The sequence below is a fragment of the Lactuca serriola genome, chromosome 4 (genome assembly GCF_051521515.1).
Source record: "Lactuca serriola cultivar US96UC23 chromosome 4, Lser_US96UC23_V15, whole genome shotgun sequence".
Lineage (NCBI taxonomy): Eukaryota > Viridiplantae > Streptophyta > Magnoliopsida > Asterales > Asteraceae > Lactuca > Lactuca serriola.
The window spans coordinates 118,174,860-118,246,948 of NC_136411.1; the positions used below are offsets into that span (position 1 = coordinate 118,174,860).

Consider the following 72,089-nt stretch of genomic DNA (forward strand, 5'->3'; position numbering starts at 1 on the left):
GTCACTTGTGGTAATACTATTTCCGCTCTTCCAGAGCCTTCAATCTTGGTGATTTAGACGAAAATAACACATCACTAATTTGTAATTAGTGTCCATTGTTGTAATATTATATTCGCTCTTCCGGAGCCTTCAATCATTTTTCCATTACCTGTTATTATATTAACATTTGCTTCTCTAATTGATAAGTAAGCAAAATACTTTTCATTCTTAAAAATGTATGTGTTATTGCATTGTCTGCGAGAAATATATCTGCATTATTTCTTTTGCGAATATCCATATTTCTTTTCAATAAATAAATAAAACATAAGAAATATTCGACATAGAGAAATAAAGTCATATTTTATTAATTTGGGAAGATTGTGACGAAATCATTTCTCATGAAACGAATATGACATAAAAACATAATAAATGTCATCAAACAAAACTACGCAATATTCTTCAATCACCATCCATATCACCACTTGTCCCTTCTGGGTAGACAAGAAAATCAGCAACATCCAAATATGTCATTTCAAGTTGATCTTCATGAATATCACTTTGAATAAAATTTGTTTTTATATTTTATTTTTCTTTAGATTTTAGATAAGTTTGATAAAGATCAACAAAATGCTTTGGTAAGCGGCATTTACAAGACGAATGAACGGTCATTCCACATCGGTGACAAACACTTTCAACTTTCTTTTTTCCTTAACCAATTTTATCATTAGGATGTGGATTTTTGCTATTTTCCAACTTCTGGTGGTTGCTTGTAATCTTGTTATTTTTTATGATAATAACCTCTACGACCTCGATTATACCCATGACTATTATGATTATATGATTTTGCATTCACTTTAGGGAATGCACTAGAACCGGTCGGGATGGATTGGTGATTTTTCATCAACAACTCGTTGTTTTGTTTAGCCCTAAGAAGACATGAGATTAATTCATATTTATTTTAAACCTTTCTCATGATATTGCTACTACAGGAGCATGTTAGTAGCATGAAAAGTAGAGAATGTTTTCTCTAGCATGGTCTTCCATAATGAAAATAATAATCAAATAAATACTTGTATGTTAAGGAATTGTTAGTTCAGAAATTCCATAAAATAAGTTGTAAGCAATGTACATGTAAACTTATAAAAAATACATACCTGAAAATAATAAGAGCGATAAGGAGTTAGAGCTCTATGGTAGAATCGTGTTGATAACATGTTATAAAATATGATCAAATAACAAGATAAATTATAAAGTAAAGAAAGACATGAGAGTAGAAAGAACTTTTATTCCAATACTTGTGATGAAATCATCAATTTTTACAATACATAATATTCACTATTTATACTAGACAAAGAAGATGAAAGGTGATGTATGATATGAATGCTCATTATAGTGGTGCATAACTGCACTCATAAAACTCATAATAATGTTTGCTATAATGTTCACTAATTATGGAGAGTAATGGGGTAATATGGAGAATCACATAGTCATTCACTAAATAATAATTCATAACAATTGGTTTTATTTTTAGTTGGTAAAATGGTTTTGGAAAAGCTCTGTATAAAAAAAAGTTTTTAGTGTTTTTTTGTTTTCTTTTAAAAAACAAGAAAAACACAAATCTCTCTCTCTCTCTCTCTCTTATTGCTAGTCTAGCAGCTGTTCGTTCGTGTTTTTTGTGGATCTAGTGTAGAAGTTATCTAATTTGGCTACTAGTCTCCAACATCAAAGAACTACATCATCATTAAAGTAGTATTCTAAACATCTTATGGTTTTTAATTGGATCCATGGTTATTTGGGGATTAAAAGTTAAAAATATTGTTTTTTCTTCCATTGTGTTTTGATTAGAAAACTGATTTAATCAACAATCCCCAACATAGAGGCCAGGGAGGTACAATGGATAGTAGTAATGGTGGTTCAAAGGCAAAGCAAGTCAAGAAGGGTATAAAAGTCAACAAGGGAATGGAAAAAAGGATGAGGGTTCAATGTTACAATATTTCTATTTATTTTGGTCTCCTTGGGCTTGATACAAAGAAATCGTGGTATGCTTAGTAGTTTATAATACTGCTAGTTGGTAAATAGTACATCATGTTATGGTAAATGCAATTGGAAGTTTGTTGATTTATAAGTAGATGTACATGTTTAGACTTGTTTATGTTATGCTTAAACTTGTTTATGGTATACCAAATCAAGTTATAACCATATCAATATCAATTTGGTTATGATAAACTTGTAACACATGTTATGACCAAATAAATGTCAATATGTTTTGGTTATGGTATATTTGTTTATGTTAATGGTGGAAACCATGTGATTATTTATGTTAAACTATGCCACTTAGATAAACTAATTTTATAAATCGTGTCATTTTTATAATCGTATCAATTGGCAATTTTTCCATTTATAGAAACTTCAAGCAATGGTAAATTACTACGTCACAATGACATACATGATCAATTGCATATAAACCATTTCATGACATCAATCAACTGGTATTAATACCATAACTCATTCTTGAAACCACCAAAACATAGTCATTTTAACAACCAAAAGATATTACAATTCCTAATTTGAAGCATCTTCTTTAACAACTCGGTACCATAGGTCATTTATAGGAAAAATGATAAATAAAAATAAAACCCAACTACATATCAACATAATCATCAAATCCTAGCTTGAACCTTGATTTTCTTCACTTAAGCTTCAAGAGTGTTCATGGACTTAAGTTTACTGGTAATCACAATCTTTGATAATGAAGTTGCAATCATGCCCTATTATGGAAAACCTCATAATCTTCTACATGGATTTCTTAAAGTCCATGATGTCTGAATCACAACAATCCTTTCACAATATCATATCATCATTGTCGGATCCATATTGGATCCGGGGATGCCCCTCAAAGTCATCCGAGATATGCACACTTTTACCGTTTTATTCTTCAAGCCCCGTCGTTCCTTCTCTCACAATCAATCAATTTATCATTTGTCTCCTTTCTATTCTGTTTCGAATTTCACCAGCTGTCTCTCTCGTTCTCCCTTCAATCGCACAAAAGAACACAAGGTTCAACCCCTTTCCCTTTAATCGACTTGCAGGTTTGATGAGCGAGATGGAGAAGGGTGCGTGGGTTTGATGGGATTCACAAAGAAAACGAGGATTTATCTTCTTCTTTTTTCCGATTTGTAGGTGTGATTATAGTGCAGCGAATTAGTGGTGGTTTTAGTGGGTTATGGCGGCTGTTCTCACCAGACAAAGGGGAGGTTGGTTGATAGCAATGAAGGTTGTGAATGGGAGTGTTGAAGGGTTAGCTGTAATGGTTGACGAAGGAGGTTGAGATGTGACTTCAATCGTCACGTCATCCAAGTTTTATTAGATGCTAAATGCTCGACTTTAGTCACTAATCCTAATATATAACCACTCGCAAGTAAGATCCCAAACTGAGGATGCTAATGTTCACAAATGAGAGAGAGAAAACTCATAAATAATAAAGCACACATCAGTCATGTCATATAATCTATATGTAATTTTGGTAAATAGTGCTCTTAATTTCTTTTCCCCTTTCATACAAAATTACATAACTAAATACCAGTAAACAATTGATATGCACACAAGGTGTTTGCATAAATGCTCTAGCGACATTCTGTCTTGTGATTTCTGTTTCTTGTAACTTTGCTTTCTGTGATTTGGTATTGTACATTTGAATGCTATGTACAAAATATGGTTATAAACTTGACATTGATAGATGATTTTGTCTCCCTACTCTTGACTTGATGTTGTCTTGCGATACAATATGTTGTTGTGTTGTAGCTTGTAGGTTAACTATCAACTTGGTTATCTCAAAAGTGCCACAATCCATTTCAATTTAATTAGATACACAATACTTAAACTAAGAGTTTAAGATACAAGCGTGCCATAAAATTATTTTTCACCAAAAAAATATGGGTTACCCTTATGAATATTCTTGGTTCCGCCATATCATCATTTTTTCCTTTATGTTGCATTTTTATGAGAAGAATGGACCAATGGGGAAGAAGAAGACTTTCAAGAAGTTGTATTTTTCATCGTTTGCACAAAACCTTCCATATCTTGAAGTTTAAAGATTTTTGTATTTTTACATATAGCGATGGTTATAAGTTTTAATAATATAGGATAACATAAACATAGATTAATCATACAACACTTCACTTTTTCTTGTAATCAATTTATACAACGTAGTGGCTCCTTATACCATATGAGCAACCATTTGCCGTTTATTTTAGTCATTGAATTAAACATGATTGCATAATTCATATAGAAGAATCACTTTTTTTTCTTAAACTGGGAAAGCGATGGGATGTGATATCATAGTTATGGTTTTCCAAATGATTGCAAACTAATGACCTATAATACTTAATATTATCGATTGTAGCACATTATAACACAAAAATGTTACTTAAAATGCTTGTAAAATATAACACTCAAAGTATGGTATGCATGCATGCAAGTAATTGATACAATATATATTATTATTAACCAATGTGGCTAATCTGTCTTAAATTGTACCTTGAGATCGATTATTTAGAATCAACCTCAAATATACCAACCTTTTGCTACTAATTATTATTATTTTATTTTATTATTTATTTTGAGTTTTGTGTTTTGCACAATTAACTCCCTTATTCAATATTGTTCTGTTATACTCTTTTAATTATTTTTAACATTAAAAGCTTTATTATTTTTAACCAACTAATTTGTTTCATTTTAATCTCTAACAGTAAATATTAAATATTAAATTAGTAATGGTCATATGAATTTAATCTTCAAAGAGGACAATTAAATATTGTGCAACATGAAATATAAACTCTAAATTTATGAGTACTCACTTTAATTTTGTATATCATAATATATTGATTTTTAATGCTATTGTTAGGTATTAGTATGCATATAAATGTTATATGTGTTTGAAAAACAAATTAAAAGATGGAGCTTTATAAAACATTTCACAACAATGGGTGTAAATTAGTTAACTTTAAAAAAGAAAAAACGTTTAAAAGCGCTCAATGATTAGGAAATATTTAAGTTAATATGTTTTTGTTTCATTAAGTTAATAGAAATAAGTTACATAACAAAAAAAAAATCTATAAATGAGGTCGTAGATACATTTAATACGCATCATTCATATGCTATGTGCACTGTTCAACATGTCACGTTAAGTCTCAGATTTTTTCTAAATAATTTTTTTACATCATTTCTCACTTAAGAATAAAAACTATAAAGCTTTGGTAACCCATCAAGTTAAATAAGTCGAGCTCATATAAACAAGCCGATAAAATCCACTCAACGTAATTTTACACATCTCATCCTTCAAGTATTCTTCTATAAAATCAATAAACATTTTTTTTCCAAGAGAAAGCCTTTTTTTAAATGACTTTGGAATAAGGTACAACTTTTAATGCACAATGTACAAGATACTATCGTAAGGTGATTCAGTTAGAAACATCGTGTGAAAGAATGCTATAAATAAATATGGTTTTCATTGATTGCCACGTCTAAGAACCGATAGGAATCCTTTGTCCTTGCGCCGATCATCTACTTCTTCTCCCACCTAAATACACCAAAATAATACTATCTTTTAATTTTGTTTTTCTTTTATTAAGGCATTCTACTCTGAAAAATACCTAATTATATATATATGATTTTTTTATATTATCAAAAGTCATAATTTAGTCATAGAAATGATTTACAACATGGATACACACATATAATATCCTCCGAATTAAATTTATTGTTAAATTTTATGAATGCGGGTTTCATGTATAGTTTGGATTGTATTTTAGTTATATTGAGAAGAAATTTAAATTTAAGTTGTCAATCAATTATATTGTAAAGTTTATAGATTAATATCATATTTTTTTTGATAGTATTTCATGTTCCACATGAAAATTGAATCAATCATAATATGGAAAATATTTTACAACTAAAACATATATGAATCATGTGTTTGATTAGAGAGTGTAGTCTACCTCCTTAGCTATCTGATTTAGAATATCGATGATTTCCGTAAAATCAGGTCTCAACGTTGGGTCTTGCTGCCAGCATCTCTCAAGCAGCTCAGCAAGTTTCGGCAGTGTGTTTTTTGGAATAGTCGGCCGTAATCCCTGAAAAGTGAAAATTCCCAAAACTCAATTTTTTCATTTAACCCTAAAATATGCAATCCAATCCATTTTTCATTTTCAGTTATCATTCCAACAAAATAACAATTTATCTGATATTAATTACCTTTTGAACAACACCGACAGCTGCTTGTAGTGGGGTTAAGTACTCGTATGGAAGCTGAACAACAAAAAAAAAAAAGATAACATTCAACGTAAAATATTAAAGGTCAGAAAAAGTATAATTGTTTAATCACAACCAACAATAGTTAAGTGGGGCTATGATTTTATGTAACCAAATCGATGACTTTTTTTTTCTGAAGAGATAGATTATATATACCTTTCCTGTTAGTAACTCCCATAATACAACCCCAAAACTGAAAACATCTGCCTTGTGATCATAAGGCTTGTGCTCAATAACCTTCAAAATAAAAAGAAATTTGTCATTAGGGAAAACAAACCAAAAGAATATATATGTATCATACCAAATTAATTCATGTCCTCATTTATCTGTACAAAACTTAATGGAAAAAACGAAAAAGAAAAATAAAAAAAAAAAAATTACCTCAGGAGCCATCCATCGGTATGTCCCAGTTTCTGCTGTCATGACACCTGTCTGAGTCTTCACTCTTGCAACACCAAAGTCAGCTACCTTAACAACCTAAAAACAAAGTCTATACATATGAGTGTTTTGACTTTTTTTTTTACAAGTTTGTTGTGATTTTCTCACATCATACTTTATAAATATCATTTATCCAGAAAGAAAGAAAGAAAGAAAGAAAGAAAAAGTTACTTCATGTTCATCCATGAGAAGATTTGCAGCCTTGAGGTCTCTGTGTATGATGTTATTTTGGTGTAGATAATTCATACCCTTTGATATATCAATTGAAATCTTGATTAATGTTGGAAGCTTAAAAGTACCCTTCTGCTTGTGTAAATAATCATACACACTTCCCCCACTCATGAATTCTGGTTCCACAAAAAGAAAATTAAATCATATTAAACTAAGAAATAGGAACCATATGATTTTTTTTTTTTTTTTTCAGTATTTCTCATAGGGTTAAATGCAAGAAATAGCAATGCAATTTTATGATATTATTACCAGTTACAATGCACAAGCTTGGAGGCTTAGTACATGCTCCTATGAACTGAACAACATTCTTATGTCGGACTTTCCTGTACATAACAAAGGGGAATCAGAATCACTTACAATAGGGGTATTTTGGTCTTTTAAAAAAATGAGGAAAGAAATTGACTTTTACCTTAAGATGTAAACTTCTTGGGCAAATTCTTTCTGCAAATCTGAGTTTACACGTTCAGTTTTAAGTATCTTGATTGCCACCTCTTGACTACGATATGTACCTTTATACCTAAATCAAAAAATTAACTTCAAATTCACATGTCACACAAATCAAAAATCCACCAAAATACTTTTAGTAAGAGTTAAATGCAAAAAAAAAAAAAAAAAAAAAAATAGTAACATGCTTCCATTAGTTTGTTTATTATACCATCTTACTTTCATTTCTTCCTATTACAACATTGTAGAACTAAAATGAAAGTATGATGATATTTATAATAAATAAATAATGAAAGTACGTTGCTATTTCCTTCATTTACTTACAAATCTCCATATGATCCAGATGCAACTTTGTGATCAAGTATTAAGAATCGAGAATCAATTTCCCAAACATCAGTTCCATCATTAGGAATTGTTAAATTAAGTTGACTTGGCATTACTGTCTGATCCAGCTCACTTGAAGCAGATAATGATTGTTGATTTGGCCAACACCGTTTCTACATTAAATATAATTGAATTTGTATCAAAAAAAATATTTTTTATGATTTGTCATTAAAAATTACATAGTTTATATTAGTCTCATATATTGAAAGAGCATACCTCAAGCTTAAAAAGTTCTCTTTCTAATGCAGTTCGGAGTTGATCGGTTTCCTAGAAATATGTACAACAAAAGTTAATGGGTGTTTCTTTTTTTACTTAATGCAAAAAGAACGAATTAATAAAGTTAATGTGAAACTTTTGACTTTAGACAAAAAAGTGAAGGGGTAGAAGTGAAAATACCTCATAAGGCCAACCATCAACAACAAAGACATCTAATGAGTAACGATCTACTGTGGAAAAAGCATGTGCTTCTTGGATGTTTAATCCTACTTCCGCAAGTAAAGCTGTCAACTGTAAATTTTAAAACTTTATAATTAAAAAATAGGACCCTTATAATTTATTTATTTATTTATTTCAATATCTATATATCTTTACTACTAAGAGAATAAATAAGCACCTGACTTAGAAGCTTTGGTTTGTCCTCCATTGAAAAGGTAATTTCATGCATAGGCCTGTATAAGAAATTAAGAATTAACATAAAATAGTGTCACGAGATAAAATCTAGTCCATTTAATACAATGTTGTAATGTAACAGAATGAAATGAAAGTAGGATGTTGTAATATACAAATAAATTAAAAGTACATGATTCTTGTAGACAAACATGCTTCTGCTATTGCATCTATTAGACTATTACCATGGTTTAATTTTAATATCTAAAGTCAAAAAAAAAAAAAAAAAGTAAATGTTTTTATACCTGGGAAGAATTTGATAGCTATTTACAGCACTATCCCCATTTCGAATCTGAGACTCACTTGCTTCAAGTGCAAGGGCTTCAAGATTAGGTGATGACCCAAAGGCAGGTGGTGGATGAATACTGTTATAAAATTAATTATCATTTACCAACACAAAAGGGTGCAGAAAAAAAAATTAAAAAATAAAAAAAAGATAACTAATTAGTAATGACTTAATGGGCCTATCTAATGGGCTGAATGAGGCATAAGAAGTCCATTAGAGTTTGCCACTCAAGACAAGACATAATAGGTTGTACTGTGTCTTGTGTCTGACATGTATCTGACACTGATGTTAATGAGACAAAAATTACAATTTTTACCTTTGGTGTTTAGGAGAGCTGGAATAAACTAATTCATCAGAGCTTCCATCAGTGGTTGGAGAAACCTGTAAATAAACAACAACATTTAGACCTTCTAACCAAAGAGCTTATGTTTTCTTCTGTTAATAAATTCATTTGAAGTTCATGGAAAAAAAAGGTCACCATGACTACAAAGTCAACCCATGATGATGATGATAGTTTTAATTTTTAAATGTTCCAATCAATGAACAATGGAAAAGATGAGGTTTAACCAGTAGGAAATGGACATGATATATAAAGATATCAATAAATGCTCATATAAAAATTGTTGAAAATGTAGGTGAAATTGTGCATTTAGCTAACCTGAACTAGTCGAACCTCAAAAGCAGGTCTATTAGCAGGATCATGTGCTAGTTGTAATAGGCGCTTGTGCATGAGTACATCTTCAGCCCTTTCCACGTTTACATCAAGTGCATACCTTCAATTTCAATACAATGCAGCATATAAAATTCATCCGCTATCATTGCATTATCCAGTTCGTGTGTGTGTGTGTATTTGAGAAAGATTGTAGAGAGAATTTAGGTAGAAACTGATTAGACATTTCAACCCTAACTTTGAACGAAGAAAGAGAAAGGTAAAATTGGTATTATACATCATTACGCAAGAGCTAAATTAAAGATTAACTTGTGTAGTTTGTGTTCAAGGATATCTTGATTGAGTCAAGTGCATGTCAATTAAATAAAGCTTGTGTTCTCTGGGGAGGAAGAGAGGACACCACAATCATTGACAATTTGAAGCCAAAAAAATACGAACAAAAATTGCTTTTGATGATCGGTTGATGTATACGAAAACAAAGAAAAATACAATCCATTAGAAACGCCAAAATTAAAAAATTGTTTTATAAGCTGATAAGTTCAAACTCAAATTTGGCCCACATATTTTGCTGTTGCAATTCTATCCTTTTTCTATTCCGTTTTGATATATTTATTATATTGGTCTAATCTAGTTTTTGACTACTCTTCATTCTTCAAGCTAAAAGGACGACTGTATCGAGATAACAGAAAATCATTACATACATATAAAGTCAATAGTTAATTATATTTATGGAATTGGATGGAAAAATTAATGTAGACGTGAATCCATTGGTTTCTCCAAAACCAGTAAATCAAAACGCTTGACGAAGGTAATCCGGCGTAATCACCATGGGAAATTACGAAATCTCGAAGTTAACTCAGCTAATCGGAGTTGAAAAACATCAAATCTACATTTTACATGCCGAGTTACACACACAAACACACAGTCAAACATCGAAGAAGTACCTGATTTGGACTATATGATCTAACTGTGTACCACAAGAGTAAAGGTTTAATATACATACCTGGTGGGTAAACGATTAAAGTGAGCCAAAAGTTCATCATCAAACCCAGGTTCATTAGCTTCGTCGTTGCAAGACTCTTTGAGTCGGTGAAGAACCTCATTGTAAACCTCTAGCTTTTTCATCTGCTGCCGATTACCGTTACCACTGTTCGCCACCGTGCGCGGCGGCGATGATTCCGCACTTCTACTACTACAGCTCTCGTTACTTTCCATAACCATAACAGTTTTACTGATATTTTCACCAGAAATCTAAATCAATAAAAAAAATACTCCAAAACCGCTTTCAGATTCAACAATATCACTCTATGAAGATTTCGAAAGCGCAATTCTAATCCAACTCCCGCTGCTCATCATACTTCTCTTTCTCTTTCTCTTTCTCTCTCTTCTCTCTCTCACATAATTTCTGAGCTTTTTCTCTTTATATATATATAGACATTATTGTGTGTGTGTGTGAGAGAGAGGGGGTTTCTTTTCCTTTTTAAAATGATTAACGGCGGATCTCTTAAACATCCGAGTCGAATCATCTTGACTCGGCTCCTTTCTTAATTGCAATAAACAATAATATGATTTTACTTATTTTTAATATGACCTATGGACAATAAAAATCATTATTATCGTTGTTGTGTTTTTAAAATTGATAACTTAGATAATTGATTAATTGGTAAAGATATCCGCTCTTTACATAAGTCTAGTTTTGGTAACGGGCTATATTTATCACGCTACAATCAAAATTATTATCATCATAGCTCATCTTATATACATCACATAATAACTTGAAAAATAAGAATTTTTTTTATTTTATTCATATCTAGTCACTAGATTATTTTTTGTGTTTAATTTATTCATAAATTATTTAAAATTATTTACATTTTACATTTATAATCGGTTATAATCAGTCATAAAAATAAAATGTGATCAATTTAAAATAAATCATGAGTAAATAAAAAAAATCAGTCACTAAATGTGAATAAAATTGAAAAATTGTTACCAAAAATCTTACGTCACAATTTATTTTAAACAATTAACCATGTTTTGTTAAGGGTGACCAAATTTGTTGCCTGTCTATAGGGATTTATATTTACTACATATAATTTATTTATCATAATTTTTGAACATCCAAAATAATCATTTTGATTGATACACCTTATATATAGAGAAATTAAACATCCTTCTACCTTTTAATCCTATCAATCCTCCCACCCATTTAAATTCATTTAAATGATGACATGTGTCATATTAGTATCCTAAAATATCATTAAATCTCATTAAATAAGAATTAAATGTTACACATGTCATCATTTCATTGGGTAGGAGGATATGTAGGAATAAACAGTAGAATGATATTTAATTTCTCTTATATATATTATCATATTAAGCACTCTAATATCTCATATATCATAGATACACTACTCTTATTCAACATTGTTACTTTGTAACATATATCCTTATATTAGCTATAATAACGTCTTTAAAGAAATAAAAAAGATATAAAGACAAAGTGATGATCATACCAACATTATAATAAAACCACTTTTACTCAAATATTTGCAACATATCGCTCTCATACATACTTGTTAAAAATCAAATGGTACCAAATAGAAGCTTTCACTTCTAGCCTTTGAGGAATGTGAGGCGAATGTGTTGCAACAGATTTGAACACTCACTTAATAAAATATGGTTGAAATGGTTTTAAATAAATGAGGACATAAGATATTTGGTAATTTGATCATAACATATGCAATGGTTGGTGTAAACGATGAAGATAAGTATTTTACCTAAAATATGAATGTCTCAAATTTTATAATAATTTTTCTACAACCAAAAGAAAAGAAATATATTGATCGTGACAATAAAAAGAAAGGATAATGACTTGAAAGGGTAACAAGCTTTCAACTTTAATTTGTTTATATTTAGTCAATGAATTTTTTTCGCGCTTGATTTACCCATAAATTATTTGGAATTGCTCATATTTTTACCCTCGTGACCGGTTATAGTCGGTCATACGGGTAAAATGTGAAAATTTTCAAAAAAAATCATGGTAAATCAAACACAAAAAACAAGTTCAGTGACTAAATATGAACAAAGTTGAAAATATGTTACCCTTTCAAGTCATTATTTCTAATCATTTTGATCGATACGCCTCATATGTATTGTTATGTTAAGTACTTTAATATTTCATACATGATAGATACACTACTCTTATTCAACATTGTTACTTTGTAACATATAATGTTATATTAGCTATATTAGTGTCTGTATAGAAATTAAAAGATATAAACAAGAAGTGATAAAATGATCACACTAACACTATAATAAAGTCAATTTTAGTCAAAGGTTTAGAACATGTCGCTTTCAAACGTACTTATTATAAAAATCAAATGCTACAAAATATAAGCTTTCACTTCTAGTGTCAGAGGAATGTTAGGCCAAGGTTTGCAACAAATTTGAACACCTAATAAATAAAATATGGTTGATTACCTATGAATTATTTGAAATTGTTCACATAGCTTATAACCAAGTTGTCATCACTCATAACGATAAAATGTGAACAATTTCAAATAATTTATGGGTAAATTGTAACACTTGGTTTTTTGTAATGTGACATCCTTATTTTTACAGATATTTTAAAATTTTTATTTATGCTTATTTAAATCAGAGTTCATTTATAAATGCAGAATTGGTCATGTAAAAGTGTTTATGAAGAAATGTTTTTCATGGATTATAAAAATCTTGCGATGTCATAACTGATACAAGAAACATAAGCATAAATGTAGACCTTACATCATCTTTTATTCTATAGCCTATATTTCCATAAATCTCCCATCAGGTCCGGATATTAATATTTTTGTACTACTTCCTGTGATACAAAAAAACTGAGTGGGTCAGGTTGGGAAACTTGATGAGTACATAGGGTTTTCAACCCACAATAATATAGTTAATGTGTTTAATTATCAAATAATTAACCCGATTATTCATCCCCATTTTCTTATTTATTCTTCCCTAAGGGTTTATCCTAAGGGTCGTCGTAGTTATCGTTGCTGATAGTATTGTTACATGGATTTCTCTGCAATACATGTCAATAGGTTTTCTTCTACTCTCATTTATAAGGATCTGTCCTGAGGATCATCTTAATCATCGTTACTGGCAGCAGTGTTATAGAGATTTCTCCGCAGTACATGTCAGTAGGGTAGAGTACATCAAATGGTCACAAAGTTCATCACCTACAAGTTATAAAATTGCATGTGTTCCACGGGACTATCATCAAATAGTCTGGTGGTCGTCACCTATACTCGGCTAAGTGACTACATCATTGGTATGCTAGTATAATTCCTACATCGTTGGCACACTAGCACCATTTCTACATCGTTGGCATGCTAGTACCATTTCTAAAGTCATGACATCCTATCATTGCCTACATATCTCCTCATATTATGACATCTTATCTTTCATCATACTATGGGACCCTTCATTACCCAATGTATTAAATTTATAAAATACATATACAGTACATATCAAATAATATTTCATCTAACACAAAACATCTTTTCATATAAGCGCATATAGCATTTAATTATTTATATACTTATATCTATGTGTAAGATGAAAGTAACTATGCACTCACTTGATGAAAATAGGTGATTGATGATTTCAGCAGCACTTCGCTTAAAACTTTGAAAAGACCTAGATGCCTAAAGTATTAAGCCTTAGTCTAGTTTCGTAATTATGGTGACTATAATAATTATAATCTAGATTCCTCACTAATCCCAATGTCTACATCAATATTTATCAAGTAAGGATCAGTCAGGAAGGACAGTTCGGAGGCAAGATCATTTCAGCATATAGCTTTTCTAACATCCAACAACAAAGACAACATGACTATTTTGGTCACATCTCCCGTTAGTATATCAATCAATATAATGACTTGGAATTACTGATAAATCTTATTTATAGGTTCATAATAACGACTTATGACTATAATTATAAGTTACACTGAAAGCAAAAGAGTAAAGCTTAACTTATAGAGGATTTTAGCAAAACCCCAGAAAAACACGCATACAGGACTCTGAAATCGAAAGCTTCTATTTTTCGGACACCTCAACCCCTAAAAACTTTACTAAATACCCCAAACTTCAAGAAAATGGAACTCAAGAAAGAATGGAGGTTAGAAAAACACCACGTGTCGCATTTTCATTGTGTGCTGGCTCCTTTGCCGCCCTGCCACGTATCACCTTGTTGCTCGTTTGCGTCATTGCTTCTATAACATCCCCACATGTCGCATTTTCATGGTGCCACGTCGCCTTAACCCTTGGAGGAGTGGAGGGATGACTTTCCACATGGCACCCTCTCATGATGTCATGCCATCGCCACACGTCATGTACTTCACGCGCACGATTTTTCAGATTTTCAAAATGGCGTAGCTTCTTCATATGATCTCTATTTTTTTATGTTCTTTATATCCCTGGAAAGCTCTCGATGAAATCTGTAACTTTCATTTAGGTCCCAACAACTAGTTATAACTTTATAAAAATTTATATTTTTTTATAGGCTTAGACTGTTAAAGATCGCTGCACAAAGCATAACTCCTATATACAGACTCCGTTCTCCATGTATTTTACATCGACAGACTCCTATTGATGAAATCTTCAACTCTCGTTTAAGGTTATTTGGCTAACAATCAACCGATTAGAATTTCAATTTTTGTGTCCGCATTGCTGCGCTGAAACTTTAAAAAATCATAACTTCATCTTACGAAGTCAGATTTGCACGTTATCTATATGCATGCTCTCAGTTTAATGACTACTGTGACTTTTGTTTAGATCTATTAGGCTAAAAGGTAATTTATCAAAAATTCAATTTTTGCGATACGTAAAGCCATGTTGATTTAATCGCGAAACTTCGAAGAATCATAACTTCTTCATACGAAGTCGGATTTCAACGTTCTTTATATGTACAAAATCTTTGTCACATATAATTTAACTCAGTTATGATTATTTATCCTAAATAACATTCTATAAAAATGTCATTTTTATAGCTCATTTTGTTTTAATTGATTAGCATGAATCTACATGTTATATCCCCCTTAGGATGATTACGTCCCAAAATCATCAAAAAAACAAGGCTTCTATAATGACTCTGCACGTTTCCATCCTAGGTGGTAACCGTAACTCTTATGTCCTTTTCTACCGAGTTTCTAACTTTTAGACTTCTTGACCGCTGACGGTGCTGCATCTACTATTCCTTCTAAATTTGATCTCCATTAGAGGCTCCTGCTCTTTCTAAAACATACTTAATCTAGATCAAGGTCGTTACTTCGATTATTGTATCAAATCGATGGGTCATGTTCTAATGACCTTTCATCGTATGATGCAATGGCTAGACTCAAGTCTCTTTATGTCAGACTTTAGCACGAAAGATACCTTCCTTCATGTTCTAATGTGATATAATCATATTTTAGCATGTAGCACTTCTAGCTATAGGCTGCTTAATCTTAATAGTGATTGTGATGCATCTACTGATCACTTCAATTATCTTTTCCTATAATCTAAGGTCGAACGCTACGTCGAACATACTTCGTAGATTAGTCATAATTGATTCGATATGACTGCTAAGGTCGAAATAATATTTATTGTTGTAGTCATTTCCGAAACAAATGTAATGATGGAAATGAACAAAATAGCTTAACTATCTAGAGACTTAGTATCCTTATGACTTTCCGTGATCCAAGTGTGAGTCCTATGCTTCATGTGGTATAGGCCTCTACTAATAGGTTTTATATGTCAAAGAAATAATGTGGTGGAAAAACTTAACCCTAAGTTCACATGAAACCTATTGGAACTAAGTTTTCTCTATTGATTGTAATGAACAATTGAACATCAAGAAACCTAGGAATACCCTATTATTATCAAAATTCACAAAGGGATTAGGGTTTACATCCCTTTTGATTATGTAAATAATCAATAAAATCCTTCTTGAACAAGATCTAGAAAGAAAGCACTAGAAATCTTGTGTCTATGATGTCTCACATCCAAAATCCTAGAAACCATATAATGAAGAGGAGAGAGAAGAAGAAGAAGGAAATTTCGTTCCTAATACTCTTAGGAATGTCATAAACGAAAATTGATGGTCTTGGGGTCCTATTTATAGTTTAGGTAACTTGTAGCAAAACAAAATTTGAATTGATTAAATAATATTTAATCCTAATTCAAATCCTTTTCTTTTTATGGAATCAGGAGGCTTCCGAAAACCCTAGCAAGACTCCTAATTTCGTCCACCCCATGTATGACTCTAGAATTGATTTTTTTGTTCAACTATTAAACGATTACAATTCACCCCTTGTACCTTTGATTAATTCTAATTAATCACAAATTAATTCCAGATTAATAATTAACTAGTTCTAGTTGATTTCTTATTAATTTATTAAGGATATAAATTAACGAATGAATTATTTAACTATTGATCTCATGTTATTTTATTAGTCACATAAAAAAATTAACATATCAATTATCTATTCCCAATTAATATATTAATTACATAATATATTAACAAAACATTTCTTTTTCTCTCTCCTAATATAATTTCTAGTTGTTTATGGTTATGAGGGAAATATAAAAGGACTTTACTTTTAATTCAAGTATATAACAATTTAGTTATTGGCTTAGATACCTAATCCAACAGTCTCTTGCTTGGATAAGTCTATAACTACAATTGCAAGTATAACTTCTAAATCAAACATCAAAGGGTGCTTCCCAAAGCAACTACAAACTCTGATCTGATCAAATATAAGTACTAAGATAAGTGATCAAATATTCCTTCATTCTTCAAGATATCGTATAGACATGAGACATGGATTAAAATCAATCTCATAATCCAAGATTCCGTTTCTCGATTTATGGCGACTGAATTCAGACTACTAATTGAACACATCAATTCAGTACGAGCTCGGCTAAACACTTCAGATTTCGACAAAAAACCATCAAGGGGCCCAGAGATATCGCTTTTCCCGTTAGGGCAAAAGGAACGAATAAACTTCGACTTATATGCTTGCATCTTTTACTCATCAAATCATACACGATACTACATTTTATAACAACATGTTACTGATGCGTTTTCGTAACACCAATGCACAACCGACTTGTAAATTACAACTCATATATCTCCATTTCAAAATATAAGATATTATCGTCTCATAATTACTCATGAGATCATCCATGAAGTAATTCTCTGAGCGTGGGTTTATCCAATACTCAAAATCTCCATTTTCTAAGTATTCATGAATACTATGGGAACCATTGCACTGTCTAATCTCCATAGACAATCTACAATTCAATTCATAACAGTCTTAATTCACTAATTACTTCCGAAAGTATGAACGACTATGGAATTTCCAATAATCAAATTATTAAGGAAGTAAAACATACAAAATGAAACACAATAATAAACTTATTAACCATGGGCTCAAAACTATTGAATATAAATAATCTCTATTATTTAATCACCATAATAATTACGAATTTATTCATTGTATAATGTTTCGAGTAATCATCTAACCACTTGAATTAAAAATTAATCATGCCATGCTATGAACATGCATATTATGTCTCTCTATGGTCCTTCCTTTGTGAACAGATCATCTGGACATTATTCCAATGATCCTCATTTCATAATTTCAAATTCTTATCACTATCCAAGATGTGATGGAATTTCAACGTAACATGCGTTAAACTGTTGTGACATCAAGATTCCAAAGTCTCAAAGACTGATCCTTTGATATTATTGAATATCTAATGGAACTTTGTTACTAGAAACAATTTCATGGCAATGAAGGTTCAATTTCAATGTACACTCCTTGAACACTTCTTTTGCATTAAAGTTTTCAACTCACATGTAAACTTCTCAATTGTCTCCCATTATAAAAATATTTCTTTATTTTCATATGACCATCAATTTTGATAAAGAACCATCTCAATCCAGAATCATGTCACTATGATCCATCCAAATTAATATCATACTTCTAACTATTAGTAAGCAACCGGTCTTTTGGTATAACCTTAGAGTGTTCTTAACAATTATTTAACAACTTTATTAACACAAAATTTTAGTCCTTTTCTCACAATGATCTTTGTATTTGAAAAATTAGTGGGAGCATAATTGTTATGCTAGTATTGCATGTTGACAATACTGTTCGCATGGAACAAAGTTTTCAATTTGCAAATTGCAAAGTGCAACATCCATAAAATTCATGAAAATTTTAAACTTTTAAAACAACTCATAAATCATCATTGTTTACAAAATAGTTTTCAAAACATGTTTAATATTAGAGTTTTCCCAAAATTGTTGAACATAACACAGGGAGCTGCACGATCATGCCTTCACCTTCCCACGATCATTTGAGGTACCTGAAACATAACCCAAAACTGTAAGCCCAATGCTTAGTGAGTTTTCCCCAAAATACCAACACAAAAAATAACACATATTTAATAACAACATGCAATGGGTCCACATCTAACAGACTGGATTACCCATGAGCCCACAACATAAGTCTGGCTTGCCATCGACCCACAACTTATGTCTTGCTTGCTCCTCGACCAGATCAGTCCTCGGACTAAATACCACTAAACCCTCAGTACGAGTCTGGCATGCCCTTCTCGGCCTTCTTTCGTATCTAGAATGCTCATGAGCCCTCAGTATGAGTCTGGCATGCCCTCCCAAACCCTCAACTCATATCTAGATTGCTCCAGGGTTTGTTGGCTACCGCACGAAGCAGTACAACCTCAACACAACCTACACAATATGTCGACATATAGCAGATAAAAAACATATACAGATAATCATACAGAAAGTATCACAGGCAGTCCTACCGATCTACTAGACTAGCATATCAAAACTAGCATGCATATCTATTCCATACTATCATATCAACGAATATCAGGTTATCAAACCAATGGGCCGGCCTTGGTGCCTTTGACTCGTAAGTACAGGGAGGAAAACCCACCTCACAAACTGAACAGAACTGATGAGGACTGAATCCGAATCTCAGCTCTCTACACAATACTTATATCCACCAAGTGACCAATTCCATCAAGATCCCAAAATATCCAAAATACCCTCAAGGTCCAACTTGGTCAAAGTCAATGGTCAAGGTCAACAGTCCATATGTCGACCCAACATGCCGTGTTCCCCTTGTCCACACCGTTTTCCGTGAGCATCCAAACAGTCGGGAAAATCTCAGCCAACACGCTGTGTTGACTTAAATTAGATTTCGGGTTAAGAGCTGATGGCCACCGATCCAATTCTTATTGGGTACTAGAGTTGGTGTGGTACACGTGTATAATTGGCTTCAGCAAGATGTGTTACCAGACATTTTCACCATAAAAACCGATTTTTTTTAAATGGTTAATGAAAAATGTCCAAAAGAAAAAGAAAAAAGCAACCAATAGGAAACTTTTACTGTTCACCAAGGAGTACAAAAATAGTATATTATATAATGATGATAGGAGAAAAAAATAAAATATATTTAATTAATCAAAACTTAATTATAAAGTTTAATAAAGAGCTAGTTGTCCATAACTTTTTTTAATTCTTCTAATTAAAATAAAATCACGTTAAATCATATCTCAAAATACGTGGAAACAAATTCAGCCACCTCTTTCAGCCAATGTTTATCTATCTAGTCTCAAACGGTTATTAGTTTAATATTTAATTATTGTTCTTAAGTATTTTATGTCAACATGAAGTGAAATATTAACTAAACATCACATTTGGAACCACTTAAACGAACTAAGTTAGCCACCTTTTAAACCATCTTCAATTTGGCAGCCATTGAAGTCAACAATACGCAAGGAAGATGCAGCCTCCAACACACCAGTGACCACATTGTCAAATTTTCCAGGTTTAATAAGGCCATGGGATGTGGAAGGTATTTTGACGCGTAAAGGTGATGTGGCGGGGGTTTTCTATGCGTGAACACTGTCCCCCTTGTCCGTAAACGTGGTGCGGATTAATGTCATTCACGCTTTGTTACGACCAATCAATGTCAAATGTTTTAAACGGTCAATTTTGAGCCATTGGATATATATATATATATATATATATATATATATATATATATATATATATATATATATATATATATTAATTTTTTAAACTTATATAAATACCAAACATTTTACACCATTTCACACCACAAAATCCTTCAGAGATCTCTCTAGTTTCTCATTTTTTCTCAAAAGTATGGAGCAAAATCAAAATACCTCTACCACTCCAAACACCCCAACAACCCCAAACACTCCAAATGATCAATATCAAGGTTACATTCAACATTCCCAATCCATCAACAACCTCTATTTACCAACATTCCATTTCAACCAAACTACTTCCAACAACAAATACCACAACAATTCAATCAACCTCAATTCTAAGGTTTTTAACAATTTCAACCCCAATAATTCCAAACACACCCATCTCAACAATTCCAAACACAACAATCTCAAGTCCGTTTTTCTCAATCCCCACTTATAAACTTGGACAAGGATGACGACGACCAGGTCGAAGAAACACAACCATCTAGGAGAAGGAAAACAAAAGGAAAAACTACAAATAAAAGAAGAATGACTTGGATCAAAGAAGAGGATGAAGCTTTAGCTAAAGCTTCGATATCTCTATATCATGTGACTCGAGGAAGGGCAATGCGCAAACGGGAAACAATTTTTGGCTCGGCGTTTTAGATCACTTTCACTCGCTTTTGGGAAGGCAAACAGGCCGAACGTATGACGCACTCAATGGAAAATGGCGTGAACTATTAGCGGCTTGCACTAAGCTTAATGACATATTTGAAAATCTTGAAAATATGCATAAAAGTGGTAGCAACGATTTCAATATTTTATCAACCGCTTGCCAACAATATAAGATTACCAATGGCGGTAAAGCGTTCGGCCACCAAAAAGCATGGGAAATTTGTCGTAAGGGTCCAAAATGGGTCCTTAACTCGGAGACTTCGCATTCAGAATTGACCACCGGCTCCAACAAAAGGCCAAGAACTTCTGAGTCAGATGTGGGTTTTGGTGTCTACCTCAATGACGACTTCGATAGGATCGAAGGGGAGGATCCACCGGAAGTCCAAGTTCGTCGACCATCGGGAAGGGATAAAGGGAAAAAGGCGGCTTCTTCAAGTGGAAAAGCGAGTAATGAAGAAGTACTTGCGGAAAGAATTAACAAAACTCTAAGTTTTTTATAAAAAAAAAATATGAAGCAACGGAGGAAGCTCGGCGCCGGAAACAAGCACTCACCGATCTTAAAATTTTAAACACGAAGCCGCATCTGGATATCAACCCGGAAAATCTAGCCATGTTTATGAAAATCCAACAAGTTCGGGAAAAGTATGGAAATTAGGTTTTAACATTTTTATTATTTATGTTTAATTTCTGTGGTTTTTTAGTTATTTAGGTTTAAATTTTTATGTTTTTATGGTTTTTAGTAATTTAGGTTTGAAATTTTATGTTTTTATGTTTTTTTAGTAATTTAAGGTATATAATGTGTTTTTATGTAATGTGAGTCCGAAGTAGTGAGGTAGTAGATAAGAGAGATGTACAAAAGGGACTAGTTAGTTAGGCTATTTGTCTGCAAATCTAAAGCACAAGACTTTTCGAGTTTATTTTGCCAAAGTATTACGCATGAACTCCCTATAAAAATACTCAACTATAATAAAGACCTTTGGAAATTGGAAAAAGAGAAAATGTTATTATAGCCCATTAATGTTTGATTTTTGGTCCGAGTAGGTTTTTATTGTATTTTCTTTGTACAATAGGTCACTTAACTTCTATCTGACTTGTCAATTAAGCCATTATAGGCTACTTGAAATGATTTGCCAGTTTCCATAGATGACATGGATATATAAATGTATTTAAAAAATTGTCAGGCATTTCATTAAATCCACGTCGTCTTAAAAGACTGATACATCGTGTCATTACTCTCTTCTTCTTTACGATCCACAAAGCACATTAAAAAGCTAGGGTTTTTCGTGAACCATAGAAGCATCAAAGCATACATGTTGATTCCAAATCCTTATGGACTCTATTGCATAGTGGAGCTCAACTATAACAATGTATTTGTTTGCAATCCCTTATCTTATGCTAATGGTTTTATGTATACAAAAGATGATAATCATTTATCTGGTCTCACATACTCCGAGTTTGTGACTTGGCTCCAGCGTTACATGCAAGAGGAGTTCACGAAAGTTTATTATTACGAGCCAACCAAAACATTATTGGAAGGGATTCATCATATTGCCAATGATGTTGACTATGTAGCTTTCATATTTTATGCATACAGAACATATGGACAAATTTATTTATATGTTGACCAAGTTGGTGTTGAAATAGTACAAGGGTTTGGTGATGAACTTAATGAAGACGATGGTCATGATTCTTGCATCATGGGTGGGAATAATGAGGATAAACTAGATAACTTGATGGATGTTGGTGTTGATTCTGCAAGTGAAACTGTTATTATGAACAAAAACATCAAATGATGTCTTTTTGAGTAAACTATACATATGAGGAAGATGATTTGCACACCACATTAAGTGATGAGGGTGAGAGTGACCCTTATGGTAAGGAACATGAATTCAAGAAACTCGAATATGTGTTTCACCACATAGTGACAATCCAATGGTCACGTCGTGGGAATTGGGTTTCTACGATACAATGGTTTTAATAAGGGGTCCAGATTTTGGTGATTGAAAGGTATTTTTCTCTAATAATAAAACCGGATTTGGAGCCCTCTTTATATAGGGTGATGATTTGAAACCATAAAGATAATTACCAAATATAATAATAGTTATCTATAGAATTCAAATCATTCTGGAATTTTTACATTCCTTAATTTTCTAATTAATTAATTACCAAAACAAGTCCCTCATATAAATATCTCTTTAGTTCTGCTTTATTTTGTTCTTGCATGTAACCCAAAAGGACAGTGTTGTATATAATAATATTACCCGACTTGTTATGGCTATGGATACTAATCTCTATCAGTTCCCACTTGCACTTAGACATCAACAATTAATTGGTCTAATATTTACTAGAGACAACAGTACGTGGCAGTCCAATACAACTACTATACTTATAACATCTTGGCTATAAAGAACCCTAAGACTGATAACTTTAAACTCCTTTAATCTTCTAGATATGTTACTATGAACAAGAGACATGGATCTAGGGTCAATCTAATGGTTCAAGATTATGTTTCTTGATACTGACTTGTTGTCACTTCCAGACTTACTATCGAATCTAATCAACTCAATCTCAGCTTTATCAAGTATTTGCTATCAACACCAAATCAACGAGGGCCCCAGAGATATCTAGTTCTCCATATCTGGCAGAAGGATCAAATAAACTTTGACTATGTAGGTCGGTACTATTTCTCATGCAACATCTGGTCAAACCCTATATGGCTGCCTGTTATGGACAACATTGGGGAAAAACCAAGACAAATAGATTGTAGAACACAACCTCATGTATCTGCATTTGACGAATAAGAAATTCAGTTGTCTTAATTTACTTATGACATAATCCATGAAGTAATCTTTAAGTGTGGTTACTCCAATACCTAAAATCTCCATTTTTAAGTACTCATTAATATTGATTGCAAGGCTTTGTAATGTCCATCCCTATGAAAAATCTACAAATACTACATGAAAATCTTAATGCACTACTATCTCCCAATAGTATGATTGATTGTGGAAGTTTGAATAAAATATTATTCTAGAAGTAATTCTAAAAATGCAAAAGTAGGAACACATATAATATGAATAAACATAGCTAACTATAATTAATAATCATAAAATCAAAAATATATGAAGTGTCCCAAATGATCAAACTACAAGTTATGTAATCAAACCAATTCACTAGCAAATCTAATGTTAATAAAACTAGTATGAGCATCATGCTTAATTTGTGACGATAGTTTGGTGACTGGATCAGTTGGATTATCTTCTGATGGTACTCAGCTTATGATGATGTCTCCATCTTCAAAAAGCTTCCTTATATAGTGCAACACTTTTTGTATATGTCTTGTATGCTTGTGATCTCGAGGATCTATAGCCAAGGCAACAACACCCTCGTTATTAAAGAAGATCTCAAGCAATTTGGCTATACTAGGAACAACGCCCAACTCATTGATGAACTTCTTGAGCCATACTTCTTTTATGACTGCTTCATTGGCCGCAATATATTTTGACTTTGTAGTTGAGTTTGCTAGAGTATCTTGCTTGGAACTTCTCCGAGTCACTGCTCCTCCATTCAACATGAACACAAAACCATAATGTAATATGTAATTATCCCTGTCAATTGTGAAACTTTCATCCATGTATCCTTTGGCGTTTAACTCTTCTTTACCACCATATACCAAGAACATATCTTTAGTCCTCCTAATACACTTCAGAATGTTCTTGACTATGGTCCAATGACTTTCACTAGGATTGGCTTGATAATGACTTGTCATACTAATTGTGTATGAGACATCTGGCCTTCTACATATCATGGCATACTTGATTGATCCTATAACCGAAATATATAGGACTTGACTTACTCTTTCTAGTTTACTCAAAACCGTGCCATATTGCATATGTATAAATACCTTTTTAGATTCTTCCATCTTGAATTTCTTCAAGATTTTATCTAAGTATGTATTATGGAAAAGTCCTATTACTCCCTTAGATCTACCTCTATAAATCTTAATACCAAGTATGTAAGCAGCTTCTCCCAAGTCCTTAATAGTGAGACTCTTTCATGGCATGCTTTTACACTATATAGTGTTGGATGTTATCTCATATTTGGAAAATGTCATTGACATATAAGACAAGGAAGACAACTACTCTCCTACTAGATCTAACACACACACACACATACATTGTTCATCTTAATTTCTTAAGAAACCAAACTCCTTGATTATCTCATTGAAATACATGTTCTACCCGCGAGGTGCTTTTATGAGTCCACAAATAGACTTTTTAAGCTTGCATACCATATTAGGAGACTTGGACTATACAAAACCTTCTGGTTGAACCTTGTAAACATCCTCAACCGGTTTCCTATTGAGGAAATCAGTTTTTACATCTATTTGACATATTTCATAGTCATGAAATGCAGTTATGGCAAGTAGTATCCTAGTAGACTTAATCATAGCAACTGGTGAGAACTTTTACTCATAGTCAATTCCTTGAGTCTGAGTATAACCACTTGTAACCAATCGAGCTTTATAAGTCTATACATTCCCATCAATATCAGTCTTATTCTTGAAGACCCATATACACCCAATGGTTTTAAGGTCGGGTTCAAGATTAACCAAGTTTCATACTGGGTTATCGTACATGGGCTGAATCTCGCTATCCATCATCTCTTTCCACTTGCAGCCTCTAGGTTCGCCATGGCTTCTTGATAGCTGGGCGACTCATTATCACATAGCAGGTTGTCATCCTCTTGATTAATATAGAATTCATAGAACTCTGGTGGACGACGTTCTATATCATATTTACGATTTGGAGGTGGATGTATATTAGATTCCTCAATAGGTTGTTCAACCTCTTGTTGACTCTTAAATCTCTTCATGATCAATCGGGCTCCCACTATTTTCTTAAGATATCAACTCTCTCTCACAAAAGATTGCCCTACATGCAAAAATGATCTTATTCTCAGTAGGCTTGTAGACAATTACCCAAAAGAATCTTTGGGATAACTAACAAAAGTAACACCTTTTGGATATGGGTTTACGTGTTTCGAGTGCTTCACGATGAACAAAAGTCTCACAACCTCAAAACTTAATTCATGCAAGAGAAGGATGAGTCTCTTTTCAGATTTAGAATGGTGTATTTTCAACCTTCTTAGTTGGTACAAGGTTTAGAATGTAAGTGAAATTTTTTATACAATAACCCTATAAACTAATTGGAAGTGTACCACAAGTCGTTATAAAGTAAACCTTGTCTAGCAAGGTTCGATTTCTCCTCTTAGACACTCTATTGTGTTGTGGTGTTCTTGGTGGAGCTATTTCTAAGACTATACCATAACTTCGAAGATGATCGTAGAAGTCATCATTAAGATACTCTATGACCTATCAGAATGAAGTATCTTATTCTTTTGCGTACCTGGTTGTCTACTTCTCTCTTGTATTTCTTGAATACTTAAAATGTCTCGGACTTATGTTTAGTTAGATAAATACACCCATATCAACTAAAATCATCAGTAAATGTGACAAAGTATCTTTCACCATGTCTAGTGATTTGTCTGAATTGACCACATACATCTGAATCGATGATGTCCACAAATCTCTCCCTCTCTCAAAGTTTCCCGTGAAAGGAGACTTGTTCATTTTCCTAATTAAACAAGAGTCACAATCTCCATTGAAATCTAGTTTAAATGGTTCCAAGATCTGATCTGATTGGAGCTTGGCGATTCTCTTCTTGTTTATATGGTGAAGACGACAATGTCATAGACACAATTTATCCAAAGTAGATGAACCAACGTTTAAGATTAAGTTATCATTTCTACTTACACCAGTCACAAATTCATATCTGTCATTGCAAGGTTTTGCTTTTAAAAAGTTGAGTATTATCTTTGAAAACCACAATACTAGCATTATCATTATCAAATCCAATAGTAAAACCGCCATCCCACATTTCATAAAATGAAAGGATGCTTCTTTCCATATAAGGCGAATATCAACAATCTTGTAAAAAACTGAAAAAAGTAGAAGGCAATGAAAGCTCGTAATTTCCAATCTTGGTAACAACTACTTTGCTCTTGTTCCCCATGATCAAATCAAGCTCTCCATGCCTTAGCTTCCTCCTTCATCTTAGTCCTTGCACATAAGAAAAAATGCAAGTTCCATATCACATTTCAAGTATCCAATTGTTAGAAGTAGAGGACGAATGTAATTCAAATGTAAACATACCTTAAGTACCAACACCCTTAGCATTGTTATTCTTAAGATCCTCCATATACTTAGGGAAGCTACGTTTCCAATGGTCTTTTTCTTAGCAGTAGTAGAAAATGGCTTCTTTAGGGTCATTCACTGGTGGTATGTCAGAAACATCCTTCTTATGGTTGGAATTGGGAGTACCCACTTGCCCATTATATTTTCCCTCAATATTGGGATGAATGGGGGATCTTTCTATTGACACCACCTTCCCTAATAGTCAACACAAGAGTGGTTGAACTTGTATTCCTAGGTGGAACAATACTTTCCTCAACAGTCTTGAGCATCCTATGTATCTCCATGATACTCTTTTCCAAACCATTCATATAGTAGTTCATAGTGAATTGTTTGTATACATTAGTCAAAGACTTAAGAATAGCATCAATAGCCAACTCTTGAGTGAATGGGAAGCCAAGAAGTTCAAGTATGTCAAAGTACCCATTCAACTTTAGAACATGAGTACTCACAGAACCACCCTCATGTTACTTGTAACCTAGAAGTGATTGCATCACACTGAATTTCTCAGTTCAAGCTTGCTCTCAGAACATGTCTTTGAGTTTCTCGTTCATTTGGTATGCCCTAAGGTTCTTGTAGCTCTTTTGGAGTTCAAAATACATGGTCACAAACATCAGACACGAGACTTCGATAGAGTGATATCGATGCTTTTCATGTTTGGCTGCTTGTTCTTCAGTAGCATCATCAGGAAGCTCCTCTTTAAGATACTCGTCCAAGACATACTCCTTCCTTTTGTACCTCGGAATGATCCTCAGGTTATGAATCCAATAAAGGTAGTTAGGACCAATGAGATTGTATCGCAAGAGGGGTGAGAGTAGTGAGGAGTTTGATGAAGTGGTTGGCGTAGAAAGAGGAGTAGCACCCGAACCAGAAGATGTCTACAAAGAAAAGGAAACACAATTATTTTGATCAAGAAATCCTTTTAATATAATTACCCAATACCAAATTATAAAAAAATGCTAGGATCCATATTTTTCTTAACAATATAAAGTGGATTACCCAAAAATTACAAAAATGAAGTTATTTAGGTGGACAAACTATTGTCGATCTCAATCCTTATTAGACTCCTAGAAAACGAGATTTATTGACTTATGTCAATAGCATGTTAATCTCTTCTAATGTTCATTTAGAAATCATGATTGGATTATCCGAGGACCATGAATCCAAATGGTGATCGACCATCATACCTTACAATGCGATTCGGCCTAAGTAATGCTTGAGAATCATGATCAACATATACCTTTCTTTGACTATACTCTTCTCATGGCGAGCCGGTAAATCACACATGCTTACATCAAAAAGAATATACTACAAGGCGTAATTTTCCATGGAAGCATAAGATTCACATTATTAGAAAATGGGATTTTTCTAGTACTTATTAAGCTAATACTTTTAACATTGTATAGTTGTCCTATCAATCCCTTTTGGTAACTCCACTTCAAATGCAAGAAGGCGGTGAGGGTGGCGAGACATAAATGTCACTTAAAAGCTGACTTCATTATGAATCAAAGAAACCTTCCTTAAACCTCCCTTAAAGCAATAAAGTGGACGGGCCTAGTCATGGTAAGACTAACAATGCACATTTTAAGAAACATGCGAGGACAGAATGTTTGTAATTTGATATGATACATATTAATACAATTTAACAATACACACACATTTTGGTTTATTATGTATATTAGTTGTATTGAATAAAAGTCAAAAATTAAATTATAAGAGTCCAAATCTTTTGTCTTTTAATTAATCTTATAATTAAATCAAATTAATTTCATATTTTAGTATAAAGGATAGTTTGTATGTGCTTAAAATTGATAGGAATGGGCAACCAAAATAAGGAACAAATTTAGAAAATTTAGTAACTTTAGGTTCCATGACAGGGGCAAGGATCAACTTCGTGGCACACAGAAAACATGTGATTTATTAAAATAATATTCTAGGTTCTCGACAGCGAACCACAACATGGCCAAGAAAAGACCACGACATGTTGACGAAAGCAATCACAATCCAAGTTCAGCATCGACCGAGCCTACAACATGGTGGAGGATAAGCCACGACGTGGCGAAGAGGTAGAAAGACCAAAAACGTTGTTGTCACACCCCAAAATCGGAACGGCGGAAACATTCTGGGGTGGAGGACGTCATGTCAAGGATCACAACATATGCAGTATAGTAATCAAAGTACAACAACCATTGCATTAATAGTAATAATTTTACATAGGTTACATTTAACAATAACATCAAAGTAGATATAGGAAATAACATAAGCTACAGCTTGGTACTAGGTTGACTTTGCAAAAGCTCCCGGAGTGTACCTGTCTACCGATGACCTGAGAGTACAAGTTATTTTGAAAGCGAGTATTAGCATTTTTAAATGCTGGTGAGTTCATAAGTATTTAATCACATTGGTATAAATACATGTTTTACTTCAAAAATAATCTCACACAATGATGGTGATTTGAGTTTACAGAGTATTAGAACCCCTTCCAGAAAATCCTATATTTTCTAATAAAAGTAGTCTTCTACCAAGACCCAATTGTTTTATGTTTAAGAAACATTTTCCCCTTAAAGGTACTATCTTTATCAAAATATAGTTTTTATTTTAAAGAATATGTGAGGAAATCACAAGCGAAAGTAATAGGGAAAATAATATTTTTCCTCAGCAGTAAAACTACTGGTTAAAGGTAAATAAAACATAGACTCTAGGAAGTATTAAGTGGGCAATACACCTCGGAGAGTCTAAAAGAAAGAAATACAGACTCCAGGAAGTATTAAGTGAACAATACGCCTCGGAGAGTCTAAGAGAATGAAATACAGACTGCAGGAAGTATTAAGTGAACAATACGCCTCAGATAGTCTAAAAGAATGAAATACAGACTCTAGGAGGTATTAAGTGAACAATACGCCTCGGAGAGTCTAAAATATATCATGATTGTTTCATATATAGAAAATACCGTGATAATACTTCTTACCTTAAAGCCATGAATTATAAGGTAAATGTAAAGATACCCGTAACCATACTGATTGACGATCGAATACTTGACGACCAGCTGGCGTCGGAATGAATGTGACATTTGTCACCCCTTGGCTTGGTCGGCCGGGACTGTAGCTAGTAGTCAGGATGTGGGAGTGTCTGTCCCGTATAGATCTATACACACAATGCCCACCCTCCCTCCAGGAGGCTCTGGTTACCAACTTGACAATGGTGGAATCCGTGTCATGAGGATGTATCTCGTGGTTCGAATTCTATAACCTTTCTCTTTATTAAAAAGTATAAGTGTTTAGAATATAATTATAACTAAGTTCTCTTTCATGAATGTTATGGTTGGTTTCTAAACTATACCTATTATAGTTTACTTGAGAAGTTATCTAGATGCCTTTTCTACCCAAAGGATGATGATATGGCTGATGGAACCTTTATGACTACATATGTATATATGATGTATAACTACTATTTAAACGACCTTCGGACGAATAAACGATACCCTAAAGCCACATCCAAACAAGGAAAAGGAATTAAAGCGAGTTAGCCTTCATAAGTCCTTTAAACATTACTTATATAACTATACATATACAGGCATGCATTTAACAATACAAGAGTATAAAAAGAATTTTTGGTAAAACCTTTGGAAAAAATTATAAATAAGGATTTATGACTTGATGTCAGTTTATAAAACAAGCTTTGAAAACCTTTAGCTGGATAAAGCAATTTAACATACAGAAATCTATTTGCTATACAGTTATTAATCACATGTGATTGATATAATAACTCTATAGTTCAACTTGTATCCCCCCATAAAAGCATTTAAAATCATTTAAAAGGTTAATTCAGGGGTATGAACTCACCTGACGTGGGTGATTCAGATGAACGGACGGTATAAGGTGCTAAGTGTCAAGTGAGGACTTGAACACACACGCGAATCCTATTTAACATATAATGATGCATTTAATTATCTAATTAGTCATTTTAACAACTAATTATGCAAGTAAGGACATCCTAAAGCATGAAAACACTTTGCTACAAGTGCTAGGAGTACCAAGGGTTGCATATAAAGAGAGTATGGCCTCACATTGGAGTTTACTCCTCAAATGGTGGCCCTTAGGGGTGTTTACGGTTTCTGGACCACTTCCCCCATGAGTTTATGGACGTGAACTCATGGAAGTGGTGCCATTGGGTGTTCAAAGGTCCTAAACCACTCAAGGAATTATGCTAGACTCGAATTAAGGGCTTTGGAAGTGACTAGGGCTCAAAATGACCTCCCTTTGGAGTTTGCGGTCCTTGGACCACTCCTTGGGAGTTTACGGTCGTAAACACATGGTTTTACGGCCGTGAACTCATGTTTGCCCATTTCCTTTGTGTTTTGGTGGTTCTATCTTATGCATGGAAGGTTCTAGTTACTTATACATGCCATAGAAGGTGTTAAGGGCACTTAAACACCCTTTTGAAGGTGTTTACAGTTTTGGAAGATCTCCCAAACCATAAACACATATGAACATGGGGATTTTGATGATTTTCAAGTGTAAACAAGTTCATATTAAGCACACAAGAAGCTAGGGCAAGTGTACTTACGATCTAGGAGCTTGAATGATCGATTTTGGCCAAGAACACTAGTGTGTGTTCTTGGTGTTCTTGATGAACACTTGAAGATCTATGAAAAAGACAAGATTTCATGGATGAAATCGTGTAAAAACACTAGATTAAGTGTTATATGAACGAATCTAGGAAGAAAACACTTACATTTTGGCGGATTTGACGGAAAAGTGATATGATACTTGAGAGAGAATCTTGGGTGTTCTTGGGCTAGGAAGTGAAAAATGAGCTAAAAATGACTAAGTGTCATATTTATACTCTTTGGGGTTTACGGCCGTAAACTCTATTTTTATGTCCGTAAACTCCAAACTTTTAGAGTTTCACGACTTACGTGATATACGGCAAACTCTAAAGTATACTTCCTTGTTTTTGATTGCTTGACGAATATAAAATAAAATACTCGAACGGGCTTAAATCCGGCCAAAAATGTTTTGAGATGAATTTGACAAATTTTTGATGTGCTTGATTGCGGAGTTTATACAATTGAAAATTTCGGGTTGTCACAGTTGTTTAAACAGGGCTGGATTTTATAAAGACAATTTTCTAGGCTTTTAAAAACGAATAAAAATAGAAACCCTACACATACAAAACTTAACATACTTGTCAAGAAAAAGTCTAAGTGCAATAGACTTGAGTTAACCAGGCTCTGATACCACTGAATGGCTTTGAGCCTTGTCAATGACCAAAACAAGATCAGTTCAACAAACAATTCTGATCTAATAGACTCAAAACAGATGGATCTAACTCAACTAATATATACAACTCATTAAGAAATAATAGATAAAGTCATACATTTGATTTTTTGGTAGGTTTCTTCTTTTGATGATCCAGTTGAATCGACTAAAGAACCCAACGAAGAGTTCCTCTTCTGAAATCTCACCCAAGAGGCAAACCTGTAACCGATCCAAACAATCCTTGAACTCCAACAACAAACAGATCTAAGAAACTCGAATCTTTGTTTCACCATGTTGTGGGAATCCAATGACCACGTCGTGGGAACTGGGTTTCTGCGATTCAAGGGTTTTGAGAGGGTTCCCGATTTTGGTGATTAAAAGGTGTTTTCACTAATAATAAACCGGGTTTAGAGCCCTCTTTATATAGGGTGATATATTGAAACCCTAAAGATAATTACCAAATATAATAATAACTATCTATGGAATTCAAATCATTATGGAGTATTCCATATTCCTTAATTTTCTAATTAATTATTAAAACGATTAATTAATTAACAAAAAAAAGTCTCTCGTATAAATATCTTTTCAGTTCTGCTTTATTTTATTCTTGTGTGTAACCCAAAAGGACACTTCTATATATAGTAATATTACTGGGCTTGTTATGGCTATGGGCACTAATCTCCTTCTCAAGAAATATTCAATGAGTTCTTACATTGGAAGATGAAAAACCAGTACTTGGTATGAGATTTAATGACCCGGGGCAGGTTAAAACCATGTTATTCAATTATGATGTTGCCAATGGGTACCACCTTTGTTTTTAAAAGAATAATAGGAAAAGCTTTATGGTAAAGTGTTGCAAGGGTGAATGTAACTTTAGGTTATATGCATCTTGTATGACTGATGAAGAGATTCAGAGACCTTCCAGAGAAATTCTTTGAAAAGTGAGCTTGATTGTGACTGAAACTTCAAGTTGGGATCACTTGTTTCATACATATGGATTGTAAGTCACTACATAAAGCAAATATTAGCCAAGAAGAAGATGATGGTAATAAAGCTTAGATCGGCTGTAATAAAGAAGTTTGGTATACATGTTAGCCTTAGGAAATGTAGGATGGATAAAAAAATATGCAATATCATTTGTTGAAGGAATATTGTGGAACAGTATGCCAAAATTTGGTCATATTGTTTAGAAATTAGACGATCAAATCCTGGTTCTTCTATTAGGATAGAAGTTAAACAGATGCCAGATGGGAAAAAAATATTTCAATAGATTCTATGTATGCTTTCAGGGAGTGAAAAACGGGTGGATGGAGGTTTGATGGAAAATAACATGGCTAGTACTTGTTTCTTAAAGGGAATATTCAAAGAGGAATTGCTCAATGTAGTTGGAAGGGATGCCAACTAGATTTATCTTATTGCATAGGCAGTGGTTTGTGTGGAAAACAAGGAGAATTGGAAGTGGTTTTTATTTTTGGATAATATTATTGATAACCTTCAACTGTATTTGGGAAATGGATACACTTTGATGTTAGATCAGCACAAGTTAAGTATTTTTTTTCAATTATTCATTGAACCATCAAATCTCATAAGTATTGCTCTGATCACTTTATAGGTTTTGATTGAACTAGTACAAGAAATGTAACCATTTGCTGAGCACATACAATGTGCTAGGTGATGGGTATTTTTAGTGCACTAGTTTTTTATTTATATTTCCTAGTTTATTGCATCTAAACCACTCCTTACAGGCAGTGAACCTGATCGAGTATAGTATATTTTAGATAAATAAGGGTGTCAAACTCTAGAGGAATAGTAGTGAATTAATATTAATATGTTATACCAAATAAAAGAAATCAATAAAAAAGGGGTTTTTATTATTAAAGTCTCAATTAAATCAACATCTAAAATAACTAGATAAACTGACTAGAAACGAATCACTTCCGGTAATTTGCTTTAGATAAAATTACATCTCAAAATACTTGTTAACTACTAAGTGCAATGAATATTTATTCTTTATTTATTGATTACTAATATGACTAGTTTATGGGTTTAGACAAGTAATCCTTTGATTTTTAAGACTTTTAATTGTAGTGATCAAGTGAACTAATTATCCTAAAAATTAGTGTTCAGTTCATCTAATGTGAGACTTGAATTATTAGCATCAAAGATCATGAAGCTACTACACACGAATGGTCATAATATGTATTCTTAGACATTAAAATCACAAATGTTACTACTTAACCCTAGGTTTTGATCAAACACTAGTCAAACAAATTTTATGAATGTAAAATTAACATGATTCAAGCAAACTTAGATAGATTGATTGTCTAATCTATGAATTTCTTAGCAATAAATAGTAAACCAAGCTAATTTAACGCATAAAGATCTTTTATTAAGCCAACATAATAAATTAAATAAGAATAAATAAACCAAATAGCAATTTAATCCATAATCTCAATGATTCATCTATTCTAACACAAAGCAATAGGCTTTTGAAGCCCTAAATAAGAAAGTAAAACATATGAAAATCATAATGGAATACTAATCATGGTCGGAACAACAAACTGAATGACTTCTAGCATGAACCGACTCTCTAATCCGCCAGATCTTTTCTCAAAATCAACTTAAGGACCCTCCGACCGCCTTCTAGACCCTAAAAACCACATTTCTACGGTTTATTTTCGTAAGGAACGAATTATGGTTGAAGATATGTCATTATGGCAAGTTTTAGGCTCTATTTAAGGGTTTCAGCATTGCCACGACATGGAAAAAGACTTGCAATGCCCTGGGAACTGGATTCAGAATGTTCACAGTTTTTTTAATTTTCCATGTCATGGAAATGGCTTTTCCACAACATGGGAACCGGGAATCCGAACTTTTCACAAAGAAAAAAGTCGTCCGAAATTTTGTCTAGTTTTCAGAATATCTTGAATCTCATTAAATATCATATATCTTAAAATATAACATTTTTACACAAATATATTAATATATTGGCCTAAAACACATAGTTATATAAGGCCATATCACCAAGTATATTTGCCAAAACTTGAAGAAAAGATTTAATGGATTACACTATGATACATTGTTCTGGAAAGCTTGAAAAGCTTCAACTTAATCATCATTCAAAGTTTTCAAGAAGGAAATGGAAGCACTAAATCCCAGCGCTCATAAATATTTAATGGATAAAGACCCTACAACTTGGTCTAGAGCATTCTACCAAACTGTTGTGATGCTGTTGAAAGTAGTAGATGATAGGAAAAAACTAATAATCAATATGCTTGAAGAGATAAGATTATACATGATAGAGAGGTTATAAAATCATAAGATAATGGGGGCAGAGATGGGGAAATCAAGTATGTCCCACCATTAGGAATTTTTTGAATAAACTTAAAGTCCAACAAAGGAATTAGTAGGTTTTACCTTTTCTCATCCCCAAACCGGAACGGAGGAAAAGTTCGGGGGAGGAGGATGTCATGTATAGTATCACAACAATTGTATAATAGTAATCAAAGCAAAAACAACCATTGTACTAATAACACAGTATTTACATTGTGCTCAAGACATTACTTGTTTAACATTAAAACTATAGCAAAAGGTAAGACGTAATGCTACTATGCTCCGTCTTTGTAACGCCTGAGAGGGTACCTGTCTACTAACTTTTCTGAGAATACAAGTGGTTTGAAAAAGTGTCAACATTCAAGTTGGTGAGTTTATAAGTATTTTGTTTGAAAAGGTAAGTTCTTTGTTATTGAAAACGTTACCGTGTTCTTCCAAAAAATCCAATATTTTCTTAGTAAATAAATCATAATCTTAGTACTTCGAAATCCAAAAAGTATAAGTTTCTTATATTTATATATTGTGATTCGAGGTTCTGATTCAGGTAATTGGTATGACTTGTACTGTTACCTCCTATGATTACTTGGTGTATACAAATTATATATGAATAATATCGAACAGACAGTCGATTGGGTGATTCTGCCCTAAGCCCATAACCAAATATGGAACAGGAAGTAAGGCGGAAATCACACATCCCACTGTCTGTCAGATATTATTTATATATAACTATGATGTATACTCTAGAGAATCATAGAATTAACAATTAGGGGTTCCTTATGTTTTACTAGTTTGTAAATAAGTTGTTAATCTTTCATAAAAACATTCTTAGTTCCACTCTTTCTATTGTAAAGCATTGTTTTCGGTAAGTAATTGTATCTGTTTTCAGTAAGTCAAATTTGTAATTTGTTTACTTGTAAAGTAATGATGTTTATTCTACAAAATCATGTATTTTTCCACGAAACCGGTTTGTAGTCTTAAACGTTCCAAGACCGAAACGTATCAGTATAATGGTCATACTTATTTTTAAGATACCTAGTTTTGTTCATAAGTAAAATTAGCTGAAGTAGTGTTTGCTCTGAAATCCGAATGTAAAGTTAATATTCAAATAAAATTATTTGAATATATATATATATATATATATATATATATATATATAAGTCGTTGTTTTCTCCTTATGAGTTTTTATAACCATACTGACCCAGCCGACTTGATTGCGACGTTTTTTAGGCATCAGAACGTTAACGACATTTGTCACCCCAAGCCTGCTGGCCTGACTTTAGCTAACAGTTGGGATGTGGGATTGTCAGTCGCAAATAGATCTATACATAAATATCTCGTTCTCCCTACAAGAGACTATGGTTATAAATAAGGACTTTTACCAGTACTTATATAAGCTCACGAAGACATCTCACAAATTGCTTTAAAGTTTTTACGAGTAATAACTGAAAACCTTTTTTGTTTATATGTTAACATGTACTTTGTAACATAGATTATTTGTTCCATAAACTATACAGATTTATAGTTTATAAGTTTGTTTCCATGTTGGAACCTGAACCTTGTAAAATAGTATCTTTGTTACATAAACTATACCTATTAGATGTTTATTTCCGTGTTGGTTTGAAAACTGTTGGTCTTAACATATTTTGTAAATTCAATAGTAACGATATTTTGCATATTTCATAAATTTCACGTTTTAAATGTATATTACGGTATATTACGGTAATAAATATAATAAGAAACTTATATTTATAAACACAATATATATTGTGTTTTACTTGTATCCCCCCTTAAAACAATTAAAAATTGTGAAAAAGTAGGGGTATCAACTCACCTTATGTGTAGTCGTGGTTTGATAACGAGATAGTTGAACTTCGGGTTAGAATACGGGAAAGTGATCGTATCCTACGAGTATTTTAACACACGATTGTGTGTGAATAAGATGTCTTAACAACACAAGTATTCTATAAACACTAAAAAAATTGAAGAATACTTGCTTAAGCTTGTATCTTGTTTGGAAGAAGAATGATCTTCTAGAGCTTAATTACACTAATATGGAGGAAAAAGGGTTTGATAGTTGACATAGAAATGATGAAGTTTTCGTTTGCTGGAGAAGAAATGGCAAATGATCCTAATATTATATATTAAGTAGGAAGCTAATATGAGGTAGTTGCATCGGTAAATGAATCATATCACTTTGGGAATTTAAATTGGAAAAATATCTAGATAATATGGGAAGTATTCCGATGAAACTATGTATGTAAAGAGGGGTTTTCGGACTTAATATGTTCTAGGAAATGAATTTGGTTTTCGGATGAACAAAATATATAGGAAGGTGTTTATGGTTTCTACACCTTTGGGTTTTCGCCCCAAATGGCCTTGGGTTGTGTTTTCGGACCAAGGCAAAACAAAAACACTAATTTGGAATAAACTCTAAACCGTAAACCCCTTTATTGAATTGATTCCAAACCGTAAACCTTAAATGAATTAATTACAAAACCGTAAAACCCATTTCCTTTAATTACTTTGGGCACAAACTCATTTAGTGGTTATATTTATGGTTTAAACCCTTAGTCTTTCAACCTATGTTTCTTTATACTACCCTAAAGTAGATTAGGTTTCAATCCATACTTCTTTGTTAGTTCTATTCACAAGCCCTAAGGCTATAGATGATACAATGCACCAAGGATTGCAATGTAGTATCACTTGTGTTTGGTTAGGGTTTAAGCTTCAATGGGTCGAAAAATTTGAGTTGTGACATCATCCCCCCGTTAGAGGGAATTTCGTCCCGAAATTCGATTTATGCATGGTTATTCATGAACAAGGGAGAGAGGTAGGTCCTTTTGTTCGATATGATCGTCTTGTCCACAAGTGAATTCAGATCCTCTCTTCGCGTTCCATCAGACCTTTATTAATAGTATGCGACCTTGTTTTGTTTAATCTGACTGTTTGTGTTGGGATGGTAAGCTGTACTTAAGATGAGAGAAAGTGTGGGTTTGGTTTACTTGTCCACGTTTACTTTGAATAATAGCATGCCCACTTGTAATCTTGGGTAACTTTACCCTGAAGTTTATGGTAAGATTCATAATTGGTTTATCTATCATCACTTCGTATATACCGGTCGTATATAATTAAGATTGAAAAGACAATCGGATGGGTGACTCTGCCCCAAGTCCACAACAAGACAAGGAACAGGAGGTAGGGCGGAATCACATATCCTAAATATGTTGAATCTGAATTATATACCACTCTCGCATATACACTTATCAATGATAGGTTAGCCGCATGGGTCCTTAGTCTCTATTCTCAAACTTGACTTATTGTACGAGTGATATTCCTGGGAGATCTACTAAGGATACTATGAGCTGGTTACGAACTTTTGGAACATCCTCGGTATTGTTCCCTTCAAGTTTCTTGTCTACGGAGTGAGTTAGGAAGACGTGGTACCCCTTGCATGAGTACTTATGAGTTTTAAAGTGAGAGACGATACGAAGGTTTGTGTCGGGTGTGTCGTTATAGGTTGAAAAGATTTTGCTAGACAGCCGGTTAAGGTGAAGGATATTTTAGTATCACATGGAATTGATATGGTGAAGACCAATTCAATCCATTTTTTAAGGACGACATTGAAACTTCTTATTGTAATGGATGTTAAGTCGATTAGGAAGAAGTGTTTGTTTAGAGCGATAGTACATTATCTGCTTATGTCTTTAGTGTTCTCTGTTTTATCCTTGTTATTACTACTGTGAATATTTGCACCCCATTTAGCTAGTATAGGTAGTAAAAGTGCTTCTATAATTTGTAATGAATCCTTGTAATATGATTCCTACAAAGTCCATCTATAATCGCTTACTATATACAAATCGTACATAGTTAAGATTGAGAAAACATTCGACTGAGTAACTCTGCCATAAATCCACAATCGAACAAGAAACAGGAAATAAGGCGGAATCACTCACTCTAAGCCTGCAAAATCTTAACTATGTATGACTCTAATGTTATACTAAGCCATCATAGCTCACCTGTAAGGATCCCTAATTTTTATATGAATGATGCGTTAACTTATGATTTTGATTTTAAGTGTCAAAAACTTTTGAGAAAATTCGATGCTTAATTATTGTTACTTGGAAAATGTACCAAAAATCTCAGTAGGTTCCTCATTGCGCCTTTATGTCCTGTCGTTAAACTCCTCCCTCTCCTCCGTTATTCCTCTCTATTGGACAATCTCTCTTGAAATGTACTGTTGCACTGCATGCATGGCACACTGGTCTTTTTCCGACATTGGTGGTTGAAGTGATGTGTTGGGCCGGAGTCCTACAGAAGAAGACAGTATGCGCATTCCTGTTAAATTTTTTACAGTGCGTCACCCGGCAGACTCCCTTGAGATGGAAGTTACACTTGTTGCATTTTGGTAGTGTTCCAACATATCGAATGGCTGGTATTGGAGCGGCAGATGTTGTGGCTGCAGGGGATGCCACAGGTTGCTGTCTCTTGGCAAGTCTTTGAGATAATCTGCACTCCTTTTTCTTCTATAAATTTCATTTCTTGCTCTTAGGTTTGTGGGTTAGGGTATCCTTATAGGTAGACACTTTTCGGTTCCCTTGGTTGTTACTACGGTTAGCATTGTCAACACTGTTTCCATTTTCGTTTGGGTTGTTAGTATTGAATTCAGCCATGATAGCTGTCACAGCAGCTGTTACGGCGACTTGGAATGTAGTGGAGTCTATATTGTAACAACGTAAATTTTCGAAACAATTTTTTCATTTCTCTAAAACATAATTTCATTCAAGACAAACCGTAGAATCCAATGTAACATGGTCATAATACAAAACATATCAATCCCAAGATCAAACATATCCAAATCTGCCTGTGTGTGTGTACAAGTCATGCTGGCGCCTTCCCACGGTCCTCACAAGTACCTGAAACACATTACACATAAACACTATAAGCAAGAAGCTTAGTGAGTTCCCCAATATACCACTTACACAGATACGCCTTTCCAGGCCATACTCCACACGACCTTCCGGTGTATGTGTCTCAGGGGACTTCCGTCCCAACCCGGTAAACCTTCCGGTCCTACCCGTGTCGACCTTCCGGTCCATAACTCCCTGACCTTCCGGTCCACATCAAAATTGTAACAACAGCAAAATTCAGGTCAAAATTTGAACTTTTATAAAACCGTAATCGATTATACTAGGTGGTAAATATTGTAACAAGGTTTTCATACATATAAAGAACACAAAAATCCGAGTTATAACGAGGAAGTTATAACCATTCTAAAATTCCCGACAAAACCGGCAACACCGATTAAACGAAAAACGCGAAGTTTCAATACAATAGTTTTTAGCCTTAAGTATCTAAATAAAAGTTATAGATAACATCAAACCGTAAGCGTACACAAAAAGAACGTCCAAATCTGACTTCGTATGAAGCAGTTCTGATTTTTCCAAGATCCGAATATAGCAGTAGACAGCTAAAAACTCGAATCGAAGATCGAGCGACTTTTGGCCGGAATGACCTAAACGAGAATCGAAGGTCTCGACAATGGTATTTCAGTGGTAAAAAGTCTGGCAAAAACCGACATCAGATAAAGAAGTTATGAACTTTCAAAGAAATTCCTTAAACACGATGAGTTATAAAATAAATAATAAAAATAATTTTGGAATTTGCCAACGGAGTCTAAACGAAAGTTGTAGAGCGTAGTCTCACCTACGCGTGGATATAAAGACCATCGAAAACGGAGTTCGTATGAAGAAGATATGAATTTTTGAAGTTTATTAAATAAATTATATATTTATTTAAATCAAAATTTCGGACCTTATCCGAAGAGGAGTCAGCGTCCTCATCCGGGTACGCGCTGCGTACCCCTGTACGCCCCGCGTACCCGAGAGACTTGGCCTCTGATCGTCCACGTCGCCCTATCCGAGCCATCCGACCCGTCCGAAGTACCCGACCCGTCCGACCCGCTGTCCCGTCCGACCCGCCGTCCCATCCGACCCGCGTACCCAGCAACCCGTCCCATCCGAAGCCGAGGCAGTCGAGGCTTCGGTCATGCATGACGTACGCGTACGCGCTGCGTATGGGCGTACGCCCCGCGTTCGGAGGCGGTTCAGCCTTCCTATAAATAGGATGCGAGGGCTTCCGAGAAAAATGCTCATTTCTCTCCTCTCTCTCACAATCTTGCCTCGTTTTCCGTGCCCGTTCAAACCCGAAGCTCTGGTCTTTTTGCTCAAGTCCCGAGGGTCGATTTTACTCCTGAGATTCCCGAGAATCCCGAGGAAAATTCGTTTCCCGAGACGAAACTCTGTCCGGTTTTCCATCTCGCTATCTTCAAACTATCAGGTGAGTTCATACCCCTGCAAGCACACTTTAAATGCGTTTTTAAATGCTTTTTATACTCTTTTAGGGGGGAATACAAGTAAACACACGACTAAAATCGTGTGAAACATCGATCTTTTTATATACTTTTCATACTGTTGCTTTAACTGTCTTATGAAGTCATTATCATGCAAAACGCCTCACAACACAACTTTACCCTCTTGGGATACAATATGTTTATAAATAGAAATATGTTTTATTTATACGTTTGCATACAAATACATCATATCAAGGGTAACATTCTTTACTAAATCATTTTATGCATTCAAAGAACTTATGATTTATGCTTTGTCAAACATTGTGAAAAAGGATAAACTTTGCATACAAACTACTACTTTAATACAGACTTAGTTGAGAATCCATGAGACGTGTACATCTTCAAACACTGCCTTTTTGATAAAAGGTATCGCTACAAGTCTTGCCTATAACCAGAGTCTCCCGTTCGGAGAACGTGTCAAATGTGTATAGATCTATACGGGAAGTCATGATCCCGCACTCTGACTGTTAGCTACAGTCTGTCTTTTGGGGTGACAGTTGTCATAACGCTACGACGCCTAAAGAACGTCGCTACAGGCATATTATGTTTAGTATGGTTATAAAACTCATCGGATATACAATTATTATGGTATTATGCTTTTATGAACGAGTAGCTATTAAAACTATTCTTCATCTAACAAGTGCGATCTTCGTATAGCTTTACTATGTAAAACTATGAAACAACATACGAGCACGCTGGTTGCTTGCGATTTTCGGTCTTAGAGACTGCCAGTTATGTCAGGAAAATAAGGGTTTTTCCTGTATACAAACCAAACAACTAATAGGAAAATAAGGGATTTTCTCGGTACAATTAGTTGCAACTTATATTACGAATATTCATATGCATTTCATACTTTTATAAGAAAATAAGGGTTTTTCTTGGAAAACACAACAAATCATATCTTAACTATTAGGGAAAATATGGGATTTTCTGGATCTAATACATTCATTTTCAAACACAACAAATCATAACTCTTTACATTTGAAACACTGCGTTTTCTGGAAAACATACACGAACTTTCGAATGGCGTACATTTTCTCAAAACACTACTCATGAACTCACCAACTTAAATGTTGACACTTTTTCTTTGAAATAACTTGTATTCTCAGGGAACCGCTAAGCAGATTTGGAAATCAACTTTTGGAGATTAACGTGCTGACGTTAATTACTTCTTTTGAAAGATGTTTATGTATTTAACTTTTGGAACATGTAACGGATACAATTATGTAAACATTTTGGAAACTTTAATATATATATGGTGGTGTGTACTTTCCTTTCTATGAACTGTTATGATACTGAAAATGACGTCCTCCGCCCCCGAACGTTTCCGCCGTTCTGGTTTGGGGGTGTGACAGATTGGTATCAGAGCACCGTTTATAGTGAATTAAGTATATCAAAACCATTTTTGGTATACAACTATAAACACAACTGGGCAAAAACACTCTGAGAAGAGTCACACTTTTAAAAATTAAATTTATATAGTTTTTGTAAAATAGGCATTCATTCATTTCATAGTAATAACATGGTCAGTATCACAATTAAAAACAATATAGAAGTATTATAAATAAGTTGTGCAGTGCGGGTATGCCTTGGGACATGTAATCGGAACTGGGAAGAATATAGCCTGATCAACTATATTTGTCCAAGAGCCGACTAACGTATGCCAAGGAGTGTCTGCAATAGACAACAAATTTAAAACTTACCAAAAGAATATCGTTAAAGAATACTAAGGGAGTATTCGAGTGCCTTCAACCCTTAAACTTAAAGAGTAAAATTCCATGTGCTTTAGCTTATAGTCACTTCTTAACCCTATTCTCGTATAGACTCAAATGGCTGGATTCCATCACCCCGGTGACCCCTACTACCCCTCCAATTCATGAGTTTATCTACTCTCTTTATGAGTCGAACTCAAAACCCTATCCAGGGGTAAACCAAACTTCTGATATAACAAATCACTAATGCGCGACTTTCGAATCATTAAAACTTATAGTTTTTCATGTTATTTCCTTATCAGAACAATGTCTCCTCGTAGATCAGCACGTAGAAACGCGACCCCACTACCACCTCCTCAATATGACCCCAACATAGTGCAATCCGCTATCGCTGCGGCAGTAACAGCTGCACTGTCTCAAGCAAACTTTAGTGGCGCAGCAAGGACTGGAAATAATCAACTTACCAACGCAACCCCATTCCTACAGTTAGACACCGCCACTTTGCAAGCTACAGTTATAGCCACAGTGGCAGCCATTATAGCATACAATAACTCTGTCAACTCAAGCAGGGAAGGAAACAATATCAAAAATCCTAATCAAAGAAACAATCAAAGCCACCTACCAATAGCTACCTACAAGAATACCGCAAGGTGCGAACACAAGAACATGAAACGAAAACCCTGGAGCAAGAGGGGAGGCAAATCAACGCAGAGAAACGCCAAAAAGCAATCAACAAACCATACCCCTACACCCAAAAGGTCGTACAACGGCAACCAACCTAAGTGCAACCGATGCAACTTTCATCATCACGGACCCTGTCGTGAAATGCATTGCATTGGGTGCAATAGTAAGGGACACACCGTCCGCTACTGTAGGGAAATAGCCCAACCAACCGCTCCAGCCGCAAATGTGGGAGTAGACCGTACTTGTTATGAGTGCGGAGCAACGGGACACTTCCGACGGAACTGCCCGAAGGCGAACAACAAGAACGCTAGTGGAGGAGGCCGGGTATTCGCAATGGGCCAAGAGGAGGCTATTGCAGACCCCATGGTTATTCTGGGTACATTTCTCCTTGATAACTTATTTGCATACATTCCATTTAGATAGTAGGGACACAAAGGAGTTCTGTGAGTCACAAGTTTAAAAATCTACTCGAATAAACACCCCAATCATTAAATAAAACTTTCATAGTAGTAATAATAGAGATAGATTAAAAAGCACGGAGAACACATACGTAGAATGCACTATCCCACTAACGAACGTCTTACAATGAGAAGTACCGACGTCGGCATTCGACGTGGATTGGTGTGGCCCTACCCATACCAGTAGACCCTTTCACTTTAACCATCGACTAACGAAACTCGATTAAAACCCTAGTATTTTGAAATGTTTAAAATACACCCTATACTATTACAAGCTTAATATATATATATATATATATATATATATATATATATGTAAAATTAAAATGCTAGTCTTACCGTTAGTAGGCCTCATTCATGAAGCTGGTCTATAAGGTGGGTATAAGGTTGCTGCCTATAAAATGGCGCTTAATGGGTGTACACTCACATCTACCGCTTGCTTGATTGGTGGAGGGTCGTTAGCCGAATGGGTAGGATAGGGCAATCCTCTCCTCATTAATAAGTATAATGAATCTATATAAAGTAACTAAACATTTTTTACAAATTCCCAATCCTAGTTACTTTAGGAAAAAGTGAAATTGATGCAATCCCATGAAATTACACTTTGCACCCTTGCTAAGAAGTTAGTGGAGTGTGTGTAGTTTACCGGCACACTAATTGGTTCAAAGAAAAGGTGGTAAAGGGTGATTCATTGTTTGTCATAGTTCGATGGAGCGTGTGTGGTTTACTGGCACATCGAATAGGTGATTGTAACAATGAAGGCACCATGTAGATTTGCATGGTTATTAACACCCACTTTGTGATCCTCGGCATCCCAGTCACAAACGAGAGGGACATATCTGGATTTAAACATGTCATTGAAAGGTTCAATGAATCTCAAGAAAAATCTAGGAATTCTAAATACATTTAAAACTTAAGCTTATGTTTTTTCATGGTGAAGAATTAGTGAATCGTCATTCACTTACCTCCAAATTATTTGCGTGTTGGATTACGACATCCCTTTTCTAAAATGTAAATAATGTTGTTGGGTCCTAGCCCTAATTTTTCATTTTGGGTGTTTAATTAGGGATTCAATTCTAATAAAACTTTGTCCTTTCTATTTGTAGATGTCTAACGCAAACAACGCTGCTGCTAGCTCATTCACGCTAATGAGCCTTTGTCAAAAAGTGACTTTCTATGGATCGAACTTTAGCGAATGGATAAGATACATTCGTACTATCGCGCGTTACGAGGACAAAGAGTATGTTCTCGATGAGAAGCTCGAGAAGATCCATCCGGAAACTGCTACTCCCGAAGAAATGGCTGTCTTTGAGACCCATGAGCGTGATGCAACGAAAGTTCTATGCATCATGATAGCCACAATGAACTCCGAATTCCAAAAGTCCTATGAGGACATGTATCCCTATGAGATGCATAAAGACTTGATGGAGAGATATCACCAAAGCGCGAGGCAAGAGCGCTATGAGATCATTACGAATATGATCACTGCTAAAATGGGAAGTGGAGAGTCTCTAACCGTGCACTTGCAAAAGATGCAAAGGTATTTTGATTGTCTTCGCAAGTTGAATGTCAACTATGGGGAAGATTTCGCTATCGACATTGTTCTTCACTCCTTGCCCTCATGCTACAACCAATTTAGGATGACCTACCACGTGAACAAGGAAGAGGTCACCCTAAGAAAACTCCAAGGGCTCCTAAGGACTGATGAGAGCAACCTTAAGGACAAGTCTCTTGCACCAACTCCTAATCCATCCGCTGCTCCTGTTTTGGCTATAGGGCAGGGAAGGGGCAAGAAGAGGAAGGCTCCGTCAAAGAGCCACCACAAGGGAAAGTCCCAAGATGGTTCCTCTTCTAGTGGGACCAAGGTTGATCCCGCTAAGCCCAACCCTAACCCAAAGGAGGCAGAGTGTCATCATTGCCACAAAATAGGGCATTGGAAGAGAAGCTGCCCGGAATATCTGCAAGCCATCAAGGATGGAAATATCAAGCCATATTATGTAGGTATATACACAATTAAATCTAATGATTCATCTCATGCTATTTCTTGGGTTCTTGATACAGGATGTGGTTACCACATTTGTTCTGATTTGCAGGGACTAGGAAGAAATAGGGATGTGGACCTTGGAAGAATAAATCTAATAATGAGGAGTAGAAGAACGTCGGATGTTACCAAGATTGGAGTGTATTCTTTAGTGCTTAGTAATTGATTGAATTTAGATTTAAATAATTGTTGCTACTCGCCAGATATGACAAGAAACATCATTTCTTTTCATGGTTTGTTTAGACAAGGATTTAGATATTCGTTTAATAATGAGAATGGTTCAATTTATGCTTATCTAAATGGTGTTTTATATTTTGAAGAAATGCCTTGTAATGGAATTTATGAAACTGTTATGGTTGTAGATAACCTAGGAAATGATGTGTTGTGTATGGATTCTTCCAATATTATGGATAAAGCATCTTGTGGCATTGTCGTCTTGGACATGTAAACAAGAAGCGCATATCCCAACTCCAAAAGGATGGAGTGTTGGAGTCATTCGACCTTAGGGAAGATGACACGTGCGAGTCTTGTTTACTTGGAAAGATGACCAAGTCACCCTTCACTGACACTTGTGAGAGGGGTGAGGGTTTATTGGATCTCATACACATCGACGTGTGTGGGCCCTTTAGATCCACCACAAAGGATGGGAACTGCTTCTATGTGACTTTCACCGATGATTACAGTAGATATGGGTATATTTACTTAATCAAGCACAATTCAGAAACGTTTGAAAAGTTCAAAGAGTTCAAGCATGAAGTGGAGAATCAATTGGGCAGGAAAATCAAGATGCTTCGATCCGATCGAGGAGGAGAGTACCTAAGTCTTGAATTCCACGACTATCTCAAGGAATGCGGAATAGTTTCGCAATTGACGCTACCTAGGACACCGTAGTTGAATGGTGTGGCAGAAAGGCGTAATCGAACCTTGTTAGACATGGTCCGTTCTATGATGAGTCGTGCTTCACTACCTATCTCATTCTGGGGGTATGCCTTAGAGACTGCCGCCCATATCCTTAACCGAGTCCCTACAAAGAAGGTTTCCAAAACACCTCACGAGATGTGGATAGGTAAGGATCCCTTGTTGGCACATATCAAGGTTTTAGGCTGTGAGGTCTTCGTAAAACGAGAGACTCACGACAAGCTCGAACCTCGTAGTGAGTGATGTATTTTCATCGGCTACCCGCAGAGATCCTTTGGATATCTCTTCTATAGACCGAGTGACAATGTTGTCTTCGTTGCGAGGAGAAGGGTTTTCCGAGAGCGAGAACTCATAAGCCAAGGAGACAGTGGGAGGCACATCGATCTTGAAGAGATTCAAAAATCGAGCGATGAAGGAACCTCTACCGCTGGTGCTCAACCCGAGGAGGAAACTCCGGTTGAACCAATTGACCAGTCCTTACCTCTTAGACGTTCCGAAAGAGTTAGAGTTCAACCCCAGTTGTATGGTATTCATATTACTATTGAAGGGGACACGTATATTAGTGATAGTACACTAGTAAATCTAGATGAACCTAACAGCTATAAGGAACCCATGGCAGGCCCAGAGTCTGTAAGATGGAAGGAGGCGATGGACAACGAGATTCAATCCATGTATGACAACCAAGTTTGGAATTTGGTTGACAATGTGCCCGGACATAAGACGGTTGGGTGCAAATGGATCTTCAAGAAGCAGACCGATGTGGATGTGAATGTGCACACGTATAAGGCACGACTGGTGGTGAAGGGCTTTACTCAAACTCCCGGAGTTGACTATGATGAGACCTTCTCACCAGTTGCTAAAATAAAATCTATTAGGGTGATTCTAGCCATTGCTGCATTTCATGATTATGAGATATGGAAAATGGATGTCAAGACCGCTTTCCTTAATGGGAAGTTGGCTGAGGATGTTTACATGGCACAGCCAGAGGGTTTTGTCGATCCGAAGCATCCCAATAGAGTGTGCAAGCTTGAGAAGTCCATTTATGGACTTAAGTAAGCATCTCGTAGATGGAATCTTTGCTTTGATGAGAAAGTAAAAGAGTTTGGATTTGTACGAAGCAAAGATGAATCATGTGTATATGTCAAGGCCAGTGGGAGTATAGTTAGCTTCCTCGTTTTGTATGTCGATGACATACTGCTCATAGGAAACGACATCCCGACTCTGCAGGAGGTTAAGTCCTGGCTTGGGAAGTGCTTTGCTATGAAGGACCTCGGAGAGGCTTCCTATATTTTGGGAATATGTATGGTGAGAGAACGAAGTAAGAGACTAATAGGACTTAGTCAGAATACTTACTTAGATAAATTACTAAAACGTTTTAGTATGGAAAACTCGAAGAAGGGAGAACTACCGATACAGATTAATGCCAAGTTGAGTAAGACTCAAAGTCCGAGTACCGAAGCCGAGATATCAGAGATGAGCCGAGTACCTTACGCTTCCGCAGTTGGCTCGATCATGTATGCTATGACTTGTACTCGCCCTGATGTGGCCTTTGCCTTGAGCATGGTCAGTAGATATCAAAGGAACCCAGGCAAAGCTCATTGGATTGCGGTCAAGAATATACTTAAGTACCTTCGGAGGACCAAGAAATGGTTCTTAGTCGTCGGAGGGAGTGATGACTTGAAGGTGCGAGGGTATAGTGACGCCAGATTCTAGACCGACAGGGACAACTACCGTTCGCAGTCGGGCTGGGTCTTTACCCTAAATGGAGGAGCATTGACATGGAAAAGTTCCAAGCAGGAAACTGTAGCTGATTCAACGTGCGAATCAGAGTACATTGCAGCGAGCGAAGCGTCAAAGGAGGCGATATGGTTGAAGAACTTCATTGGTGACCTTGGATTTGTGCCTGCCATAAAGGAGCCTATGGAAATTTTCTGTGATAATGAAGGAGCGGTTGCCTTGACCAAGGAACCGAGGGATCATGGTAGATCTCGGCATATCGACAGAAAGTATCACTTTATTAGACATCGAGTAGAAGAAGGACAACTCGTGGTTAAGAGGATATCATCAGAAGATAACCCAGCAGATCCGCTTAGGAAGGGACTCAGTAGGTTTAAGCACTTGCAGCACGCTAGGAGCATTGGGCTGAAGGATGATATTAGTTTAGATTAGATAGTTTTAGTAACATATAATAGATAAATATAATTGACATTTTGATGATTAAATAAAGGAGTATTATTTATAAGTAAACTTACTGTCTTATGTTGATTGTTTAACTATTGTTTCAATTTGCATGTTTTGACTTCCTCAATAATTGAGTTATTAAGAATAATCGAATTACTCGAATGGTCCACAATTGTTCATATGTTGGAAGTAGGTATGAATGAAGATTGTCATGAATTGGTATGTAGAGTGTCTAAAAGGTATTAGACATAGCAAAGGTTTGCTGCAACATTCATGAGTGCTTATGAACAAGTTTTGAGCATTGGAATAAACCCGCGCTTGCTGGAATCATTTTATGGAATGTGACAAAAGTGATCGCAAGACGATAATATCATATGGTCTTAAAACCTAGATATATGGTTTATTATTTACTAATTAGTTGTGCATTGATAATGCGAAACCGCATCAGTAAACTGATGTTATAAAACGCATTGTTATGTATAGTTGATTAGTGGATAAGTAAATGCATATAAGTCGAAGTTTATCTGCTACTTTTATTCTAAAGAGGGTAAAAGCGATATCACGGCCGCTCGATGATTTGATTTGACTTATGTGCCGAGCCCGATCAGGACTGAATTGATGTGTTCAATTAAGTTCTATGTCAAATGAATTTGAGATCGAGAAACCAACTGTTGGACAATTAGTTCCATGAGATTGTCCGCACAATATCTAAACAGAGGACTATACGATCCCTTATCTAGAGGACAGGATACTGATGAGATCAGAGTTCGACATCGTCTTTGAGAGCTACGATTTCTAATCGAGTTGTATGTTACATTTGTGGTTACTAGACTTATCCAAGTTGGAGATTGTTGGATTAGTGTCTAAGCCCGTAACCATATTTGGTAAATACTTGACCCGGTTGTGCATGGTCCTTTTGGGTTGCCTTCACCAAAGCAACTTGACTGGAGAAATAAATAGAGAAAGAGGTTATTATGATTTATTAATATGTTATAAGAATGATATATTAAAGGAGAAATCATATTTGTTTAATTAATTTGGTCAGTAATGAATTAGGAATTAATTTTGTGATCAAGTGTAATTGATTAAACTAGAGGGGCTGAATTGTAATTATGTGATAGTTGCAAAATAGGGCAATGGTTATCCTTGTTAAAGGATGGACGAATTCAAGGATAAGGATATCCTTGAAATCGTCCAAGGTCCAACAGATAAGGGTTTTTCAAGGCTTATCTTGTGGTTGCTTGGTGGGAAAGTAACTGGATAAGGATAAGGACTGAAACCCTAATCCCAACCCTATATAAAGACCCCTAGGCCTTAAGAATTCATCCACTTGCTTCTAAGAGCTCCCAAGGACGATTTCTACCTCCTCCCTTCTCTCTCTATAGCCTCTCCAATTGCTTGTGGTGTTTGTGAGCCATTAGAGGCACTACACTTGTGGGGCTTGCTTTCTAGACTAAGGGTTTGAAGATTTAAATTGTTATTGCAATATAACAACAAGAGGTATGTGATCTAACCTTCTATGTGATTTTCGAAAATAGAATGCTACATTAGGGTTTTATCCATGTGTTCATAATGTTGTGTATCTAATAGTGAAAACATAGATCCAAATTAGGGTTTCATGAATACATAGGATTGTTTGTATAAAACCCATCAAATCCTTTACCACATCCAACCATCTCCTCTGGCGCATATTTAGGTTGGGATGATCCATCAAGTACTTCAGACTCTTGTGGTCCGTGTATATGGTACACCGAGCCCCATATAGATAGTGACGCCAGATCTTGAGGGCGAACACTACAGCCCCCAGCTCCAGGTCGTGGGTGGGATACCTCAACTCATGAGGCTTCAGTTGCCTCGATGCATATGCTATCACATGCCCCCTCTGCATAAGCACTGCTCCCTACCCAGATATCGATGCATCACAGTACACCACAAAATCCTCCATCCCTTCCGGGAATGCGAGCACCGGGGCTTCGCACAACTTTTGGCGAAGTGTCTCAAATGAGGTCTACTGCTCCGGAACCCAGGAAAAAGCGACACCCTTCCGGGTCATCTTGGTAAGTGGCACGACGATCTTGGAGAAATCCTTAATAAATCTCCGATAATAGCCGGCCAATCCCATAAAGCTCCTGATCTCAATGGGCGATCTCGGCACCTCCCACCTCATGACTGCCTCAATCTTGGCCGGGTCGACCAATATCCCATTCTGGTTGACGACATGTCCCAAGAATTGAAACTCTCATAACCAGGAATCACACTTGGAGAATTTGGCATAAAGCCTCTACGACCTCAATACCCCGAGAATCTCTCTCAGATGCTCCTCGTGCTGCTCTCTAGATTTCGAATATACCAAAATATCATCAATGAATACGATCACCGACTGATACAACATCGGCCTGCACACCCTGTTCATGAGATCCATGAACACAGCTGGTGCATTGGTGAGCCCAAAAGGCATCACCACGAACTCGTAATGCTCATAACGAGTTCTGAATGCTGTCTTCTAGATATCTTCATCCCGAACCCTCATCTGATGATAACCCGACCTCAAGTCTATGTTGGAGAACCAAGACGCCCCCTGCAACTGATCGAACAGATCATCGATCATCGGCAATGGATAACGGTTCTTGACCGTCAACTTGTTCAACTCCCGATAATTAATGCACATCCGGTGTGAACCATCCTTTTTCTTGACAAAAAGGATCGGTGCTCCCCAAGGCGAGTTACTCGGTCGAATAAAACCCTTTGCTAGCAGCTCCTGAAGCTGCGAGGATAACTCCTGCATCTCTGGCGGCGCGAGGCGATAAGACATCTTGGCAATAGGTGCTGCTTTTGGAACCAAATCGATACGGAACTCCACTTGCCTCTCGGGAGGCACACCCGGAAATTCCTCGGGAAAAACATCCGGGAACTCGCACACTATCGAAACCTCATCAATCGAAACTGGCCTCCCAGCGGCCATTCGCGTGTCCAATACATAGGCTACGAATCCACTGCAACCCTACTGCAAACTCTGTCTTGCCCTTGCAGCCGAGCAAAATGCTGACCCACATCAGGTTCCCTCGCCATACACCGTAAGCACTCCCCCACTAGGGTCTCATATCGTCACCAACTGACGCTCGCAGTCTATAACAGCTCCAAATCAGCTCAACCAATCCATGTCCATTATAACACACACGTCTCCCATCACAATCGGGACTAGATCTATTGGGAACTCCACACTAAAGATCTCAAGGATACATCCTCGAATTACATCCGTAGCATACACTGCTCGCTCATTAGCTATGGAAACTCGCAGAGGTCGACTCAACGCCTCTCGACGGATACTAATGTGCTGACTAAATGCCAAGGAAACAAATGACCGACTCGCACCCGAGTCAAATAACACCAAAGCAGGTAAAGAACTCACAAGAAAGTACCTATGCCTATCATCATATAAGCACAATATCTCAAAAGAAATGATAAATACAGAATACATACCAGCCACGACATCGGGCGCTGCGTGGACCTCCTCCGCAGTCAACTGGAATGCTCTCCCACGAGCCTTCGGAGCCTCGGCCTTCACCGGTCGAACCTCGGTAACCCTAGCAGCAGGTGCAGATCCCTGTGTTGACCCCTGATGCAATTGTGGACACTCGGCCCTCCAATGGCCCGTCTAGTTGCAATGAAAGCAAACCATAAATCCCTTGGGGCAATCCTTGGCGATATGCCCCTCCTTGCCACACTTGTAGCAAGCACCCGATCGACAGGACCCCTCATGACCCTTGCCGCACTTCCCACAAGTGCGGCCCTTCTGGCCTCCAGTCCTCGAATTAGCGGACTTGGTCCGCTTGGCTGCCGGCTGAGACTGAGCCGACCGCCGATCCGTCCTCTGAGCCTCGGCCTCCTCCCTGGCCTGTGTCTCCAACTCAATCTCGCTCTTCCGGGCATTTTCCTGGAGCTCAGCAAATGTCCGGTACGTCGAGTTCGACACGAACTCCCGAATGTCCCTCCTCATAATGCTCAAATACCGACTCATCCGTGCCTGCTCAGAAGACACCTGCTCAGGGCAGAACATCGCCCTCTCATGAAACTTTCGGGTAACCTCAGTAACTGAATCATTACCTTGCGTGAGGGTCAAAAACTCCTGAACCAACCATTCCCTCTCCACCAGGGGAACATACTCGTCTCTAAACATGGCGGTGAACTTCTCCCAGGTCACCGCTGAAATCTATGCAAGAGTGAAGCTCGCCGTCACGAAGTTCCACCAATCCTTCGCTCCCAAGCGAAGCTGGTTCAAAGCGAACCGTACCCTCAGATGCTCCGGACATGAACACGTATAGAAGCATCCCTCAATATCAGCAATCCATCTCATCGCAGCGATCGGATCCTGCGTCCCATCAAACTCTGGTGGCTTCGTGTTGCTGAACTCCCGAAACAACAACGAGTCACCTCCCTGAGGCCTGGCAGCAACCACAGCTGTTGTAGCTGTAGCGGCTGCAACCTCAGTCACCGCGGCGTACCGCTCATCGAAAGTCTCAATCAGTGTGGTCTTGATAGACCCAAACATCTCTGGAATCTCGGCCCCGATCGCCGCAGCCACCTCATCATGGATCATATGACGAAGCTCCTCGTCACTCACACCGCTCGCCTTAGGTTTGTGGCGTGTCCCAACCATGATGTCTCTGAAATATAACATTATAATATCAAAGACTCATTCGAGCATGCTCACACTCGATAACTCGACCCTACGTGTTCCTTAGTACCCAAAGGATTCTTACTTAGAGTGCGCACTACTCCGGTGTCTTCGGTAGTACGGGCCCTGATACTACCGCCTACACCGCCCAATATTCACCTTAAGTCCTCCGCCTTGGATCCCATATCACAAGTACTCTATATCTTACTGGCATAGGCTACCCTTCGGTAGACCTCTTATCAGCCCCTCACTGCTACCTACTCGCTCTCAAGCATCACATAGCAGCACAATCCTTCCTAGGCTAAGGCATCACAAAATCAGGGCACTCTAGTCCTAATATGAATACCTAGCCAGCTTTAGCATGCATAATATGACATATCATATCACGTAACGTAAGGGTATTTTGGGGGTTCACCGTTTGGGCGCTGGCTGACCGTACACACTGCTCCGCTCTGGTTGTCTCAAAATCTCTTGCTTTTTAGAAAAAAAAAATTAGTTTTTATCGTTTGAAATTTTTCTCAAATCCTCAGTTTGAGTTCAGTTACGCCTGAAGGTGCATCCGAATCCCTCAAACCAAGGCTCTGATACCAACTTGTAACAACGTAAATTTTCAAAACAATTTTTTCATTTCTTTTAAACATAATTTCATTCAAGACAAACCATAGAATCCAATGTAACATGGTCATAATACAAAACATATCAATCCCAAGATCAAACATATCCAAATCCGCTTGTGTGTGTACGAGTCATGTCGACGCCTTCCCACGGTCCTCACTAGTACCTGAAACACATTACACATAAACACTATAAGCAAGAAGCTTAGTGAGTTCCCCAATATACCACTTACACACATACGCCTTTCCAGGCCATACTCCACACGACCTTCCGGTCTATGTGTCTTAGGGGACTTCCGTCCCAACCCGGTAAACCTTCCGGTCCACATCATAATGCCTTCCGGCCCATATCATAATGCCTTCCATCCCATATCAAGCATAGCATACATATCACATACATAACTGATACGAAACAGGCAACTCATAACATACAATACATATATCTCATAGCATACCAGACCTTCCGGTCACACATAGGTACCCTTCCAGGTATAGTATAGTGAGAAGACTCACCTCGGGTATCTCGCATGATCTCGCACACGAATCTATTGGTCTAGCCCCCGCCTAATCACATGCAAAAATATCCTCAATAAATAATGTCTCTCAAAGGCTAGATTAAACCCCCTCCTATGATCCTTCAGAAGGGTAAAAGACCATTTTACCTCTCCTTGACTCAAAGTCCAACTGTTGACCGAAATCCTAAAGGTCAACGAAAGTCAACAATCACAGCTGACCCTACTTGCCGAGTGGACTAAGGTGACTCGGCGAGTACACGCATGTCCTCTTCGCCCCTGGTTCTCCCTTGACTCACTGAGTCAACCCTAAATTCCACGAGTTGACACAGATCGCGAGTCGCGGGGCAACCCGACTCAACTCGTCAAGTCCTCCGATGGACTCGGTGAGTACATGCCATGCACTCACTCAAACGACCTTCTGAGGTCAGATCTGTTCCTTTAATCCATAGATCTAGCCTTTCCAAGGACTATAATCACGTAAAGTCTCAATCTTGATGCACATGCAACAACCATATGACCATATATGATGATTTAGCCCCAAATACCTTAACCCAAGGTCATGACCTCCATTGTTCTTCATAAAGCTTGAAGAATAAGGCTCTCCAGACCTCTATGGATCCAGATCCAAAGTCTCATCACTAGATGGGACTATTTGGACCTCCAATCGACTTAGACAAGGGCACAAGAAACCCTAAAACCATCTATCTTTCCCAAAACAGAAGAAGGGTCGAAGTAATACCTCAAATGAAATGGTCTTAACTTCAAATCCTCAGAATAGCAACCTCCTTCGCTTTCCCTTGGCTAGAACCTCCTTCTTCTTGCTAAACAACACCACAAAGGTCAAGAATGGCTTCTTCTCTCTCTCTCTCTCTCTCTCTCTCTCTCAAAACGCTCCAGCACTCTAGGGTTTCTCTCACTGGACCGGTGGCCACAAATGACGGCCATAAGGGCCTTTAAATAGGGCGCAAACTCGAGAAATTAGGGTTTCATTAAACAGCGTGGACTCGCCGAGTCCCTCATTAATCAGACCACTCCAATCGTGATCCTACTCGGCGAGTCGGGGCTCCTACTCGTCGAGTTTCTCTCCAAAAATTCAATATAAAAGAATAAAATAATATACCTGGGAATCCGGATGTTACATATATGTAGAATTGAGGTTTCGTCGGTTGGTTGGTTATTTCCATGTGAAGACATCATTCTATTGCATGATGTGAAACGAGTTTGTAAGTAACTATGGTTGTTGCTAGTTGTATTTTTACCTATCTATATATACATATAATTTTTCTTGTTTTGTTGTACGATTCTTAATGCTTCAACCTACATCCCTATGATGTATTCATGGTAGTGAGTAAAAATAGATATTATACAAAGGTTAAGTTCACTCATCCTAGTACTACTTTCGTCCAAGCATGCTTAAATGTGGAGTTCTGATATGATCCAATGCATTAGTGCTGGTATAATCGCACCCTATAAATCTACGGAAAGGAATCTTTCTACCATAAGGTTAAAAAGAACGAAACGGTAGTAAGTCTTTAGTAGTGGCTATAACTCGTGTGTAGCTTGAACTATGTTATCTTGGTTCTGTGCGTATCATGTTCTGACTTTTATAGAGTTTTGTAAACTATTCATAACAGAAGTCTATATAGAATAAACTTATGAATTTTTAATAGTTATCGTTCTTAAACGAAATTCTATTACTTGATGTACTAGTGTTTGTTGTTACGAAAGAAGTGATAAACCTAACACATAGTGTGAGTAGTGTAATCACTAACTCACTAAGTTATATCCTTTTATAAATTACTAGTGTGGCATATAGAGTGCTTTCTAGTTTGTTCCTGATAGGGTAAGGTTTGTTAACGATCTTTTTAGTGCCTTTCTCTTCATTCGGTCCTTTTTCGGAATCCTCCTCATGAACCCTCTTTTGGTTCTTCTTCAACTCCTCTGTTGGCTATTGTAATGGAGTGGTTACATTTACCTATGTTGTTCGTGCGAGAATGAGAGTGTCTTAAAGAAATACGAGATTAATAAAACATTTTTATTAAAATAAATTTTCACGAGGATGATCCTTACCAGGTCTTTCTATAATCACGTAGTGTACATATATTATATATAACCAAGATCAAATGGACCTTCGAATAAGTGATCACACTCTAAGGCCACAACCAAACAAGGAACAGGAAGTAGAGTGAAAATCACAAATTCTAAGTCTATAGAATCTCAATTATATATAACCTTAACGTATACACTCAGTAATTATAGACCTATCAGTAAAGGTCTTTTAGTTTTCACATAAGTTAGTTATAGTGCTTAAAATACTCCTATAGTATCTTAATTGTATGTTTGATTCTAGAGCTTCTTGGTATACGATGTTGATAAGTTTTTAGACTTGTTGTTATTGTATATTATCATAAAATATTCCTATAGTATTTTAAACTTTATGTTTGGTTCTAGTATTGCCTTGTATATAGAGTTGGTAAGTTTTAGACTTGTTGCCACACCACTATCACTCCCAAAAACATGTTGGTCGTATCTCAAACAAATATAGTCGACCAGGCTATATTTATCCCCGATATGATTACATAACTATCTAGGTTTGACTATGGTGTCCAACATCTAAATGCTTTTGTTTTTTTCTTCTTGTGATACTTGTTCCAGTATATAAGCATGTATGTACGTATACTTTTATAAAAATATTGTTATATTTTAAAAGTATACGTTTAGTCAGAGCACTTTGACCCCATTGTATTTATAGCTGTATATCTTTTATAGGTTGATATACTTAGTTCACTATAAACAATGCTCTGATACCAATCTGTCACACCCCAAAACGGGAATGACGGAAACGTTTGGGGGTGGAGGACATGTACAGTATCACAACAATTGTATAATAGTAATCAAAGCAACAACAACCATTATATTATAAATATTTAAATTGTGTTCAAAACATTACTTGTTTAACATTAAAACTATAGCAAAAGGTAAGACGTAATGCTACTATGCTCCGTCTTCGTAACGCCTGAGAAGGTACCTATCTACTAACTTTCCTTAGAATAAAAGTGGTTTGAAAAAGTGTCAACATTCAAGTTGGTGAGTTTATAAGTATTTTTTTTTTTGAAAAGGTAAGTTCTTTGTTATTGAAAACGTTACTGTGTTCTTCCAGAAAATCCAATATTTTCTTAGTAAATAAATCGTAATCTTAGTACTTTGAAATCCAAAAAGTATAAGTTTCTTATATTTATAAATTGTGATTCGAGGTTCTGATTCATGTAACTGGTATGACCCGTACTGTTACCTCCTATGATTACTTGGTATATACAAATTATATATGAATAATATCGAATAGACAGTCGATTGGGTGATACTGCCCTATGCCCACAACCAAACATGGAATAGGAAGTAAGGTCGAAATCACACATCCCACTGTCTATTGGATATTATTTATATATAACTCGGATGTATACGCTAAAGAATCATAAAATTAACAATTAGGGTTTCTTTATGTTGAACTAGTTTGTAAATAAGTGTTGAATCTTTCATAAAAACGTTCTTAGTTCCACTCTTTCTATTGTAAAGAATTGTTTTCGGTAAGTAATTGTATCTGTTTTAAGTATGTCAAATTTGTAATCTGTTTACTTGTAAAGTAATGATGTTTATTCTAGAAAGTCCTGTCTTTTTCCACGAAACCGGTTTGTAATCTTAAACTTTCCAAGACCGAAAAATGTAAGTATAATGGTCATACATATTTTAAAGATACCTAGTTTTGTTCATAAGTAATGCTAGATAAAGTAATGTTTGCTCTGAAATCCGAATGTAAAGTTACTATTCAAATAAAATTATTCGAATATATATTATTCATAAATACGTTGTTGTTTTCTCCTTGTGAGTTTTTATAACCATACTGACCCAGTCGGCCTGATTGCGACATTTTTCAGGCGTCGGAACGTTAACGACATTTGTCACCCCATGCCTGTTGGCCTGACTGTAGCTAACTGTTGGTATGTGGGACTGTCAGTCCCAAATAGATCTATACATAAATATCTCGCTCTCCCTACAAGAGACTCTGGGTATAAATCAGGACTTTTACCAGTACTTATATAAGCACACGAAGACATCTCACAAATTGCTTTAAAGTTTTTACGAGTAATAACTGAAAACTTTTTTGTTTAAATGTTAACATGTACTTTTTAAAATAGATTCTTTGTTCCATAAACTATACTGATTTATAGTTTATAAGTTTATTTCCATGTTGTAACCCGAACCTTGTAAAATAGTATATTTGTTCCATAAACTATACCTATTAGATGTTTATTTCTATGTTGGTGTGAAAACTGTTGGTCTTAACATATTTTGTAAATCATTTGTAAATTCAATAGTAACGATATTTTGCATAATTCATAAATTTCATGTTTTAAATGTATATTACGGTAATAAATAAAATAAGAAACTTATATTTATAAACACAAGATTTCTTGTGTTTTGGTTGTATCCCCCCCTAAAAGAATTAAAAATCATGAAAATGTCGGGGTATGAGCTCACCTTATGTGTAGTCGTGGTTTGATAACGAGATAGAAACGGTGAACTTCGGGTTAGAATACGAGAAAGTGATTGTATCCTATGAGTATTTTAACACATGATTGTGTGTGAATAAGATATCTTAACAACACAGGTATTCTATAAACACTAAAAAAATTGAAGAATACTTAGTTAAGCTTGTATCTTGTTTGGAAGAAGAATGATCTTCTGGAGCTTAATTGCACTAATATGGAGGAAAAAGGGTTTGATAGTTGACATAGAAATGATGAAGTTTTCGTTTGCTGGAGAAGAAATGGAAAATGATCCTAATATTCTATCTTAAGTAGCAAGGAAATATGAAGCGGTTGCATTGGTAAATGAATCATATCACTTTGGGAACTTAAATTGGTAAAATATCTAGATATTATGGGAAGTTTTCCGATGAACCCATGTATGTAAAGAGGAGTTTTCGGAATTAATATGTTATAGGAAATGAATTTGCTTTTCAGATGAACTAAATATATAGGAAGGTGTTTACGGTTCTACACCTTTGGGTTTTCGCCCCAAATGGCCTTGGGTTGTGTTTTCGGACCAAGGCAAAATGAAAACACTAATTTGGAACAAACTCCAAACCGTAAACCCATTTATTTAATTGATTCCAAACCTTAAACCTTAAATGAATTAATTATGAAACCGTAAACCCCATTTCCTTTAATTACTTTGGGAGGAAGCTCATTTAGTGGTTATATTTATGGTTTAAACCCTTAGTCTTTCAACCCATGTTCATTTATACTACCCTAAATTAGCTAAAGTTTCAATCTATACTTCTTTGTTAGCTCTATTTACAAGCTCTAAGGCTATAGATGATACAATGCAACAAGGACTGCAATGTAGTATCACTTGTGTTTGGTTAGGGTTTAAGCTTTATTGGGTCTAAAATTTTGAGTTATGACATACCTAGTGGTTTGAATCAATTTAAGGTTAGGGGGACTAATGAAGCTTTTGAAGTTGACATTGACATAAGAACATGTTCATATAGGTTATGACAGTTACATGGATATGGCTGTATGCACTCTATAGCTTGTGTATATTTCATTAATAGGGATGTGGATAATATGTTCAACACAGTTTCCCATATGAAATCATATAACCATATAATTGGTGGGATGGATGGTAGTATAATGTGGCCATAAACATCATACATATCACCATTACCTCCACAATCTAGAAGGATGCATGGAAGACCTACCACTAAAAGAAAAAAGGATGATGTTGAAAATCAAACTAGGCATAGTGTATCAGAAGATGGGATAAAGGGGAAATACATTATATACATAGAAGTAGGTAAAAAAAATTAAGATGTGGGATGGGAAGGCCTAAAGAAGCTCAATCCAAGGTAGAATAAAAGACAAAGATGGGTGAACCAAGACCTTGGGCAGGTAATTGGTATTACATTTATAATTGAAATCCAATTTTAGTAAACTAATTTTAATTGTTTCTTTATAGGGAAGTGCAAGCGGTGATAAGTTGTACGAAGAAGTTTAGGAGCAGCTTGAAGTTGACCATGCATAACTTGATGTTGTTGAGTTGGAAGTTGAAGGTGTACATGTTGATCCTGATCATATAGATCTAACACCTCCTGTTATGGAGGATCTTATCCTTGAGCCAGTGGAAGTACCAGTACAACAAGATAATGTCACATCAATTCGTATCATCTTGAAAAACATTAGAAGGAAAAGTATGAGAGAATATTGAAATTGAAATTGGCCTAGCGGATTAGTAATGCAAGTGATTTTGTGAACTTAGTTGAGAAGGGAATTGTGATAGAGTGATGGTTATGTTTGTTTTTATTAATTTTCTTGTTTAGTAAGACTATGTTTAGTGGTATGAATATGCATGACTTGAACTAACTTGAATTTTGCATCTCTTGATATCTATAATATGAAATGTCAAATTGTGCATGCTCTATTTTGTTTAAATTATGGAGGATCTAAGGATTGAAAGTATGTTGTTTTTTAAGGATTAAAATTTTGTTGTTATTTAAGGATTTAAAGTATGTTGTTATTTAGGGATTCAAAGCATATTATTATTTTTGGTATGGAATGCATTCAATCAGATACCTTACACGTGATATCAAATACCTTGCATGGGATATCTAATATGGACAAGTATGGTGTGCACATGTTTTTCTGCACTATGGTACCCGACTAACCTACTAAACTATTCCCAACATTATTCTCATTATAATAGACAAGTAAGGGACCATTCCATTTGTTTATAAAATAAAGCACAATATTTTAATCCAATTGCATCACTTTACAAAAACCCTATGAAAGGGAATTTACATTGCACATACAAAACAATGTTGGGATACATCTACCAGTATTTGAAAAAAAGGAACCTACATAACTGCTGTGAGATCTCTAATTGCTATTGACTACCATACAAATGCTATACAACTGGTTTTTAAACAATTATCCCTTCCCTTAAAACATGGTTGGAATTTAATATCATTAACAATATACAAAAACCTAAAAAAAACCATATTCATATAGCTTCAAACCACTACCATGATCACAAAACCCACAAACATCACCATCAAGATCTCCATAATCATTCTCTGCCAGACAACTGTCCTCCTCATAGCAACCATCTTCATTACATCCATCTAAATCATAACCTACAACTCTAAATTCTTCTCATGAACACCCTACAAACTCCCTATGTTTCTTAATACACCTTACCGGTTCAATATTATAATCCTTCGTGTTCAGTTCTTCACTGGTGTGGTATAGAGTTCCTTATAATACCCATCCTCTTGGTCATCATCCTTCTATTCAAAGTAACGAAACTCGATACCCTTTTCTGAGATTTAAAAACACATTACCATAGATTAGAATTTATTAGGTACACTTATGCAAATGAGAACCAACAACATTTTTAGTTCATCAAATTCGGGTTTTGAATACCAATTATTTAGGGTTTTTATCAAAGAAAAAACATTTTCGTATCCTGAATACATCTTATTTCAGCTAATGTAGGAAAACCGGAACCTTACCAATGATTTAGGATAGGTCTAAAAGTGACGTACATGGTTCTACTAGCTCCACCACCTTCGTTCAATGGTGATTATGTTACATTAGTATCTCCTAGCTTCTCCTTGATGTGGTACGATCCTTAGTCATTGCATCACTTGAGGCGAAGAAGAAGATGAAGACATGATGAACTGTGGTCAATAAGGGAACAATGAATAAGAAGAAAATCACTATACGATAATAACCTTATAGCTAGAATCGATGTGTTCATAAACACACTTACGATAGCTTGTTCACCACGTTGATTAGTTTTATCCATGTAAGTTAGCCATTATCGGTTAACTTTCTAAATTGGTTCTAAATGGCTTAATTGACAGGTCAAAGAAAACCTAAGTAACCTATTGCACAAAAAATACAATAAGTACCTAATCAGACCAGAAGGAAAACATTAATGAGCTACAGTGACATTTTCTATTGGAAAAAAGAAGATGCATGGTTTTGAACCCAAAATCACGAGTAAAGTGTATCGTTGAAAGGGACGATAACTTAAAGTTTTTTCACATGTTGATAAATAGCAAAATTAATCAAGGAAGTACCAGTAATTAGTACTTGATGCTCGGATCTAAACACGATTAAGGAAGAGGTTTGTTAGTGGGAACATACTAGATGACCTCCTAATATTGATGGAATAGTGTAATATGTCAAGAAAAGAAAGAAAATTACCATGATATTCAAATTAGATATTGACATGGCATTTTATTCACTAAATTGGGAATTTAAGACTCAAATTTGGTCCAAATAGAATTTGGAACAACGTGGAGGAGCTAGATTGATAGATGTCATGCTTCAGTTAGAATATATGTTTTGGTCGATGGATCATCGAAAACAAAATTCCCCTATATAAAAAGTTATTTGTTAATGTGATCCTCTTTCATCCTTCACATTTATCATTGGAATGAAAGTTCTACACATGGCTATAGATACATATTTCTCATTAGGCGTGTTCCATAGAGTTAGAACAACTATTTATGGCATAATCTTCTCACATTTGTTTTTATATTGATGATGTAATATTTCTTAGTGGATGCTCCATATCTAATTTCCAGAACCTTGTGAGAATACTTCGATGCCTTTACATGATTATGGAGTTAGAACACCTAGTAATGACCCAATGATAGGGGTGACAAATTGGAAAACGTGTTGTGTTTTTGTCTGACACGATACGACATGAAAAAGTTTTATGTAACACGAACACGAAATGACACGATGCCGTGTTTTATTAACTAACACGAAATCGAACCAATTAAAAAACGAAAAACATGACACGACATGAAAAAGATAACATTAATAACAATTAGTTTATTTAATTAATACTTAATCATATATAACATGATAAACACGAAAAACAAATGCTAAATGGGGCCAATTCGTATCGAATTTGACCACGAACACGACAAGACATCATATTTTTTACACATGACACTTGACACAAGCACGAATTTCAGTTTTTTCCCAATTTCATTTTGTGTCATGTATTTGGGATGTCGTGTCATTAATTTCCATCCCTACCCAATCGTCTCATATTTATTTTATGTCGATGATGCAATATTTTTTGGTGAATGATCCCTATCTAATTTCTAGAATCTTACGAGAATAACTTCGTTGTTTTCAAATTTTATCGATGCTAAAGGTAAACTTTGCTAAAATCAAACTATACATTATTGGTGTTAAAATGTACCTACTCAACTCAATGGCTATGATTATCTACTATAGCTGAATATCACTAACCTTTACATATATTTGACTACACATTGGGGGCAATATGACACTTATAAAAATTAGGATCTAGTTATTCTAAAAGTTCAAGGATAAACTATCTCCATAGAAAACAAAAGTGATTTCTTTTGGAGGATGATTAACATTAATCAATTCGGGCCTTAAAATCGTCTCAAACTATTGTTTTTCATTATTTAAAGCACCAAAACTCATATTAGAAAAACTTTGGAAAATATTATAAAGAATTTGGGAGGCAACTTTATTACTACAAAAATATGTTTGGTTACATGGAACACGGTTGTTGTTATAAATCATCTGGCAGGCTTGGTGTTGGTAGCTTGTGAGTCCTAAACCTTACACTCCTTACTAAATGGTGGTGGAGACTAAAAACAAGCCACACATTTTTGAGGAAAAAACCATTATTTCCATTCATTCATCAAATGGTGGTGGAGACTAAAAACAAAGTTTTTTAGCAACATAGAAGACGATTGCAGCAATTGATGACGAGTGGAACAAACTTGGATTCTTTTTGAAGTGTTTCATAGTAAAGTAGACTTAGGAGATAAAACTAATGTCTGGCTAAATCCTTGGTTTGGATTGATACAACTAAAGCTTCGTTTCCAACCTTATTCATGTTGAATCTTGTAAGTCCCCAAAAATGCTTGTGTATCAATCAAATCCGTTTGATGGTGCGAAATCCCAATCAAACGGATGATGTCAGATCACAATAAGAAGAAAAAGAGAAGAAGAAGATGATGAATCTTGTATGTATTGATATGAATGAAGATCCGGATACAAGATTCACACACACTAACACACACTCTCTTTTGTCTCTCTAGAACACCTTCAAATGCACACACTTAAGCTCCTCTAGTGTTCATCCCTCTTTTCCTCACACCCCTCACCCCTATATATACATGAGAATATGGGACGGGTAAACATGGGCCATAAACACCTCCCTGGTCGTAAACTTGACCGTAAACACATAAGATATTACATAAAAATACAATTTCCTAGAAAAGCAAAGTATAAACCATAATATTGACCCAACAATCTCCCCCTTGGTTTATAGCTTTCTTTTCTCTTATTAAATGACCCAACAAGCTCCCCCTAAAAAGTAGTTGGCTTTTCTTGTTAATCTTCATTGAGAACTTGGCTTCAGCATTAATCTTCAATGAATGACTTCATATTGAGCGGTTGGGCTTTTCTTAAGAATTTAGCTTTGAACGCACGACGGGTGAGGACGCTTGATGTACTGATTCTTGAAAGATAGCGCTTTCAGCTTGAGAATCTTCAGAGAGAACATCAGAGAGAACTAAACTTCTAGACCACTTCAGCAGGTACAAAGATAGCAGTAGACTGACTGAGGAGACTTCAATGCAATCCGTCACACATTCTTCAATTTCAGCTTCACCTTTCTTCTGGGGTTGAAAGATTGAATGTCGAAAGAATAATCTTCATTTCTTGCTCCTTCGAATGCGAATTCTTCGATGCTCACAGATGAAGCTTTGGCTCAGAAATCTTCAACACAAACTCCATGAGTCTTATCTATACCTGAAATCACTTTTCAAGACAAAACAAAACTAAAAGAAAACTTAGCACACAAATTAAAACAGAAACAAAAATATTTTTGGATATTTGATTTTTTTGAACAAAAAATAAAAAAGAAATAACACTATTTTTTGAATTTTAATTTTTGATTTTTTTTGATTTTTGAATTTTTCTGATTTTTTTTTCATTGTTTTTAATTTTTAATTCTCCCCTAATATTTAAATTAGAAGAAACTATGACAAATTTAACAAAAATAAAAATGATATCTAACTTTAAGATAGATTTGGGATCAAAGTTTTTAGACAACCTTTATCCACTTGTCGGTACCTTCTATCTTCACGTCTTTGTCTGGTCGATCGTCGGTATTGTTGTCCACTTAAACACGAAAAATTGTGACTTATTTAGGACATACTGTTTGATACAAGACAAGGTGAACTTAAGTTCCTAAAAATTATATCTGATCCTAATTCCTTAGATACTATATCTTAAGGACCATTCATCTGACGACGACCAGGAATATTGTTGTCCACCTAAATTGAGCAGCGAGATCTATAGACAATCTTTGAGTGTTCAATTTTAATTGTACTGGAACTTGTTTCCCGCTTCCTGATATACCCCAGTCATCAAGAACTTCCAGAGTACTCCTTACACCGGGTGAGTAGACAACCATTTAGAGAGAGGATAGATTCAGAATTCTATTACTTATTACTTCAGAGGGGTTGAGAAGTAGAAGGTTGCATATGCTGTGTACCAGGTCGGATTCGAAGTCACGCAAAAGAGACAACATATGGCTAACAGATAAGAAGTATTTCACATATATAACATGCTGAGAAATAGAGTTGCATATGTTGTGTACCAGGTCGGATTGGAAGTCACGCAAATGAGACAACATATGACTAACAGACGGAAAGAAAGAAAATGATATTCTACAGACCTAATTTATCGGAATTTACCAGTCGCCCCATCCAACCGGAATTAAGGATAGAATCCGCACATCGAGGAAAAGTTAAACCACGGTTCCAAGTACGGGTTCAATTAATGTGACGATTAGATTCCCATATATATCTCCCTACTCAACCTATCCGAGCGTCGTATTGTTAGGCTGAATGGATCTAACTAGGTCAAGATTTGTCAAGTCTATAAATTTCCTATGTTCAACTCTGCCTAGTCAAGTCCATTTAGAATCTTTCGTGCCTACCGACGTATCAAACCAGAGCATAGACCCTTCAACTTTGGGTACGTTACGCAGACTCAGATTGTCTGTTATCACTTGATAATATCACTTCCCAGAACATCTCCCTCAAGCACATTTCATAACCAACATATTTTTTTTTTGATTTTTTGATTTTCTAATGTTTTTGGATTTTTGAAAATTTTCTAATTTTTGTTTTGTTTTTATTTCTCCCCCTAAATTTGTGCAAATTTAAACTATCCAAAAACAAAAATTTGTCTTTAAAGCGAATCAGCTTAAGAAAATCTCAGGAGTATAGAGAAGAAAACTCAAACCGTAAGTCACTGATTGAATTCGCATCCAGAAGATCTGAGAGCAGCACGCGAAAACTCAGAACAGATCCGAAAATTCTTCATGTCATTAACCACAAACTCCATGAGTGATCCCTTCCTTTCTTCCTTTCCCACAAAGGACACATACTCTCAAACAAAGGTTGGAATGTTGTACAGTTGAGATATGTACCCTATCATGTGCCTGGAACAACCACTACCAACAAACCGAAGTTTGATGATATGCCTCCATAGCTGCTCTGACACAGAGTGGAATCAGTTGGTCTTTGGAACCCAGTCCATTTTGAAACTGGGTCGACCTTTGTCATCCTTGCACAATACTCTCTCCCATGACATATCCTGTTTATCATAAATAGAAGATGAAGAAATATTAGATTCATTACTTGATTTGGGAGAGTGAGGCTTTGGAACCCATTTGTAGTTGGGTTTAACCCATTTCTTTTTCGATCTGATGGGTGGCTCAGTACTTGATTTTGATCTTGATGTCGGCCGTTGAGATGACTTTGATTTTGACTTTACGGGATCATCTCTTTGATTTGGCTTCTTAGCCGACATTCCCTTCTTGATTTTGGGATTTTGATTCTTGTCCTTTGGAATTTGATTCTTGGCCTTCTGCGCGTTCCAGTCATCATGGTCTGAATGTGACCTTGAGGGGTTTCTTTTGAAGTATCTCCCTCTTGGCGCGTTCTGCCAGCCTTGTGCATAGTAAGGAACGTATGCGTGATTTGGACAAATTCGGGCAATGTGACTAGGTGTTCCACAGTGAAAAGAAGCCTTTTTCTTCACTGGGAAATTTTTTCTTCCTGCCCCTGGTGGCGTATCCTTCCCTTGTCTCTTGTTGTTCCCACATGTACACTTGCCACAAGAACTCTGTTGCGTTGGAATTGGTGGCCTGTATTTCTCAATGGCAGGTTGATCAGAAGCAGTTGAGTTCGAAGCAACAGATTTAGAGTTCAAGGATATGTTGGTTTGTTCAATGGTGCTCTCTTTGTTCTCATCTTCTGCTACTTTACCTGCATATGAAGCAGAAACATTAGTATTTTCAACATTAATAACTCCTCCTGACACAAATCCAGCTCGTTTGCCATATCGAAGATGTGGCTCCCTGTCAGTTTCGTCCCGTGTCATAGGGATGGATGTGTAGTTATGATTATAAGGAGGAGGTACACTATCATACCCTAGACCCTTGTTTTGATTTTCTTTGAATTTTAATTGGGTTTCATATAAGGATTTGACTGTCTGACTTGACGCAGTATAATTTTTAAAACTAACGTCTGTTTTTCCACACTTAATTTTTAAAGCGTCAATTTCTTCAGTTACAGCAGCAAGTTGTCTCTTAATATAGTTATAATTTTCACACTTGTTGCTATACTCTTCCTGAAGCTTCCTAAAGTCCTTGGTTTTTGCTTCTAATTCAGCCTTCAGGGGTTTCTGTCCTTTCCTGAGTTGATATCCTTTATATCTCAGGTCCTCAACTTCCCTTTTTAATAAATCAATTTGTTCCCGAAGAAATTTAATCGTATCTTCACATGATTGAGAACATGAAACTTCACATGAATGAGAACATGACACTAGGAGTGTTTAAGAATTAAAAATGGAAGGCTTGTAACAAGTTGTTTCTTGGTTCAACTGGTAAAGCGCCTTGTTGAAGTTAGAGAAGTCCCTTGTTTGATCCTTGCCAGACACAAATTCGCTCCTCCCCTTTCCTTTTTTAATAAAGCGCGCTGACGATCAAGATACCCTGCTGAGCCGAGCCGAGCTGCACACAATCGATGCGCAAGCCGCCGAGCCGTTCTGCCGAGCCACCGCCGTAAACCGTCTCCGGCCGTGAACACGTTTCCGGCCGTAAAATCCGGCCTGTAAACCCTTCAAAAACCGTAAACTCTCCTTCAAAGACCGTAAACTCTCTAGAAATTGCTGTTCTTGACGAAAAACAACGTTTTTTTTCACCCTTTTTGCTCCAAAACTCGATCAAAAACTCGTTTTTAGGAAAAACGCGAAGAACAACCCCCCTAATTTTGCGAGATCTATCCAAAAACGCAAAAATCTCTTCAAAATAAGATCAAATAAGCTCCAGATCTGAAAAAAATTGATTGATACAACCAAGCTCTGATACCAATTGTAAGTCCCCAAAAATGCTTGTGTATCAATCAGATCCATTTGATGGTGCGGAATCCCAATCAAACGGATGATGTCAAATCACAATAAGAAGAAAAAGAGAAGAAGAAGATGATGAATCTTGTATGTATTGATATGAATGAAGATCCGGATACAAGATTCACACACACTAACACACACTCTCTTTTTTCTCTCTAGAACACCTTCAAATGCACACACTTAAGCTCCTCTAGTGTTCATCCCTCTTTTCCTCACACCCCTCACCCTATATATACATGAGAATATGGGCCGGGTAAACATAGGCTATAAACAGGGTTTATGGCCGTAAACTTGTTTACGGCCGTAAACACCTCCCTGGCCGTAAACTTGACCGTAACACATAAGATATTACATAAAAATACAATTTCCTAGAAAAGCAAAGTATAAACCATAATATTGACCCAACAAACAAATACAACACTTATGTTTGAAAATGGCATTGCCACATCATGAGTCTGAAATTTATGAAATGGATCAACTATTATCCATATTACATGAATTGATCCCATTAAATAGCAATGCATCAAAGTAGGTATGGTTTGAAGAACCTTCTGGAACATTACAGTTAAATCACCAAGAACAATACTTGAGGCCAAACTATTTCCAATAAATGATAAGGTGATTGCATGTAACCATTAAGTACCAATTAAAATCAATATTTATTTCTAAAGAGTCACTTTAGGCCACATTCCTATCCTTCCAACCTTTCAAACTAAAGGTATTGGTATCCCCACTACATTATGTTCACTGTACAAGACTTCTAATAAGGATTCAAACCGTTTCTCCTTTGCAAAAGAAGTTTGGAACTGGATAAATAGTTGATGTAAACTGGGAACAACCAAATCCTCATCATCATGGCTCTTGATTGAAATACAAAGTGAACATGAAGATCAGTGCAAGGTTGGAAACTAACTAGTTCCATAATATTCTACTAAATCTACCAAATAAAGAAGGCTAATAATATGTATATTTTCCATAACAAGGAACCTAATGTTATTCGTGTTTTTGAAGAAACCAATGATATATCCTTTATATGGATAAAAACAAGAAAAATGCTTCCTTGGATAAGTATTATTCGAGCATGTATTCATTTTTAAAACAACCTAACATGAAACATGTACCATCTAGTCCTTACTTTGTAATAGGGGGTCTACTACATAACACATGTTTCGTGTGTCTGAGTTTGGTAATATATAACTTTTGCATGAAATCCCTAGTGTATGATTTGGCATGCATTTCCTTCTAAAATGCTAGATATATGCTAAATTATGCATGTATGTTTTCTCTTTTTTGTGTCCTTCATTTGTGTGATTGTATATGAGATACGAGGTAATGCTTGGCATT

General features: G+C 35.6%; 1 protein-coding gene across 1 annotated transcript; it reads right to left on the reverse strand.

Annotated features, from left to right (window-relative positions):
* Nucleotides 1-5,247: 5,247 nt before the first annotated feature.
* LOC145102413 (serine/threonine-protein kinase STY46-like) lies at nt 5,248-10,803 on the reverse strand. Its single transcript, XM_079039803.1, has 16 exons — nt 10,411-10,803; nt 9,396-9,510; nt 9,054-9,118; nt 8,697-8,816; nt 8,399-8,453; nt 8,182-8,292; nt 8,002-8,052; nt 7,726-7,898; nt 7,367-7,474; nt 7,207-7,280; nt 6,898-7,073; nt 6,670-6,765; nt 6,445-6,525; nt 6,232-6,285; nt 5,976-6,110; nt 5,248-5,557 (listed from the first exon to the last, which is right to left on the reverse strand). The coding sequence occupies exons 1-16, from the start codon at nt 10,626-10,628 to the stop codon at nt 5,486-5,488; spliced, it is 1,704 nt and encodes a 567-aa protein (XP_078895929.1). The 5' UTR covers nt 10,629-10,803; the 3' UTR covers nt 5,248-5,485.
* Nucleotides 10,804-72,089: the final 61,286 nt, after the last annotated feature.

Coding starts and splice junctions, on each gene's coding strand:
- LOC145102413 (XM_079039803.1), bottom strand. CDS start 10,628: ATGGTTATGGAAAGTAACGAGAGCTGTAGTAGTAGAAGTGCGGAATCA. Junction 8,293..8,398: donor AACCAAAGCTTCTAAGTCAG/GTGCTTATTTAT, acceptor TAAAATTTACAG/TTGACAGCTTTACTTGCGGA. Junction 7,074..7,206: donor AAGCTTGTGCATTGTAACTG/GTAATAATATCA, acceptor TTGTGGAACCAG/AATTCATGAGTGGGGGAAGT.